Raw genomic sequence first — 72,089 nt, 5'->3', positions numbered from 1 at the left:
ATGAAGGCACATTAAAAGAAAATGTTATCACCTAAAGCGATTGACCGGGAATTAGACCCGGTTTGTTGTTTTGACGAGAGAGGTGGATAGGGTCTCTGTAATCTACAGCTGTTAGCTTGGACTAGAGCTCAAATCAGCATCAGTTCCACCACCGAGTTTCCCACATCCCCTGCATTTGTGAGACCAAACCGAAATAATTATGATGCCAACGCTAAGCTCGGTGCAAGAGGTTCAATTGCCCTCGTATTTCATACACGAACAAAGAAACACAAGTTCCTATTTGGAAGGGTCAACTGACCTTTTGCACTCCGGGGGTCCTGGCGGGCTTCTGAAGTCGAGAAACTGCTCCTCTCGATAATAGTGAATATTGAACGATCCGCCAATGACGATGTCCCCGTCCTTTGATAGCCGAGGCAAGTCAAACCTACCTCGAAGTCTACAGAGTGAATCATTCTGTCCCAAAGCAGGGACAGCCAAGAGATGTATCAGAAACAGCAACAAACACATGATAGTTCACGAACTGGTTACAAAGTGCCTGGGCCAAAGTATTCCTGAATGAATATATACTCTTGCAGACACCACACACACACACACACACACACACAGAGCATTACCATGGATTGATTAAAAATACCAAAGAATTGGAACAATTCCAAAGGAATCAGTAAAAGATTCTGCTTTTGTCTCCAGAGAAGACAACTCCAATTGAGTTAAATTCATCCACCAGCAGAGTACTTATGATGTTAGAAACCTGAAATAAAAGCAGTAAATGCTGGAAATGCTCAGCAGGTCAGGCAGCATCTGTAGACATATACAGACAATTAACTAAAAGTCATGAGTCTGAAAACTCTCCTTGTCCACAGATGCTGTCTGACCTGTTGGGTTCTTCACTATTTTTGGCTTTATTTTATGCCAAAAGAGTCACAGAGTACAGAGAGGCCCTTCAGCCCATAAGATCTGCACCAACAAAAGAAAACCCATCACTTAACTGCACTAATTTCACTGTCCAGCTCTTGGCCGATAACCCTGAATGATATAACATTTCAAATGCTTATCCAGGTCCTTTTTAAAATGTTGTGAGGTTTCCCACCTGAACTGCCCTCCTAGCAGTGCATTCTAGGTTCCCATTAGCCACTGGGTGAAAATTATTTCCTTGAATCCCTTTTAAACCTCCTGCTCTACCCCTTAAAATTATGTCCCCTCGTTGATTCTTCAATTAAGGGATATAGCTGCTTCCTGTCCACCCTATCCATTTCCCTCATTGTCTATATTTTTCTGTAGCCTCAGGCCTCCTTCTTCACTATTCACTAACCCAGCATCAAGAAGGTTCTATTGGCCCAGTGAGTAGTATGGGAGAAAGTGAGGACTGCAGATGCTGGAGATCAGAGCTGAAAATGTGTTGCTGGAAAAGCGCAGCAGGTCAGGCAGCATCCAAGGAGCAGGAGAATCGACGTTCCGGGCATGAGCCCTTCTTCAGGAATTCCTGAAGAAGGGCTCATGCCCGAAACATTGATTCTCCTGCTCCTTGGATGCTGCCTGACCTGCTGTGCTTTTCCAGCAACACATTTTCACCAATGAGTAGTATCCCTTCTTCTGAGCTAGTAACTCTGCAATGAAATCCCACAGCAGTTCTTAACAGCCAAGGAAGGTGTGTTGTAGCATGGCCTGATTGATTGTCACTTCCTAAATACTTTTAGCATGGAAACAACAGGAGGATCTTGTGTTCCGACATGCTCTGGTACCTAGCCCCAGATAAATTGGATAGGAAATGTATCTGTTAAACCAGTGGCCAAATCTAAAATGATGGTCCACACCAAGGTGATGAACCCGCATTGTTGCAACTCCATGTGACATAGGAAGGACTGAAAAAAAGTTGATGTAGATACTTTTGTGAGTGAAACTATTTGGAGGAAACATTAAAGGTCAGAGGCCATTTGTTTTCATTCTAGTTCAGTATATTGCGTACTGGCCAATTAAAAGACCCAAGTGGTTTGATTTAATTCCACTGGCCATTTGGTCATACATTGAATTGTTTTATGACCCATTTGGTGTAGCTAAGACTTTAAAGATACATGGCGAGTATTCCTTTTCATCATATGGATTCATGCCTATGTCACTCTAATGGTAGAGTAGTAATATAGAACCTAAACTACTTTTCAGTGATTACATAGCACTTTGATCCAGAACGTCAGTGCCAGTGTTCATGTGTCACATGCACCTGGAATATTGTGTGTAGTTTTGACCTCCTTACCTAAGGAGGGGTATGCTTACTTTCGAAACAGTTCGAGGGAAGTTTGCCCAACTAACTAGCTGAGTAAAGGCGTTTATTTTATGAGGAAAAGTTGAGATTGGACCTGTGCACATTGAAGTTTAGAAGAATGAGAGACAATATTGTTAAAACATGTAAAATTCTGAGGGGGTTTGATGGGGTTAATGCTATATAGTGCTATAGAGTCAGAGAGGTCAACAGCATGGAAACAGGCCCTTCGGCCCAAATTTTCACAATTTAACTAGTCCCATTTGCCTGCATATGGTCCATATCTCTTATCCATCCACGTTACTGTCTACATTTTTCTTAAATGACAGAATTGTACTTGCTTTCACCACTACCGCTGGCAGCCTGTTCCAGACACTCACCACCCTCTGTGTGAACAAATTGCCTATCTGTACCTTTTCTACCTTGCCCCTCTAACCTTAAAAGTGGATGGTTCCTCTCTGGGTGTACAGAGGGTAGGAGAATCTCCCACTTAAAATGGAGATTAGGAAAATGTCTTCCCACAGGCATTTATTAATTTGAGATTCTATTCTACAGTGTGGTGGAAACTGGGCCACTGGATATGGTTAATTCTGATTGGTAAGGAAATCAGGGTTGTGGGGAGGTGGCGGCAAATTGGAGTTAAAGTCACATCAGATGATCCCATTGAATGGCAGACCAGGCTGGATCAACTAAATAACCGCTCCCTGCTTGTGGTTCTTGTGATCACAGGAAATGTTGAGCAATCTTTCTGACTAAACCCCTAAGACATCCTGTTGTTTCTTTGTTCCTTAAGAGTTTATCTAATTTTCCCTGAAATGTACCTACTCTATTCATCTCAACCACTCCTGGTAGTCATGAATTCTACATTCAAACTATTTCTCAAAGTTAAGATGTTTGTTCTGCATTTTGTATTGGGTTATTAGTGACTATAACTACTGCTGGTTCCTAGTGGTGGACTCCATGGAGCAAAAACAACTTCTCTATCTTATCAAACCCTTTCATATTTTTAAAGAACTTTTATAGGGTTATACTCTTTTTAGTATAAAGTGCCCCAGACTGTTTCATTTCTCCTAATGCCCAGTATTACAATCATCCCTGCAAATATTTTTGATCTTCCCCCATCTCCATGATATTTTCTATAAAATTAACTTCAGACCTACACACAATACTCCAAAAAGTGTGGCCATGTAAAAGTTTAGCATATCTTTTACTTTGTTCAAATCTATCCCTCTAGAAATGGACATAGCACTTTGCTTGCTGTTTTTTAAATAGAAGTTATTATAGAATCCCTACAGTGTGGAAACAGGCCCTTCAGCCCAACAAGTCCACACTGACACTCTGAAGAGTAACCCCCCCCCCCCGGACCCATTCCCCTACTTTATATTTGTCACTGACTAATGCACCTAACCTACACATCCCTGAACACCATGAGCAATTTAGCATGGCCAATTCACCTACTCTGCACATCTTTGGAGCACCTGGAGGAAACCCACGCAGACACGGGGAGATTGTGCAAACTCCACAGAGACAGTCGCCCAAAGCTGGAATTGAACTCAGATCCAAGGCGCTGTGAGGCAGCAGTGCTAACCACTGAACCACTGTGCTGCCCTGTTTTGTGACCTCAATAACCTGCATATCTTTTTAAAATTATTTTTCGATCTGTATCCTCAATCCTTCAGTCCTCTCCTTGAGTGACACATTTAGTTTCTAAAAAGAGTTCTTAAACCCTTTATTCTTCCTTCTAAAATGTACCACCTCAATATTAGCAATATCAAAGTTAATTATTTTTACTCATTCTTGAGATGGGAGCATCACTAGCACTTTTTGCTCATCCTCAGTTGCCCCTGAGAAGCCTTCTTGACTGGCTGCCATCCATTTTATTTAGGCGCATCCAAAACATCATTAGTAAGGAATTGCCAGATTTTGACCCAGCAACGCTGAAAGAGTGACGACACATTTTCAAGTCAGGATTCTGGTAGTATGGAGGAGATATTGCAGGCGGTAGTTTTCCAATGAATCGGCTATACTAGGCCTTCTAGCTTTTTATGATAGTGGGTTTGGAAAGCACTGTTGAAGTAATCTTGGTGAATATCTGCAGTGCATCTTATAGATGGTGCAAACTGCTGCCACCTAGCATCAGTGGTAGGGGGTGTAAATGTTTGTCAATGTGTTGCCAATCAAGTGGGCTGCATTGTCATAGTTATAGCTATAGAGTCATAATCGTAGAGTTTTGCAACATGGAAAAAGGCCATTCAGCTCATCGTGTACATGAGAACTTAACTACCCTTAGCCTACATTTAGGCACTTGGCCTGACATGGAGATGTGGTGCTTCCAGTGATCATCTGATTACCTATTAAATATTATGATGGCTCCTGCTTTATCCACCCTTACAGGCAGCGAGTGCCAGATACTCATTATCCTCTGTGTGAAATTCCCTCCAAAATGGCTGCTCTTTACCTTCAGTCTATGTCTTTTGGTTGTTGATTCTTTTGCTCAAGGGAAAAGTTTCCTTCTACTGAACTTTCTACGCATCTTACAATTTTGTACACTGAATAGTATCAATGTTCTTGAGTACAGTGGAGCCTCATCCAGGCAAGTGGAAATATTCCATTAATCCCTTGGTTTGTGCCTGATAGATCATAGATAGATTTCCTAGCTTTGGCTTGCTCTTGTGGCCACTGTATTTACATGGCAAGTCTAGTTCAGTTCCTGGTCAATGGTAATCCCCTGGAGGTTGATAGTGGAGGTTCAACAGTAGTAATGGCATTGAACATCAAAACATGATGGTTAGATCCTCTTTTGTTTGAGATTGTCTTTGTCTGGCACTTGTGTGTGTGTTGCAAACATTACATGCCACTTTTCAGTCCAACCTGGATGTAATGCAGTACTTGCTGCATTTGGGCATTGTTTACCAATCTCTTGACTTTTCCACATGTTTATTGATATCTTTTTGATGACTGAAGAATATCATGGAGCATAGTTGTAATGTTTTGATCTTATTTTCAGAGGAGGTGGTTCTCTTGCAACTATCAATCCGACTTAAATTCACACTTTTGTTGTGATCTTTAAAATACGTCTTTTTCGACCCATTTCATTTTCTACTGTTCTAGGTTATGCATTCTGGTGTTATTAATATAGAGTGGTTTGGAGTCATCCCAATGTTTACACTTGCTATCAATATCCTCTTTCTTCTACATTACAGTGCAATCACTCTTTCTATCTGAGTAACACAAAATCAGTTCTTATCAGAGTAAGACACTTTCATGAAGAAGGACTCATGCCCGAAACGTTGATTCTCCTGCTCCTTGGATGCTGCCAGACCTGCTGCGTTTTTCCAGCGACATATTTTCAGCTCTGATCTCCAGCATCTGCAGTCCTCACTTTGTCCTCGAAGATTTTAACCTACTGCAAATCCTCTTGCAAGGATGCCTTCCTTGAAGAAGCTCTCTTCCTCCCTCTACAAGGACTTCAGTGAGTCCCTCTCTCACTGCACACCCCAGGTCATCTCCTCTGCCCAGAAGCTCTTCAGCCACGTCCTCAAACAGACTCACTACCACAGCCACATCTCCTTCCTCAGCACCTGCCTACGGAATCGGCTGACCCCACACGGACTCCAGAAAAGTTTCCTGAAGAAGGGCTCATGCCCAAAACATTGATTCTCCTGCTTCTTGGATGCTGCCTGACCTGCTGCACTTTTCCAGCAACACATTTTCAGCTCTTATCAGAGTAAATCAAGAACTAATCAAGATAGAGGTGAGGGAGAATGACTGTCACTGATGCCAAGTAAGTTTGACCAAGTTTGTTCACAAGGAACTCAAGCTAAACTATGCTCAATGGGATTTGGGAAGAAATAGCCAGTACAAAGGAAGATGGTTGTGTTTGATGGACATCATTCATCTCAGCTCCAAGACATCATTGCAGGATTTACACAGGCTGTCCTAGGCCCAGCCACCTTCACCTGCATCATCACCTTCTCTCCAGCATAAGGTCAAAAATTAGGATGATTTGGAGATGCCGGTGTTGGACTGGGATGTACAAAGTTAAAAATCACACAACACCACATTATAGTCCAACAGGTTTAATTGGAAGCACACTAGCTTTAGTGAAATTAGGATGTTCAGCACCATTTGTGACTCCTCAAGTACTGAAGCAGTCGGTCCATGTGCAGCAAGGACTGGACAATCTCCAGGTTGACGAGTGGCAAATTAGTGTTTATGTTAGATAAGTCCCAGGCAATGACCATTTCCAACATGAGTGAATCAAAGTATAGCACTTGATGGTCAAGGTATTGTCATCACTGCATTTTCCACTCTCAACATCCTGGGTAGCATTGGCCAGAAAGAGAACTGGATTAGCCATATAAATACTGCAGCTACAAGTGCAGGTCATATGTTAGGAATCCTGTACTGAGCAACTCATCTCCTGACTCCCCAGAGCCAGTCAACCACCTATAAGGCACCAGTCAAGAGAGTAATGGAATACTCCCTGCTGGCCTGGATGAGTGAAGCTCCAACAACAGTCAAGCCTGATATCATTCAGGACAGAGCAACCATTTGATTGGCTCCACATTGACCAATATCAACATCCAGTCCATTACCATCAATGAATGGCTGCAACAGTGTGTATCTGCTACAGGAGGTGATGCAGTATCTAAATAAGGATCTGTTAGGGAAGTTGGTGGCCTGGTAACACTATGGCTAGACCATTAATGCAGAGACCCTAGTAATGCTCTGGGGATCTGTGTTCAAATAACTTCAATAAATAAATATAATTAAGAGTCTAATGATGACCATGAAACAATTGTTGGAAAAACCCATATGATTCACTAATGTCCCTTGGGGAAGGAAACCCCTGTCCTTACCTGGTCAGGCGTACATGTGACTACAGACCCACAGCAATATGATTGACACTTTCCTGCTCTCTGGACAATTAGGAATGATTATAAATTCTGGGCTAGCTACTGATGACCACATCCACGAACAGAAGATGTGATTTTAGGCTTTTTCGATGCAGTGCAAAATTTTGCAACTAGGTGGCAGTTTTATTATTTATTGCAGCAAAATGTTGAACCACTGAATTTTCTGATCATTTTTCGATATACAGAGGATTGTCTCTTCTGGATTTTGTCCATCTGTTTCACTTTTTTTTGTTCTTTGGTTGGACTTTTGCCTATAAATCAGTTATGACTCAGAAGGTAGCACTTTTTGCGCTGAATGAGACAGCTGTAGGTTCATTTTCTCAGAACACAGCTCAATCTGAGCTAAGACCCTTGTGCAGCATTGCACCTTCAGAGTAGTGCTACCTAAACATATTGAGATATTAAACTAAAGATGTATCTGCCCTCTCTGGTGGATGTTAAACATTAAATGCACCATTCTCAGTAACAGGGGTGTTTTCCCTGGTGTCCTGCTTTTACATTCTGACCTCAATCAGCATCATGAATCAGATTATCTGGGCATCATTGATTGTGGCTTGAGGGAATATATTTTGTACATTTTGTCGGCCTTGTTTGCCACATTACAACAGTACCACATTTAAAAAGTATTTCATTGGCTGTAAAGTGTTATTGATAGGAGCAAATTACTGCAGATGCTGGAATCTGTACTGAAAACAGCAAATGGTGGAGATCACAGCAGGTCAGGCAGCATCCATGGAGAGAGAGCAAGCTAATGTTCTGAGTGTTAATGACTACATCAGAGCTGGGCCATTGTTTAAGGATGTGCAGCCATGTTATGGTCTTATGAACATTGAACAATTATTATTTTGATCCCTTTTCCACTGCAATTCTGGCTGTCAACAGTGGGTTTGACCTGTCCAATTGGATACAATGTGTATCACCATCAAGATGAACAATGGCAACTTGACAAGGCTTTTAAACAGCACCTTTCAACGTGGCCTTTATGACTTAAAACAACGTATACACTGCTTTGCCTCTCTCCCCCTCACTGACCCACCCTCTCTCTGCTTCACTCCTCCTCACTGACCATCCATCTCTCTGCCTCTCTCCTCCTCACTGACCCACCCTCTCACTGCCTCTCTCCCCCTCACTGACCTCCATTTCTGCCTCTCTTACCCTCACTGCCCCTCTCTCTCATTGCTTCTCTCCCCCTCACCGACTTCCCTCTCTCTGTGCCTCTCTCCCCCTCACTGACCCTCCCTCTCACTGCCTCTCTCCCCCTCACTGACCCTCCCTCTCACTGCCTCTCTCCCCCTCACTGACCCTCCCTCTCACTGCCTCTCTCCCCCTCACTGACCCTCCCTCTCACTGCCTCTCTCCCCCTCACTGACGCTCCCTCTCTGCCTCTCTCCCCCTCACTGACCATCCATCTCACTGCCTCTCTCCCCCTCACTGAACCTCCCTTTCACTGCCTCTCTCCCCCCTCACTGACCCTCCTTCTCACTGCCTCTTTCCCCCCACGACCTTCTCTCTCTCTGCCTCTTTTCCCCTCACTGACCCTCCCTCTCACTGCCTCTCTCCCCCTCACTGACGCTCCCTCTCTGCCTCTCTCCCCTTCACTGACCCTCTCTCTCACTGCCTCTGTCCCCTTCACTGACTCTCCCTTTCACTGCCTCTCTCCCCCCTCACTGACCCTCCTTCTCACTGCCTTTCCCCCCACGACCTTCTCTCTCTCTGCCTCTCTCCCCCTCACTGACGCTCCCTCTCTGCCTGTCTCCCCCTCACTGAACCTCCCTCTCTGCCTCTCTCCCCCTCACTGAACCTCCCTCTCACTGCTCTTCTCCCCCTCACTGACCCTCCCTCTTTCTCAGCCTCTCTCCCCCTCACTGACGCTCCCTCTCTGCCTCTCTCCCCTTCACTGACCCTCTCTCTCACTGCCTCTGTCCCCTTCACCGACTCTCCCTCTCACTGCCTCTCTCCCCTTCACTGAACCTCCCTCTCACTGCCTCTCTCCCCCTCACTGAACCTCCCTCTCACTGCCTCTCTCCCCCTCACTGACCCTCCCTCTCACTGCCTCTCTCCCCCTCATTGACGCTCCCTCTCTGCCTCTCTCCCCTTCACTGAACCTCCCTCTCACTGCTATTCTCCCCCTCACTGACCCTCCCTCTCACTGCCTCTCTCCCCCTCACTGAACCTCCCTCTCACTCCTATTCTCCCCCTCACTGACCCTCCCTCTTTCTCAGCCTCTTTCCCCCCTCACTGACCCTCCCTCTCACTGCCTCTCCCCCTCACTGACCATCCGTCTCACTGCCTCTCTCCGCCTCACTGACCATTCCATCTCATTGCCTCTCTCCAACTCACTGAACCTCCGTCTCATTGCCTCTCTCCCCCTCACTGACCCTCCCTCTCAATGCCTCTCTCCCCCCAATGACCATCCATCTCACTGCCTCTCTCCCCCACACTGACCCTCCCTCTCACTGCTTCTCTCCCCCACACTGACCCTCCCTCTCACTGCCTCTATCCCCCTTACTGACCCTCCCTCTCCCTGCCTCTCTCCCCCACACTGACCCTCCCTCTCACTGCCTCTCTCCCCCACACTGACCCTCCCTCTCACTGCCTCTCTCCCCCACACTGACCCTCCCTCTCACTGCCTCTCTCCCCCTCACTGGGCCTGGCAATGAACAATGACCTTACCAGTGAGGACCAAATCTGATCAAATAATTAAAACGAAATACTATCTGTTTAGTTCAAACTTGCTAAAGTTGAAACAAAGTTTTATTTAACAGAAGTAAATTACCAAAATGACTGAAGCAGGCTTTAGTTGTCTAAAATTAATCCTGAAGTGAAAAAGTAGAAACTTCAAATAATTTTATTTTGAAACTTCTCATCAACTTACTCGACATCTCACATTTTTAACCATAACAGTACATAGCACAGAATGGCAGAAAGGCCAAGCTGTCCATTTTGACTTCGAGAGAATCTTCTCCAGAGGTCGGTGGGGATGGGGGTGGGGTTGGGGGTGGGGGTCTGTTAGAAGTGTTGGTAAGGGGAGTCAGCTGTAATCCTACTCTCTCGACTCCTGCACAGGCCTTACATTGTTATCAGTCTGTCTGACATCCAGTTCGAGGTAAACAGAACCGGCCTCCAAATAATTATTGGGAAGGGCAGTGATCCTTCAGCAAACCCCTGTACCCTCCTACAGCCTCCATCCCTCCCATTGGCAAATGTATGGCCTTGAACTAGGCATTTTGTAACATTTGTCACTGAGATGAAGTTCTGGCTGGATAAGCGTGTCAACATTCCATCATTAAGACAATTTGTTTCCATCTCCATTGTAATACTCTGTCACTGCCTCAGCTGGTCTACTGCTCCCATTGTCTATAAACTAGATAATTCCCACGCTGCCAGCTTACTTTCTCTCATACACTGTTTGCATATATTGAAGGTGAAACAGCCCATGTCCTGACAGATTCCAAGTTAAAAATCGCACAACAGCAGATTATAGTCCAACAGGTTTATTTGGAAGTACTAGCTTTCAAAGCGCTGCTCCCCCATCCGGTACCTAGTGGGGTTTGATCATAACAGACAGGCTTTGCTATAAATTCTGTGTCTTATGATCCTGCCCCATTAATTACTGGATGAAGAAACAGCACTCTGAAAGCTACTACTTCCAAATAAACCTGTTGGACTATAACCTGGTGTTGTGTGATTTTTAACTTTGTCCCAGTCCAACACTGGCTCCTCCATTTACTGGTTACAAGTCACATCTACCTATTGGAAGGGAAAAAGTGAGGACTGCAGATGCTGGAGATCAGAGCTGAAAATGTGTTGCTGGAAAAGTGCAGCAGGTCAGGCAGCATCCAAAGAGCAGGAGAATCGACGTTTCGGGCATGAGCCCTTCTTCAGGGCTCATGCCCGAAATGTCGATTCTCCTGCTCTTTGGATGCTGCCTGACCTGCTCCACAGCCACCTATTGTCCCTGTGCATGCTCATCCATGCTGACTTGGTTGAGCAATACCTCGATTTAAAAAGTCTCCTCATTGTCAAATCACTGGCATCGTCCCTGCCTCTCTGTAATCTCTTCCAGGCCCATAGCCCTTCAACAGTCATCTAGTTTTGGCCTTTTGAGCAGCTCCTGTTCCATTGGTCACTGCCATATCTTTTGCCATCCAGGGCCTGAGTTATGGAATTTTTAAAAATTCCTTTATGAAAAGAGGGTGTTACAGGCTGAACCAGAATTTATTTCCCAACCTTGAGGAGGAGGTGGTGAACTGCCTTCTTGAATCGTTGCAATCCATTTAATGTACGTACAAAGCCATTAAGGAGGGGTTTCACGAATTTGCCCCAGCAACATGGAAGGAACAATGATATATTTCCATGTCTGTATGGTGAGTGACTTGGAGGAAAACTTGCAACTTATGCTACGTATCTGCTGTCCTTATCCTTCAAGGGGGTAGTGTTGTAGATCAAAGTAGCCTTTGTGAATTTGCGGATGTGGTGCCAATCAAGTGGACTCCTTTGTCCTGGGTGGATTCCCCACCCCAATCCCTTTCTCTCTTTGACCAAACATTTGGGATATCTTTGCTAGATTTCCTTATGTAGCTTGGTCTTTAATTTTGGGATGCTAATTTAAACTAATGGCACTACATAAGTACAATATGTTGTTGATTGTCTGTAAATTTGACTGGATAAATTTGCATTTTTTTTTCTATTCCATTTCCCATGCTTGCTATTCATTTAAATTTTATATATTTTTGTTTCTACTTAACTAACAATTCATCTCTTCTACAGCTCAAATATTGAAATGGAATACTTAGTCTGCAACCACTTCTGTGATTTTTCTCCTTTCTCCTCCAAGGTCTAACTGCTAAGCTTTGAAGAGTGGAACTGGATGAATGGAAAAATAACACTCAGATGAAGATTGGTCTTAGTTAGAATTACTAAGTGAATGACAATGTGGTTCAAACCTCCCTACATTTCTTTACTAATGAGGTTAATGAAATAGTGCATTTGACCTGGTATGGAACAGGTTTCAGATGATTAATTAATAAATAAAGTACTTAGAGTCATAGAGTTCTAGAGCTGTACAGCTTGGAAACGGATCCTTCGGTTCAACTCATCCATGTTGACCAGCTATCTTAAATTAATCTGCCATCATTTTGCTTTCTATCATATACTCATCCAGATGCCTTTTAAATGGTATAATTGTATCCACCTCCACCACTTCCTCTGGCAGTTCATACCATACACACAGTCCCGTCTGTGTGAAAATGTTGCCCTTAGGTCCCTTTTAAATCTTTCCCCTCTCCCCTCTGAACCTATGCCCTCTTGTCCTGGACTCCCCCACTCTAGGGAAAAGACCTTGTCTATTTATCCTATCATGATTTTATAAACCTCTATGAGGTCACCCCTCAGCGAGCACCTTTCATAATGTAAGGATATCCTGTTGGATTTTAAAGCTAATGAACTTTTTTTTGAAGGACTTGCAGGTTGTAGCCAGGAAATTTGTCAGCTAATTTAGCACAACAAGCTCCCATGGCCACATTGAAATATTGGCCAAAGTATCTGTCTCCTATCGTTGCTTATGAGATAAATATTGGATGCAAGAATCTGGAGAGAAACTTACCTTCTCCTTCAATCTTGACAGTGAAATTGGCAACAGTCTGAAAGATTCCATTGTATGTTTTTTAGTGTTGTACTCAGAATAACCACATTTAGCTTAGATTAGTTTAGATTCCCTACAGTGTGGAAACAGGCCCTTCCGCCCAACAAGTCCACACCGACCTTCCGAAGAGCATCCCACTCAAACCCATTCCCCTACATTTACCCCTGACTAATGCACTTATCAGATTCACTTCCATAACACCCATGGAGAAATGCAATTTCATGATTCTTTGTTGCTAGTCTGGTCCAAGAAAAGCGAGTGCTTTTGGGGGATTTGTGCGTTATGTTGAGCTGGCCCAAAAAAGGAGTTGGAGCCAGGCCAGATCATTCAGTTTTCTGAATGGTGGGGGCAAGCATGAGGAACCAAATAAGATCATTTAAACCCTGTAATGCAGAAAGAGGCTATTCAGCCCATCAAGTCCACACCAAGCCTCTGAAGAGCATCCCGCCTATACCGAGTCCAGTACCCTGTAACCCTGTCTTTGTCATGGCTGATCCACCTAACCTTCACATACCTGGATATTATGGACAATTTAGTATGGCCAATCCACCTAACCTGCACATCTTCAGACTGTGGGAGGATGCCAGAGCATCTGGTGGAAAGCGACATGGACACAGGGAGAACATACAAACTCCACATGGACAGACAGTCATCCAAGGCTGGAATCAAACCCAGGTCCCTGGTGCTGTGAGGCAGCAGTGCTAACCACCAAACCACCTTGCTGACCCACATCTGCTGCTACTTTTCATGTACTTATACATCTGCTCTTTGGTTTCCAGGATTTATTGATCAGATATTTCTATCTAAACTAGCATTCTTAAAGCATGTAATTTCGTACCCTTCCTCTGCTACATAGGCACAGACTGAGTGGAACATAAACAACATTTGTCCCTCTGCAGCTTTTTTTCCCCAGTTCCTGGGTCTATGAAATGCTACAAATTTCTTGCTCAATCTTTCTTTTTTTTTGTTTGTTAGACAAAGACAATCGATTATGTTCTGCTTGAGAGGCATCACCCTTCAAGTATAGGGAATGAATGGAAGCTATTTAACCATAAACTGCAGTGACTGTAGGTGCTTGCTGGATCAAACAAGCAACTGCACAAAGAGTGTGAGATTTATCTACAACATGCATTGAACAGTGTCATCAATGGCTCAGTGCAGAGTACTTCAGAGTGGTTTGAAGACATAGATTGAGGCTGATCTTCCCACAGCACAACTGAGAAAAAGGTGCACTGGCTGAGTTGAACTGAGCCCTCTCAGATATTTAAAAAAGATTTGCAGCCACTATTTTGAAGCAGAACACTGGTGGCCTTGCTTATTCTTTTAAACTAACATCATGAAACCAAGTGACCAGATCATTATCACATTGCATGTTTCTGTGAATTTGTTCAGGAAGTACTTAATTCGCAGTAAAGTGTTTGGAGATATCTTGAGATTGTGAGAAGATACATAATCTTACTTCTAATAATACACAATATGTAAATCTTGTCTCTGATTGAAGACAATAGTCCTATTTATCCTTATCTGCTGATTCTTCCCCTCTTCTGAGGGTGCTGAACTTTGTAGGACACATTGCCCATCAACTCCTATCCATTGTCCAGTGGACATTCCTTGTAGACATTCTGTGAATCTAAGATTGATGATACTGGGTAGTGACTGTCACCAGCCATAGTGGGTGGTTTATTATAATTAAGTCTGATTGTGCTGTCACCAAGTACTAAAGCCAATTAGGTTCCTCATGTCGATGGGCAACTGTCCATTCAGTTGCTGCTGGAAAGTCTACATTTGTGGACACACAGGAAGTCGTTTTCATTTCTGATGAGCACATAGAAATTGTCACTTTGTGGTTGATCACTTGTTACACAACATGCCCTATCGTAGAGAGTTTTTAATCATGGTGGATTGACTTTCAGCCATTTTGTAACCTCACCAATGTAGAACCTCATCTGCTCCCTTGAGTGAGTGGACTGGGTTCCATTGTGAAGTTATTTGTAGTCAAATAATTAAATAGTGTGAAGTTGGCTAATTTAGGCTGAAGAACATAAAGTCAAATGGGCTCCAACTGTAAGAGAAATAATGAAAGACCTGCATTTACATAGTGCCTTTCTTTCCCTCAGGACATCCCAAAGCACTTTACATCCAGTGGAATGCTTAGAACATGAACATTACAGCGCAGTACAGGCTCTTCAGTCCTTGATGTTGCGCTGACCTGTGGAACCAATCTGAAGCCCATCTAACCTACACTATTCCATTCTTGTCCATACGCCTATCCAATGACCATTTAAATCAACTTAAAGTTGGCAAGTCTACTACGGTTGCAGGCACTTCTGAGGCATAGTCACTGTTATAATGTAAAAAGACATGACAGCTAATTTATGCAAAGCAAGTTCCTACAGTATCATAATAATCTGCTTTCATGATGGTGGCTGTAGCATTCATATTGGCCAAGGCAAGAAAAAAATGAGGGAAGCACACCGAGTTAACGCAACACTAATGGGACGATACCACGCAGCTTTTCAGGCATATCCACTACTCGCTTGGTCACGGCTAACCTGTATATAAACTCCATCTTTGTTCCATTAAGACCCTTGACTAGTAAAATTATACAAGGAAGATAAGAACCTTTGGACAAACTGATCTGAAATTGCTTGGAGATGTTTCAGGTGGTGTGTGATACATTCTTGGAAATGAACAAAACAAAGGTGAACAATGACAAATAAATGTAGGAAAAAGTAAATAATTATACAGTCGTGAACATCATGTGTATCTCTTGCATATAGCATACTTTATATAACAAACGAGTCCAATTGAGATGAGTAACGTTTATTAATTAAACTGCAGGGCTTAAGGAAATAAATGAGATGTTGTAAAACAGCTGGGTCCCTCTTCTCAAAAAAAACAAGAATTTAATGAACAGTAATACCTCAGGTGCTGACAGCTGACAAACAGGAAACTTTGAAGATTTGGAAGAAGTCTCACAACAGTGCTCCTTTGCTACTCACCAAACAATGTTGAGCTAATGATTACCACTGCTTTACAATCTTTAATTAAAATTTCCATTGCCCTCTCTGGTTTACTGTCTCAGCTTTGTGCCTATGGGTGAACTTCCTAATTTCTGACTGTCAGGATATTTGAATTAGGAACTGCTTCGGTACAAAGAACAATGAAAATAACAGCTCATGTGTCAGGTTTGTCTGATATAATGATGCCTTCGTTTACATTGTCCAACCACTTACCAATAGAAAAGATATGGCCTATTGCTAAATAAACCATTTTCTTTCAAAGAAAACATTTGCCAGCAATGTTTTAATCCCAAACCAGATCAATAGTTTATTTTATGATCTGGCTAGGGGCCAGTAATATTTCTTAGAAGTTGATAAAGGATAAGAGCATAAGAGGTACAGTTAGTAAGATTGCAGATGACACCAAAATAGGAGGTGTAGTGGACAGCTAAGAGGTTACCTCAGATTACAATAGGACCTTGACCAGATGGGCCAATGGGCTGAGAAGTGGCAGATGGAATTTAATTCAGAGAAATGTGAGGTGCTGCATTTTGGGAAAGCAAATCTTAGCACGACTTATACATTTAATGGTAAGGTCCTGGGTAATGTTGCTGAACAAAGAGACCTTGGAATGCAGGTTTATGGTTTCTTGAAAATGAAGTCACAAATAGATAGGATAGTGAAGAAGGCATTTGGTATGCTTTCCTTTATTGGTCAGAGTATTGTATACAGAGGTTGGGAGGTCATGTTGCGGCTGGACAGGACATTGGTTAGGTCACTGTTGGAATATTGCATGCAGTTCTGGTCTCCTTCCTATCGGAAGGATGTTGTGAAACTTGAAAGGGTTCAGAAAAGATTTACAAAGATGTTGCCAGGGTTGGAGGATTTGATCTATAGGGAGAGGCTGAACAGGCTGAGCTGTTTTCCGTGAAGCGTCGGAGGCTGAAGGGTGACCTTATAGAAGTTTACAAAATTATGAGGGGCATGGATAGAGTAAATAGGCAAAGTCTTTTCCCTGTGGTGGGGGAGTCCAGAACTAGAGGGCATAGGTTTAAGGTGAGAGGAGAAAGATATAAAAGAGACCTGAGGGCAACTTTTTCACGCAGAGGGTGTATGGAATGAGCTGCCAGAGGAAGTGGTGGAGGCTGGTACAATTGCAACATTTAAGAGGCATTTGGATGGGTATATGAATAGGAAGGGTTTGGAGGGATATGGGCCAGGTGCTGGCAGGTGGAACTAGATTGGGTTGGGATATCTGGTTGGCATGGATGGGTTGGGCTGAAGGGTGTGTTTCCATGCTGTACATCTTTATGTCTCCATAAGTCCCAGGTACTTACTTAGACAATTAAGTTACAGATTCCATGGTTTTGAACAAACAGCAACTATACAAAGTGAGAACACTAATACAATCTGCTATATGTTTATGTACAGCTTATATTAAAACATTCAAATTTAACATTAGGCAAATACAGATAACAAACTTTGATTAAACATCACACAATGCACATCAAATAATAAGTACAGATAAGAGAGTTCTCACAGATTTCTCAGCAATCCATCTTGAAATGGATGAAACAGTTACCTTCAAATTTATTAAACAAGGGATTGTGATTTTTCACTTTTACAGATCTGACACTAAAACTTCCACATCAGCCTCTCTGTCATGGAAAGATCAACAAGGCCGTTTTTGTGTGGAACCATAGGAGATGGCTGAGATACTAAACTAATATTTCACATCGGTATTTACTGTGGAGACGGATATGGAAGCTAGAGAACTTGGAGAGATGAGTAGTGATGTCTTGAAAAGTGTCCATAATAAAGATGAGGAGGTGCTGGACATTTTAACATGCAAAAGAACATAAGAACTAGGAACAGGAGTAGGCCGTCCAGATCTTCGAGCCTGTTCCACCATTCAATAAGATCATAGCTAATCCTTTCATGGAATCTGTTCCATTTACCCATATTTTCACCACATCGCTTAATTACTTTATTTTTTGTGTGGATAAGTGTGGATAAATCCCCAGGGTCAGATCAGGTGTATCTCAGAACTTTGTGGGAAGCTAAGGAAGTGATTCCTGAGCTCCTTGCTAAGATATTTGTGTCATCAATAGCCACAGTTGAGGTGCTGGAAGATTGGAGGTGGCTAATGTGGTGCCGTTATTTAAGAGGGGTTGTAAAGAAAAGCCAGAGAACTATAGACTAGTGAGCCTTAGGTCAATGGTGGGTACATTGCTGGAGGGAATCCTGAGGGACAGGATTTACATGCATTTGGAAAAGCAAGTTTTGATTAGGGATAATCAATACATCTTTGTTCATACAAAATTGTGTCTCACGTTTTGAACAAGAGACAAGGAAGATTATAAAGGCAGAGTGGCTGACATTGCCTAAATGGAAGAAAGTGAAGACTACGGACACCTCCTCTTGCTGCCCCCTTGACCATGTTCTCACCTCCCATTATCTCCCTGACCATACACAACCTCATCACCTCAGGGTATCTCCCACCCACAGCCTTCACCCTCACCGTCTAGGAATCCCACACCAACTGGCTCTAACCCCTAACCAAAATTCACAAATTTGACTGCCTCGGCTGACCTATCATCTCAGCCTGCTCCTGCCCCACCAAACTCATCTCTACATACCTTGACACTGTCATATCCCCCCGTTCCAGGAACTCCCCATCTATATTTGGGACACCAACCATGCCCTCCACCTCATCCAAGACTTTCATTTCCCTGGCCCTCAAAGCCTCATTTTCACCATGGAATTTCATTCCCTGTACACATCTATCCCCATGACGAATGCCTCCAAGCCCTCAGTTTCTTCCTCTCCCATCGTCCCCACCAGAACCCTTGCACTGATACTCTCATTTGTTTGGCTGAACTGGTCCTCACCCTCAATAATTTCTCCATTGAATCCTCCCACTTTCTTCTGACCAAAGGTATAGCCATGGGCACCCACAAGGGCCCCTGCTATGCCTGCTTCTTCATCGGGTACTTGGAACAGACCATCTTCCACAGCTACACTGGCACCATTCCCCACCTTTCCCTCCGCTACATCAATGACTGTATCGGCGCCAGCTCATGCTCCCACAAGGAGGTTGAACAGCTCATCAATTTCACTAACACATTCCACCCCAAACTTAAGTTCACCTGGACCATCTCAGACACCTCCCTCCCCTTCCTGGACCTCTCCATCTCCATTAACAGTGACAGATTCAACATAGACATCTACTACAAACCCACCGACCTAGCAGCTAGCTGGACTACATCTCCTCCCATCCTGCCTCCTGTAAAAATACTATCCCTGATTCCCAATTCCTCTGCCGCATCTACTCCCAGGAGGACTAATTCCATCACAGGAAATACCAGATGGCCTCCTTCTTCAAGGACTGCAATTTCCCCTCCCATGTGGTTGATGATGCCCTCCAGTGCATCTCATCCACTTCCCATACCTTCGTCCTTGAACCCCATCTCTCCAACCGCAACAAGGACAGAACTCCCCTGGTTCTCACCTTCCACTCCACCAACCTCTGAATACATCGCATCATCCTCCACCACATCCGCCACCTGCATACAGACCCCCACCACAAGAAATATATTTCCCTCCGCACCCCTATCTGTGTTCCATAAAGACCATTCCCTCTGCGACTCTCTTGTCAGGTCTACGCTCACCCTCCCCTCCTGGCAATTTCCCTTGCCACCACAAGAACTGCAAAACCTGCACCCATACCTCCCCCTCACCTCTGTCCAAGGCCCTAAAAGAGCCTTCCATATCTGTCAGAGATTTACCTGTACTTCCACACATGTCATTTACTGCATCTGTTGCTCCCAATGCGCTGTACATTGGGGAGACAGGATGCCTACTTGTGAAATGCTTCAGAGAACATCTCTGGGACACACACATGAAGCAGTCCCACCGCCCCCTGGCTGAACACTTTAACTCCCCCTCCTACTCCCCCAAGGACATGCAGGTCCTGGGCCTCCTCTATCGCCTAACCTTTACCAGCCGACGACTGGAGGGAGAACGTGTCATCGTCCATCTTGGGACCCTCCAACCACATGGCATCAATATGGATTTCATCAGTTTCCTCATTTCCCCTTGCTTGAACGTATCTCAGATTCAACCTTCCAACTCAGCATTGCTCTCTTGAACTGTCTTACCTGTCCATCTTCCTTCCCACCTATCTGCTCCATTCTCCTCTCTGATCTATCAATTCACTCCACCTTCATCTAGCTATTGCATTCTCAGCTCCCTTCCCCCCAGCGCCACCCCCCTCCCATTTATCTCTCTACTCCCTAGCCCACATTCCTGATGAAGAGCTGATGCTTGAAACATCAATTCTCCTGCTTATCAGATGCTGCCTGACTGCCTGTGCTTTCCCAGCACCACACTATTATCTATATGGGCTTCAGTAAGGCGTTTGACAAGGTTCACGTGGTTAGCAAGGTTAGATCGCATGGAATACAGGGAGAATTAGACATTTGAATAAAAATTGGCTTGAAGGTGGGGGACTGAAGGTAATGGTAGAGGGTTGATTTTTTGACTGGAGGCCTGTGACCAGCAGTGCACTGCAAGGATTGGTGCTGGATCCATTGCATTTTGTCATTTATATAAGTGATTTGAATGTAAATATCAGAGGAATGGTTAGTAAGTTTGTAGATGACATCAAAATAGGTGGTGTAGTGGATAGTGAAGAAGGTTACCTCAGAGCACAATAGAATCCTGACCAGATGGGCCAATGGGAGGAGTGGCAGACAGAGTTTAATTGAGATAAATATAAGATGTTGTATTTTGGTAAGGCAAATCAGGGTAGGACTTAACGGTAGGCTGCTGGGGAGTGTTGCTAAACAAAGAGACCTTGGGGTGCAAGTTCATAGTTCCTTGGAGATGGAGGCGTAGGAAGGGTAATGAAGGTTACATTTGGTATATGCCTTTGTTGGTCAGTGCATTAAGTATAGGAGTTGGGATGTCATGTTGCAGCTGTACAGGACACTGGCTAGGCCACCTTTGGAAGACTGTGTTCATTCTGGTCTCGCTGCTATAGGAAAGATATTATTAAACTTGAAAGGGTGAGCAAAAAACTTATAAGGAAGTTGCTCGGGTTACAGGGCTTTAGCTACAGAGAGAGGCTGAATTCGCTAGGGCTATTTTACCTGGATCATCAGAGGGTGAGGGGTGACCTTATAAAGATTTATAAAATTGAGAGGGGCGTGGTTAGGGTGAATAGCCAACACCTTTTGCCCAGGGTGGGGGAGTTCAAAACTAGAGGGCATTGGTTTAAACTGAGAGTGGAAAGATATAAAAGGGACCTGAGGGGTACCTTTCTCGTGTAGAAGGTGGTGTGTGAGTAGAATGAACTGTCAGAGGACAGATGACATGATGGCTCAGTGGTTCACACTGCTGACTTACAGTGCCAAGGACCTGGTCCGATTCCCGCTTCGGATGACTCTGTGTTGAGTTTGCACATTCTATGTTGGTTTCCTACTGATGTTCCAGTTTCTTTCCAGCATTTAGGTGCTGCATTTTGGGAAAACAAATCTTAGCAGGACTTCTACACTTAATGGTAAGGTCCTAGGGAGTGTGGCTGAACAAAGAGACCTTGGAGTGCAGGTTCATAGCTCCTTGAAAGTAGAGTCGCAGGTAGATAGGATAGTGAAAAAGGCTTTGGTATGCTCTCCTTTATTGGTCAGAGTATTGAGTACAGGAGTTGGGAGGTAATGTTACAGCTGTACAGGACATTGATTAGGCCGCTGTTGGAATATTGCACGCAATTCTGGTCTCCAGAAAGATGTTGTGAAACATGAAAGGGTTCAGAAAAGATTTACAATGAAGTTGCCAGGGTTGGAGGATTTGAGCTACAGGGAAAGGCTGAACAGGCTGGGGCTGTTTTCTCTGGAGCGTCGGAGACAGAGGGGTGACCGTATAGAGGGTTACAAAGAGGGGCATGGATAGGATAAATAGGCAAAGTCTTTTCCCTGGGGTCAGGGAATCCAGAACTAGAGGGCATAGGTTTAGGGTGAGAGGGGAAAGATATAAAAGAGACCTAAGGGGCAACTGTTTCACACAGAGGGTGGTACGTGTATGGAATGAGCTGCCAGAGGAAATGGTGGAGGCTGGTACAATTGCTACATTTAAGAAGCATTTGGATGGGTATATGAATAGGAAGGGTTTGGAGGGATATGGGCATGGTGCTGACAGGTGGGACTAGATTGGCTTGGGATATCTGGTCGGCATGGACGGGTTAGACCGAAGGGTCTGTTTCCATGCTGTACAGCTCTATGACTCTATGACTCTATGTGCAGGTTGGGTGGATTGGCCATGCTAAGTTGTCCATAGTGTCAAGGGATATTGCTGGCTAGGTGGATTTAGCATGGGAAATGCAGGGTTATTGGAGAGGGGTGAGGTTCTGGTGGGATACTTTTCAGAGGGTCAGTGTGGACTTGATGGGCTGAATGGCTTGCCTCCACATTGTATGGATTCTATGATTCCAGGAAGTATCTGAGGCTGGTACAATTACAATATTTAAAAGGATTTGGATGAGTATGAGTAGGAAAGGTTTAGAGGAATGCAAGTTAAATGCTGGCAAATGTGTCAACATTAATTTAGGATATCTGGTAGACATGGACGAGTTGAAACAAAGGGTTTGTTCCCATGGTGTACAACTCTGACTCCATGTTTGCCTGAATGACTGTTCACATTTTGGTCAGTCGTCCTTCTTTCCTGGGATTATGATCCACTGGAAACTGAACTTTGGTATTTACATAGAGGCACAAATGTCATCAATACTTTCTGGCTGTAAGAGCTGCTCCTTTTTTTGAGGCTTTTTAGGTGCTGGAGGGGATTACTGTTTTATATGCTGTTGCATTGTTTTGGGACTTTGGAAAATAAAAGTCAAAACACCAGCAATTTTAAAAGGGAGCAGAACAGACAAAGGAAGCACATGTTGAGGACAGTGCAGGAGAGAGAAAGAGAGAGAAAGAGAGAGAGAAAACCTGCACAGTTACTTCCTTTGCTGTTTTTGAATTAACATGCCACTGGACATTGGAGTGCATCTGGGAAAATTAACTAACAGTGAATTTCAGAACTAATCTTGGAGGAACAGGTTTGGGTGATGTTCACAGCACAGAGTCAGATATGTTAATTGTTGTTTAAGTCTGTCCAAGAGAAAGGCTGCGTTAGTGAGTACAGTGGATTCTTTCTTGATTATATGTTTTTGGAGCTAAGTCTCTTGATTAGACTTAAAATATAAGCCATAGCTATTAATTTAACTTGATGGAGTGTTTTGTAGAGGAATAAGATGGTATTATTTTCTGTGTCTATAGATTCTGTGTCTAAAAATGGCCTTTGCAGTGATATGTATTTCTTGTCAGATGTGGGAGTTTAAAGAGAGCTTAAGGGTTACTGTGGATTATATCTGCCATTAATGCTGTTGGATGCGAATCTTATCAGATCGAGTGGATCGGTTGGAGAGACAGATAGAAGCGATGAGGAATTTTCAACAGCAACTGTATGTGATGGATGGCAGTTATAGGAATGGGGAAAAGTCTCAGATGCAGTCATATAGATGGATTAACTCCAGGAAAGGTAAGAGAGATAGTCACCTAGGACAGGAGTCTTTTGTGGATATACCCATTTCAAACAAGTATGCTGTTTTGGAAAATGGAGGGGGTGATGGGTTCTCAGGGGAACGTAGCATGAACAGCCAAGCTTCTGGTATTGAGACTGGCTCTAATACAACGAGGGGTATGTCGGCTTCCAAGAGATCAATTGTGTTAGGGGATTCTGTAGTCTGAGGTACTGACAGATGTTTCTGTGGCCAACATAGAAAAAGCAGAATGGTGTGTTGTTTCCCTGGTGCTAGGATCTAGGATGTCTCAGAGAGGGTGCAGAATATTCTCACGGGGGAGAGGGCCCAGCAGGAGGTCATTGTCCACATTGGAACCAATGATATAGGAAGGGAAAAGGTTGAGATTCCGAACGGAGGTTACAGAGAGTTAGGCAGAAATTTAAAAAGGAGGTCCTCAAGGTTAATAATATCTAGATTACTCCCAGTGCTACGAGCTAGTGAGGGTAGGGATAGGAGGATAGAGCAGATGAATGCATGGCTGAGGAGCTGGTGTATGGGAGAAAGATTCACATTTTTGGATCATTGGAATCTCTTTTGGGGTAGAAGTGACCTCTACAAGAAGGACCAATTGCACCTAAATTGGAAGGGGACTAATATACTGGCAATTTGCTAGAATTGCTTTGGAGGATTTAAACTAGTAAGGTGGAGGGCTGGGACCCAGGGAGATAGTGAGGAAAGAGATCAATCTGAGACTGGTACAGTTGAGAACAGACGTGAGTCAATCAGTCAGGGCAGGCAGGGACAAGTTAGGAAGATAAATTAAACTGCATTTATTTCAATGCAAGGGGCCTAACAGGGAAGGCAAATGAACTCAGGGCGTGGTTAGGAATATGGGACTGGGATATCATAGCAATTACAGAAACATGGCTCAGGGATGGGCAGGACTGGCAGCTTAATGTTCCAAGATGCAAATGCTACAGGAAGGATAGAAAGGGAGGCAAGAGTGAAGGAGGAGTGGCATTTCTGATAAGGGATAGCATTACAGCTGCGCTGAGGGAGAATATTCCCGGAAATACATCCAGGGAGATTATTTGGGTGGAACTGAGAAATAAGAAAGGGATGATTACATTATTGGGATTGTATTATAGACCCCCCAATAGTCAGAGGGAAATTGAGAAACAAACTTGTAAGGAGATCTCCGCTATCTGTAAGAATAATAGGGTAGTTATGGTAGGGGATTTTAACTTTCCAAACATCGACTGGGACTGCTATAGTATTAAAGGTTTACATGGAGAGGTGTTTCTTAAGTGCGTACAAGACAATTTTCTGATTCAGTATGTGGATGTACCTTCTAGAGAAGTTGCAAAACTTGACCTACTCTTGGGAAATAAGGCAGGGCAGGTGACTGAGGTGTCAGTGGGGGAACACTTTGGGGCCAGCGACCATAATTCTATTTGTTTTAAAATAGTGATGGAAAAGGATAGACCAGATCTAAAAGTTGAAGTTCTAAATTGGAGAAAGGCCAATTTTGACTGTATTAGGCAAGAACTTTCAAAAACTTTCGAAGGCAGATCTTTGCAGGTAAAGGGACGGCTGGAAAATGGGAAGCCTTCAGAAATGAGATAACAAGAATCCAGAGAAAGTGTATTCCTGTCAGGGTGAAAGGGAAGGCTGGTAGGTATAGGGAATGCTGGATGACTAAAGAAATTGAGTGTTTGGTTAAGAAAAAGAAGGAAGCATAAGTCAGGTATAGACAGGATAGATCGAGTGAATCCTTAGAAGAGTACAAAGGAAGTAGGAGTATACTGAAGAGGGAAATCAGGAGGGCAAAACGGGGACATGAGATAGCTTTAAGGAGCTTGGGGCCTTGGAGGGAAGTAAGGGGGGAGGTCTGGGCACACGTTTTGCATTTCTTGCGGTTGACCTTGCGCCCACACCTTCCCCCTTACTTCCATCCAAGGCCCCAAGGGATCCTTCCATATCCACCACAAATTCACCTGTACCTCCACACACATCACTTACTGCATCCACTGCACCCGATGTGGCCTCCTCTATACTAGGGAGACAGGCCACCTACTTGCGGAAGATTTCAGAGAACACCTTTGGGACACCCGGACCAACCAACCCAACCACCCCGTGGCTCAACACTTCCACTCCCCCTCCCTCTCCACCAAGGACGTGCAGGTCCTTGGACTCCTCCATCGCCAGACCATAGCAACACTACACCTGGAGGAAGAGCGCCTCATTTTCTGCCTAGGAACCCTCCAACCACAAGGGATGAACTCCGATTTCTCCAGTTTCCTCATTCCCCTCCCCCCAACGTGTCTCAGTCAAATCCCTTGAACTCAGCACCGCATCCCTAACCTGCAATCTTCTTCCTGACCTCGTCACCCCCACCCCCACTCCGGCCTATCACCCTCACCTTGACCTCTTTCCACCTATCGCATTTCCAACGCTCCTCCCCCAAGTCCCTCCTTCCTACCTTTTATCTTTGCCTGCTAGACACACTTTCCTCATTCCTGAAGAAGGGCTCATGCCCGAAACGTCGATTCTCCTGCTCATTGGATGCTGCCTGACCTGCTGCGCTTTTGCAGCAACACATTTTCAGCTCTATTAAGTCACCTCTCAACTTTCTTCTCTCTAACGAGAATAGCCTCAGCCTTTCCTCGTAAGACATTCCTTCCATACCAGCAACATCCTAGTAAATCTCCTCTGCACCCTTTCAAAGCTTCCACATCCTTCTTATAATGCGGTGACCAGAACTGTACATAATACTCCAAGTGTGGCCGTGCCAGAGCTTTATACAGCTGCAGCATAACCTCCTGGTTCCGGAATTCGATCCTTCTATTAATAAAGGCCAAAACACTGTATGCCTTCTAAACAACCCTGTCAATCTGGGTGGCAACTTTCAGGGATCTGTGTACATGGAGACTGAGATCTCTGCCCATCTGCACTCCCAAGAATCTTACCATTAGCCCAGTATTTTGCATTCCGATTACTCCGTCCAAAGTGTATCACCTCACACTTGTCCACATTAAACTCCATTTGCCACCTCCCAGCCCAGCTCTGCATCCTATCTATGTCTCTCTGCAACCTACCACATCCTTCGTCACTATCCACAATCCACCGACCTTAGTGTCATCCAAAAATTTACTAGCTCACCCTTCTAAGCCTTCATTCAGATCATTTATAAAAGTGCCGATCAGCAGTAGACCCAACACCGACCTTTGCGGTACGCCGCTAGTAACTGGATACCAAGATGAACATGTTCCATCAACTACAACCCTCTGTTTTCTTTCAGCAAGTCAATTACTCATCCAAATTGCTATGTCTCCCACAATCCCATTCCTCTGCATTTTGTATAATAGCCTACTGTGGGGAACCTTATCGAACGCCTTGCTGAAATCCATATACACCACATCAACTGGTTTACTCTCACCTACCTGTTTGGTCACTTTGTCAAAAAACTCAATAAGGTTGTTAGGCACGACCTACCCTTCACAAAACCGTGCTGACTGTCCCTGAACAGATTATTCTTTTCTCCATGGTTATAAATCCTATCTCTTATAACCTTTTCCAACACTTTACCAACAACTGAAGTAAGACTCACTGGTCTGTAATTACCAGGGTTGTCTCTACTAACCTTTTGGAACAACGGAACCACATTTGCCATCCTCCAGTCCTCAGGCACTATTCCTGTAGACAATGATGATTTGAAGATCAATGCCAAAGGCTTGGCAATCTCTTCCCTTGCTTCCAAGAGGATCCTAGGAAAGATTCCATCCGGCACAGGGCACTTGTCTATTTTCACACTCTGCAGTATTTCTAATACCTCTTCCTTGTGAATCTCAATCTCTTCTAGTCTAGATGCAAGTATCTCTGTATCTTCCTCGTCAACATATTAATTCCCATGTTGTGATGTTGTGAAACTTGAAAGAGTTCAGAAAAGATTAACAAGGATGTTGCTAGGGTTGGAGTATTTGAGCTATAGGGAGATGCTGAACAGGCTGGGTCTGTTTTCCCTGGACCGTCGGAGGCTGAGGGGTGATCTTATAGAGGTATACAAAATTATGAGGGGCATGGATAGGATAAATAGGCAAAGTCTTTTCCCTGGGGTCAGGGAGTCCAGAACTAGAGGGCATCGGTTTAGGGTGAAAGGGGAAAGATACAAAAAAGACCTCAGGGGCAACTTTTTCACGCAGAGGGTGGTGCATATATGGAATGAGCCGCCAGACAGAAGTGGTAGAGGCTGGTACAATTGTAACATTTAAAAGGCATTTGGATGGGTATATGAATAGGAAGGGTTTGGAGGGATATGGGTCGGGTGCTGTCAGGTGGGACTAGATTGGCTTGGGATATCTGGTCGGCATGGACAAGTTGGACCGAAGGTTCTATTTCCATGCTGTACATCTCTATGACTCCATGACTCTAAGTGTCACCAAACACCAACCCGCCCCTGAGATTTTCCTGAGTTCTAATCTTACTCAGTTGCATCTGGTCATGACTAGAAGCCCTTCTTGAGTCCTTCCAGAGCAGAACTATCTAACTCTCCTTAGAAATTATCCCTGAACCCCAACACAGAATCAGTCTAGTTGCCCTATTGACAATCCATCCAAAATAGTTTACTCGGGTGACTACTTCCTTTACACACTCACACTTCCTTTCCAACCCCAAACTATTCCTCCATGACCTGTAAACTTTTAGTTTGTCCATTGAAAACTTCACAAAAGCCTTACGCTTGTATCTAGGCAAAATTGAATGTCATGTTTCTTGAATGGTTAAGTATTCAAGGATTGCTGTTTGAACAGTACAATACACATGCAAGGAGAGGATTTCATCACAATGGGCTGCTTCACTGAGCTGACACCAAAATTGGGTGAAGAACCCAGAGTCCAAATAGCCACACACTCTACAATGCAGAAGTCACTGGATAACAGTCAACTGCAATGATATCTCCTCTTGTTAGGTCAAAGATGTCTAACAGTGGGGCAAATAAAAGAAAGAAAACTCATTAAAAGCAATTTTTTTAACCAAATTTTAGATCACTTACACTGATCTCTCCTTATATGGTCCTATGTCAAATTCTGTTTTTGCTTTGAATACCTTGGGTCCTTTGTTACATTCAAAATGTAAGTTGTGGCCATGGGTGAATGTGTGTCAATTTATTTTAGGTGCATCCAAAACTTTTCCTGTGAAAATTAACAGCAACCTTTAAAATGCTGGCTGCAATACTGATAGATAATTATTTAATTCCTTAGTGCATTTAAATAAAAAATAAACTAGCTCAGCGTCCATATACTGACATCAGAAGCGGTTACTTCTTGGTTGTGGTTTGCAGAATAATATGTCAAAGGTTTGGTTTTCTTTAGTACTGAGGCTACTGCGAAATACAAGTAAACTTCACCACAACTTATACACCACTACTGACTGACTCATCGATAATGTACAATTCTAAATACAGCTATTGTCCATCGATAACATGCATCTATTTGTGGAATTTGCATAGAAAAACATCTGCTTGCACCCTTTTCTGTTTAAACACACTTTCAAAAGGATTCTGATTAAAAAATAATCGCAGAATAAACGTAGATTGATTGTGGGATCTGCAGACACACATGCACAATTTGGTAAGTGGTGACACAAATGGAAGAGGCTGTCAAAAGTGATACTGGAATCAAGGCTTCATGCAGATATATTCAGAGCAGAAAAGTCAAGATCTGCTAAGTATTTGAAAATCAGTGGGTAATCCTCAACTGGAAAAGTACATCACATTCTGGGCATCATAATTTATGAAGTATTCAAAAGTGTTGGAGAGCGTGCAGTGGAAATTTTACTGGAATGGCACCAGGGGTGAAACATTTCTGCTGTGTGTGGGAAGACTTGAGGAACAGGGAATGTTTTCCTCAGAGTAGAGCAAGTTTAGGAGAGATTTAATAATAGTGATCAAAATTGTGAAAGATATTGATGTAGTAAATATGAAACATTGGCAAAAGAACCATTGAGGATAATATTTTTAGGCAGCTAGTTATGGTCTGGAATGTACTGCCAAAAAGGAAAGCAGACTCTTCAGTAATATTTAAAAAGAATTTGGATAAATACTTACAGAGCATAGGCAACAATAGGACCGTGGGGCTGAGTGAATTTTCCTTCATAGAACCAGGAGAGATAAGGAGGTTGGAAGGTTGTATGAATCTTTAAGGTGATTCATTGTGAACTTCTATTGTGATTTTATTTAAAATTGGGAAAAATAAAGAGAAGGACCAACAGGTTAAATTGTTAGGAGAATGAAAGATGAGTTGCTTTATTGGGAAACTAGTCATATTTATCCCCAATTCTGTCGATGGTGACAGGATGGGAAAATTAGGATAAAGTATTCCATTGATTTATTTCGTTTGAAGTATATTTCAGTTGTGACAATTTCTGTGTTGCTTAGATTTGCATATCAGGACATGTGAACCCATTCTCCCTCTGGATCACTCACTCACCTTCTGGGGAATTGAAGCGGGAAGGATAAATCAAAGGAATATATCTTAGAATGAAGCGAGAAAAGGGATTAATGTGCCAATGTATTTTAAAGCATTTGGGGAATTTGTTGACTATTGAAGCTTTTTAAAATAATAATCAGAATTGTGAATAGTGTAGAGTATGAGATGTGGCTGGCATAATGACAATATCACTGGATGGATAATTCAGAGGGACAGACTCATGCTCCAGGGACAGGGAATCAAATCATAGCAGGGCAGCTGATGAAATTCAAGTTCAGTTAATAAGATCTGGAATTGAAAGCTAGCCTCAGTAATGGTGACCATGAACCTATCACAAATTGCTGCAAAGCTCATTTGATTCACTAAAGCCCTTCAGGGAAAGAAATCTGCCATCATGACCTGATTTGGCCTAGATGTAACTCCAGGCTCATAGTAATGTGGTTGGCTCTTACCTGTATTCTGAAATGACTCAGCAAACCACTCCGTTCAAGGGTGCTTAGGAATGGACAGCAAATGCTGGGCTTGTCATTGATATTTACATTCCACAAAAGAATTCCTCTCCTGTATCGTTATTTGAACTACAACACACCAGAACAGATTGATTTGCCATGAAGATAGTGAGCTGACCATGATATTGTGCAGTGCTCAGTACAAAGCCCACAGATTGAATCATCAAAGACTTGTGTATTAATGCAGACAACTGTTAACACTCCCTTCCTCTGTATCTAGACCGGGTATCTGCCCATTTACTGAAGGAGCCAAAATGAGAATATGCCCCCTCCCACCCCCCCCCAACAAGCACACAGTAAAATACAAGCAGGAATAGGATGGGAGTCTGGTGTGATCATTACTTAGCTACCTACGAGCTTTAATTCTCACAACAATGGGAGCCTTTTGCCAACTCACCTGCCACTGTAAAATGTGAATCAAAACAGCTAGACCACAGGTTCACAGCATCCCTTATCGTGACACCCAATTTTACGTTCCCCTTTCTTGTCAACACATTCCAGTGGGAAGTAAATGTCCAGCCAATATTGTCAAATGTCACAAGACTTTGATCACAAAATAATAAATCATTTTAAATGTATAAAATGATGCTAATTGTTCATTGCTGAGTTTAGGGTACAAGAAAAATCCACAATCCTCAAGCATCTTCACTAACTTTGATTTTTTTTCATCACTGAATACTGTCTTGAGTAATCAGAGACACCAAGTGATTGATCTTGAAGCAAGATATTGTACAAAAGTCTGAATTGAGCAAGGCTAAAATATACTTCCATCACTTGTTAACAGGTTTACACTTATAATTCTTCCATCTTTTTCATTTTTGTTTATCAAGATGTCATAGAGTTCTTATAGCACAGGAGAAGGCCCTTCGGCTGATCAGGTCTGCTAGTCAAAACAAGGACCTAATTATTCTAATCACTGCTAGAATTTGAAAAGCCTTTCCTGTTGCATTTTCTTAAATGTTGAATCATCAGATTGAGTCTTGCCAATGTTGCCCAATTTCCTCTGTGCTTATACAACATCCAGTTCTTGTGGTATTTGCCACCTCTTGCAGTATATGTTACTGGGTAAGAGTTGCTTGAGGTTGTTTGCTGACACTGATCCTCCTTTGTCTTTGTTTTGTCTTTGGTAGAGGACACAACATCGTAGACTATATACAGAAGAGGCGCAGTTCTTAGATCCCAAGAAAGTTTATAGCATGATAGCAATATGTACATCTACATTTGGTCAGGCATAATTGTTAGTATCTTAGTATGCTGATACAGATGCATCTTCATCCTGTGAAAGCTGGAATATAGCTTGTCTTCCTATAGACTGTGTGTAATATCAGTAGAATAAATGGAGCCAATGTCATATTAACATTGACCTCTTCAGTAACATCACCTTATACAGAAAGACTAACTGCTTCCATCATCTTTGCAAGTGTTTTCACATATGTCACAGGTATACTTCAAATCTGTGTCCTCAGGTTGCTAATACTTCTGCCATTAGAAACAGCTTCTTTTTATATCCTCTATCAAGTTTCATCAAGCTTTCAAGTTTTTGAATACCTCTATCAAGTCTTCCCTTAAACGTTTCTGCTCTAGAGAAAATAATTCTGGTGAATCTAGTTATTCAATGTGCTTCTATGAAATGACTCATATCTTGAGTTGCACTTGACCTTCTCTGCATCCAATCCAAAACCTTAACATCCATCCTCCCTGGCATATCAAATTGGACACCTTACTTCAGTAAGGGCCCTGCCACTGTTTAACTGTTCTTTGACATAACTTTGCAAACCCTATGGAAAGTCCAGGTAACAATTGCTCTCCAATTAGGAAATATAATTAAATATACAATGACACTAATTTCTATCTAAATTCTGTCATTGATTTCTACCAGTTGAAAGCAGAAAATTGCATTTCCAATTATAGACTTGAAGGAAGTAAACCTTCAAAGTTAGGATGTGTGGTCTGAGGTGACATTAACATGGTAGTAGTTTCCATAGACTCATAGAGATGGACAGTATAGAAACAGACCAAAAGAGAAAATGCTGGAAAATCTCAGCAGGTCTGGCAGCATCTGTAAGGAGAGAAAAGAGCTGACGTTTCAAGTCTAACTGACCCTTTGTCAGATAGACAATGGAAACAGACTCCTCAGTTCAACTCATTCCATGCTGACCAGATATCCCGAGCTAATCTAGTCCCACTTGCCAGCACTTGGCATTACCCCTCCAAACCCTTCCTATTCATGTACCCATCCAGATGTCTCTTAATTGTGTCATTGTACCAGCCTCCATCACTTCTTCTGCCAGCTCATTCCATACAAGCACCACCCTTTGTGTGAAAAATTTGCTCCTCAGGTCCCTTTTAAACCTTTCCCCCTCACCCTAAACGTATGCCCCTCCTGATTTTATAAACCTCAATAAGGTCACCCCTCAGCCTCTGATGTTCCAGGGAAAACAGTCCCAGCTATTCAGCCTTTCTCTGTAACTCAAATCCTCCAACCTTAGCAACATCCTTGTAAATCTTTACTGAACCCTTTCAAGCAAACCTCTGTCTCTTAGCACTTCATACACCACTCCATATCTCATTTGGTTTGCACTTAAATAACTTCTGATGCTTCTGATGCACAAATAGTCATCTGCTAAGAGTACCAATTGACACTTATATATTTCTACTCCTTATTAGCTAACCTAAGCAAATGGTGACCGGAGGTTGAGGTTTGGCTACTCATTGCAAAAGCTCTTTGATAAAGTAAAATAAAACCTCTCTTTCATAGCTTCCTGTGTGCGTGCAATTGGAAGTATTCCTTTTGTACTTTATTCCCCCTCCCCTCATTTCCCTAGTTTGAAACCTTTTGCACCTCTCGCTTTACAAGTTCTGATGACAAGTCCTGAAATGTTAAATCTATTTCTCTCTTTGTACATCAGCAATGAAATTTCAGCATTTTGTGAATTTATTCCAGATTGCCAATTCTTGCAGGACTTTGCTTGTGTAGTTTCACCTCTTCCTGGTTCATATTGACTGAAGATTGTGCAGAAACCGAATTGAACAATTCTATGCAAACTGCAACAATCCAGGTAAATCAAAACAGTATCCGTTTGTTGTCATGTTCACTCTGTTATTTAATAGATTCTTTTATGTTATTAATATTGTGCATTACACTGTGATGTTATTTTGCAGAAACCTTCTCAAATTGTATTTGTAGCTTTTCTGAATCTGTGTGTACAGTTATATGTAAAATTTAAACAAAAATTTAGTTAAAACGTTTAAGAGAAAGGAAGGAAAAGATTGATTTCTATGGCACCTTTCGCTACTTTGAGAAAGTCCAATGTACTTAATAGTTAATAAAGTACTTTTGAAGTGTAGTTATGATTGTGGAAAGATATGGCAGCCAATTTGTGTGCCATCACCTCCTCCAAATAGTAATAGTGACAATTATAAGAGTTTTAAAGAGATGCTGGTTGAGGGAATAAACATTAGCAAAGGAAAACGCCCAAGCTTTTCATTAAACTAGTGACAGGTGTTCTTTAATGTACACTGGTGATTACAAATCAGTGGAAGAAAATGTATCTAACATTGATCAGAACATGAATCATTCAGAAAGAGAGAAACTTCGCAGATTTAAATAAAGATGACTTTAGTGCGATGAGGCAAAGGTTAGCTACAGACGATGTGGACAGATCTATTTCTGGGCAACATGACAGAAGATTACTAATAGATAGCACAAACGTATTTAAAGTTATATAGTATCAGTTTAAAGGGTAAGTGCTGTTCTTTGTGAAAACAAAAACAGTGACATGGGATGCCTAAAAGAGATAAAGGACTTCATTAAAGTTTAAAAGCAAGAGAAAAATGCCACAGATCTTCAAAACTGGGAGACATGATGAGGCCAATAAGTTGGCAAAATAGATAGCAAGAACTTCAGAAATGAACATAAACAGAAACTTGAGGTGTGTCAAAATCAACACAATTTTAAAAATAATTTTATTCAAAAATGAGAATGGACAGGAGAAATGTGGGCCTCTTGTAAACTGATAGAATGATATTGTGTCTCAGTGGCAGAAGGCAAAGATTATGGACAACAGTCTGGAGCTTGAATTAGGAGTGACTAGGTGAACCCTCCCCACCCACCACCCCCTCCTTGATTCTGGGGATTCAATTAGAACAGGAGTAGAAGAATTTGATCAAATTTGCCAGCATCTGGAAACTTGTGCCATTTGAACATTCTGCTGTCTGTATCCTAACCCTCCTTAAATCCTGTGCTGGCTGACCTTCATCCTCTTTCCATACGGCAAAGCCTCAATTTGAAAATTCTCATCCTCAAATTCAAATCCTTTCATGGTCTTGTCCCTCCCCACCTCCAACTGGGGTTTACCTTGACCACTGAAGGCCAAACAGAGCAAAAACATTCCAATTCATCAAGCATGGCGAGATCAGTCATCTTGCCTTTCCATATTATGGAAGGCAATACTTAAATGGAGAAAAGTTGCAGAAAGCTGCAACACAAAGGGACTTGGAGGGACTTGTGCATGAACCACAGAAAGCTAGCACAAAGGTGCAGCAGGTAATCAAGAAGCCAAATGGAATGTTGGCCCTTGTTTCAATGGGGTTTGGAGTATAAGAGTAGGGTATTCTTACTGCAACCCCAAAAGGTCCTGGTAAGATCACATTTGGATTAATGTGAGTGGTTTTGGTCCTTTATTTAAGGAAAGATATTATTTCATTGGAGGCAGTTCACAGAAAATTTACTAGAATGATCCCTGGATTGGGGGGATTATCTCATGAGCAAAGGTCAAACAGTTCAGGACTCTACTTACTGGAGTTTAAAAGAGTGAGAGGTGACCTCATTGAGACATACAGGATTTCTAATGGGGCTTGACCGGGTAAATGCTGAGAGAATGTTTCCCCTCATGGGAGAGTATGGGACTAGAGGGCAGAATCTCAGAATAAAGGGGTGGAAATTAACCCTGAGATAAGGAGGAATTTCTTTTTTCAGAGGGTTGTGAGCCTTTGGAAATCCTTGCCACAGAGCGGTGTGGGGATGGAGCCCTTGTGTATATTTAAAACTAAGATAGACAGGTTTTGAGGAATAGGGAAATCAAGGGTCATGGGGAAAAGGCAGGAAAGGCAATATGAGGAATGAAAGATTAGCCGTGCTCCACTAAATAGGAGAGCAGATTCGAGGGACCAAACAGCCTACTCCTGTTCCTATTTCTGATGGTCTTATGGTCTACTGAGTGTGGTAGAACATGAGTCTTGGTGGAAGGTGGGTGCAGTAGTAGAGATAGGGTGGGTCTGAGGTATCGGAGAGAAGTTAGTGGCACTCATGCTGGAAGAGCACAACAGGTCATCCACCTTCTTCCACTGGTTCCAGACGTTCATGGCTGAGACTACACTGACCTGGGTGGCAACCTCAGAACGAGTTCCAAGTCTCTGGTGTCATGGCATCCTCTACTGGTCTTGAGGACAGAAGATGTTCCTTTTCTATATCACCCCACACACAAGGACCCCCAGGTCCCTGTCCACAAAGCAAGATGACAATATCCACTTACATGCCATGTCTGGGGTAACTGCGCAGGGTAGCTCTGGATTCCAGGCATTTATAGATGGCACAAATGGCACTAATCCATTCCAAGATAGTCAGGCAGTAATAAATAACTCCGGTTATGCTCAGTGGGAGAATCAGGCCAGCATCAAACAAGAAGGACACCATAGATGGGTAGGTAAACCTCTTCTTCACCCTCTCCAGTTCACCCTCCTATAATATAGATTCTAGAACTGCACACGTGCCAATAAGAAACACTGATCCCTGGAAATTAACTGAATTGCTTATGAATATTTTGAAAAAAGACTTTTTAAATTTGTATGATTTATACAAAGTGGAGCTTAATTGTTTTTCCAATGAAGGGTTGAAGTTTACAGCTTCAGTTAGTTTTTCTTTTATTTTCTTGATGAGTTTTTTTTTAAGTGTTTCATGCTTCCCACTGATTCACAAGACCTTGCTTTGTTAGGAGTTGGTTCACATATTTCCTTTGTATAAAGTTGTGTTGATGAGAATAATATTAAAAGAAGTGATGATGTATTTTTTGTTTTGGAAAAGTCAAACAGTATTGACCTGTTTTGAACTGGTAATAACTGATTGGTCACAGCCTGAGGCAAATGTTTTAAACCTGGAGGCAAGCAGTCATTTCATCCGAGACTCACATTCAATCGCAATCATTTCAATTAAAATACTTTCTGCTTTCTGGGTTGTGCTAATGGGCAATTCAGAAATCATTCTAGTGTTTGCATATCATGACTTGGAGATAAACTGTACGAATTGAGCTCTTTTTTCTTTCTTGGCAGATTTTTCAGTCCTACAGCAGATGATGGATGCTTTAAGAAGTAGTCATGGAAAACCTCTACCTAATCCTGATGATCCCAAACTGAGTACTCAGGATCTTCCTGTAAGAATGGAAGCATCGAAAAACAGGGAACCAACCAAACTAACCTATTCAAAAGGACAACGAATAGCTCTTGGTGTAAGATTTATGAAATTCTATTATTGGACCAGGCTGCAGGGAAATGATTGGGAGCATGTGATTTACTGGATAGCTCTTTCAGAGAGCTAGCACTAGCATGATGGGCCTGTGGGATCGTGCTCAAATAACAACTGGAATTGGTGACTGGCAAAAATAGCCTTTTTTATTGCAGTAGCACAAGTTCGAAGTAGCAAGAATCCCAAAATACAGTTCTTATCTATTAAAACCCCATTACTATGATGTTAGTTTTCTTTATCCATAGTACACAAAGGTATGAGGGGCTTTTGACTTGGGAGACAGGAGATGGGTTAAAACATGCACTAATTGCTGGCTGCTACTTCTGATAGGATTCAGAGTGTCTGTCCGGTCAGCTTGCATAATTAAAGGGTATTCATCCTTTTGTCTTTTTAGTTAGCAAATGTTAGTAAAAATACGAGGCCTATATACTCTCAATGGGTTAGAAATTGTACCTGTACTTAATAAAAGAATAAAGGATATTAAACTGATTACCGCAGCTGGGTTGTAGATTTATTTACGATTTGCCAGTATGAGCTTCATCATTCCCACAATTTCATGGGAAGCGTTGTTTTGTCAGTTAATTAAAAGGTATTTAGCAAATGCATACTAATTGGGGAATTAATACTGTTTGATGTTCTGTAATGTATTCAGGTCCAGGAGATGTTTGGTAAAGGCTGATTAAAATTATAATGTTATGTGGAAAGTTGATTGGGTGATCTTGTTTATGATTATGATACCTATTCAGAGGTAGCTTTCAATATAGAAATAGGTCTGATAAGGATTTAAGGTGGGCAAAAGTGAGGACTGCAGATGCTGGAAACCAGAGTTAGAATGGTGCTGGAAAAGCACAGCAGGTCAGGCAGCATCCGAGGAGCAGGAAAATTGACGTTTCGGGCAAAAGCCCTTTCTTTTTGCTTTTGCCCGAAACAAAGATTTAAGGTGAATGAATTTGGAAGTATTGCTTCAATTTTAGTCTATCATGCAATAGTGAAATATACTACAGAAGTGTGGTTTTATGAATGAATGAATGAAACCGTGTTATAGTAAATAATAGGTTAGTACCTGTAAAGGGTTATGGATGAATGAATAGGAATCCTGTACGAATGAATATAGCAAGCTGGTGAGTGAGTTAATAAAGATAACCTAAAACAATATTTAGGGTGTAGGTTTGCTCGCTGAGCTGTAGGTTTGATATCCAGACATTTCATTACCTGGCTAGGTAACATCATCAGTGGCGACCTCCAAGTGAAGCGAAGCTGTTGTCTCCTGCTTTCTATTTATATCTTTCTCCTGGATGGAGTTCCTGGGGTTTGTGGTGATGTCATTTCCTATTCTAAAGCAACATTTTACAGGCCAAATAGCCTCTTTCTATGCAGTATAATTCTGCTGCTACAAGTCTTGGCAAAGAAATTCATCCCATGTGATGGCAGTCAATGTAACTAATGACCAGGTCCTGCATAAAATAAGGGCTGATCCAATAGCATTCATTTTACACCACCGCTTTAACTTGGTGAAGTATTTTATGCTTTGATTTTCTGTATCCAGCCATGTTAATTGTATCTAGCAAAATCGTACCATGTCTATGTAAATTTCCTCCAATCCTAAATGACAGTATTGTTAAATGTTTTACATTGTCTCAGTCCATCTTGCTTTCACTCTCTCCTCCCTTCCTGACCACTATAATGGCAGAATCTTCCAAACTAATTGTTTTTATTCTCATGTAATCTCTGTCCTTCACTCTTGCAGGTAGCCCAGGTTATGTTGGGATTGGTTTTTATAGCATTTGGGATTCCATTAAAACTGAGTCCAGGATCCTTCACAGCAAATACAGGAACACCCTGGTGGGCTGGAACATCGGTGAGTGTCAGCAACACAAAACAGGGAAAACTGAGCAAAGGGTCTACTTCTCATGGGAACCTTTCCCATGATGGTGCTCTTGGTATGACCAGCATTTGTCTAAGCTTCATATCAACACCCCATTGTTTGAAGTATATATTTATGACTTCATTGTGAATCAATTGATAATGCACTTGTGTCTCTGAAACTGGAGGATCAAATACAGCCTTAAGAATTAAGAGTAGGAGTAGGCTATTTGGATCCTTGAGACTGCTCTAGCATTTGTTAAGATAAAGCCAATCTGACTTTGGGATCAATTCCGCTTTATTATCTACTGCTCCATTTTCTTTTGGCCCCTGATTGACAAGAGGTTTATGTAAGTCAGCCTTAAAAATATTCAACGGCCCTGCTCTCACGTTCCATTCGTAGACTCTTACACAAAAAATCAAGGCAAGGCTATCCTTCAGGTGAGACCTTACCAGCCTGTTCAGGTAGGTGTAAAAGACCATAAGCTCGATTTTGAAGAGGAGAGCAGTTCTAGCTGGTTTCCTGTCCAATACTTAATGCTCAACCAACATCATAATAACACTGATTCTCTGGTTATTATCATGTTTCTGCTTCGCTCAGCACAAATTAACTGCCACAATTCCCACATTACAGCTTTGACTATGCTTCATAAAATCCTTTATTGGTACTAGAGCAATTTGGAACAACTGGTCGTCATGAGATGGTGCTACATAAATACAAGTTTCCCTTTTCATTTGTGTAACTTTTCTCCCTTGGAACTGGATGGATATAGGGGTGTGAAGTAACTGCATAGAGGGTGGTAGCTCATCACTAAGTCACCCTTTATTTACATGTGCACAGTACATGTGTTCTGTCCAGCCAGCTCAGAACCAGTTTCTAGAATGAGGCCAGTCTCTGATCCTCCTGTTTTATTTATTATTTTTTATTTTATTAATCAGTACAAATTACAAGCAAACGGTTATCAGTGAACAGCAGTTTACAAGAAACAGCAATTTACAGGGGAAAGCGACAAACCCCCAAACCCCACTGTACAACCAGTACACAGGGAAAGAGGATGAACTTCAAATCCCACCTTATTATATCAAAAAGAAAACAGTAAACACAACCACATACAGACAGAATGATCAACCGAACAATACAACAGTACATATATCACAGACACCCCCGGCAACCCAGCAAACCACCCATTTGTCTGCCAGCCACAGCTCCGTGATTGGTCTGGGTTAACAATCTCAATCAATAATTTTATAGTCGATGAGGTCTACCTGGCCCTCCCTACAGGTGTAAAGAAGTCCACTGGGTCAGCCCATATACACAAATGGTTGCTAGCTTCACTTTCTTTACCTGTTCAAATTAAGGCACAGATCCAGTCACAGTGGGCCTGCTGAAGTAGAACATAGAGTCATAGAGATGTACAGCATGGAAACAATCCTGCCATGAAATCTTTCATCTTGAAATATCCCTATAATTTGACCCTCCTCAGAGTCAGAGAACTAAAATTAATTCCTGGAGATTCCAAACCGTCTATTCCAACCAGATATCCCAACCCAATCTAGTCCCACTTGCCAGCACCCGGCCCATATCCCTCCAAACCCTTCCTATTCATATACCCATCAAAATGCCTCTTAAATGTTGCAACTGTACCAGCCTCCACCACTTCCCCTGGCAACTCATTCCATACACGTGCCTCCCCTCTACGTGAAAAAGTTGCCCCTTAGGTCTCTTTTATATCTTTCTCCTCTCACCCTAAACCTATGCCCTCTAGTTCTTGACTCCTGACCCCAGGGAAAAGTCTGCCTATTTACCCTATCCATGCCCCTCATAATTTTGTAAACCTCTATAAGGTCATCCCTCAGCCTCCAACACTCCAGGGAAAACAGCCCCAGCCTATTCAGCCTCTCCCTATAGCTCAAATCCTCCAACCCTGGCAACATCTTTGTAAATCTTTTCTGAACCCTTTCAAGTTTCACAACATCCTCCCTGTGGGATGGAGACCAGAATTGCACACAATATTCCAAAAGTGGCCAAACCAATGCTCTGTACAGCTGCAACATGACTTTCCAACTCCTGTACTCAATACTCTGACCAATAACAGAAAGCATACCAAATGCCTTCTTCACTATCCTATCTACCTGTGGCTCCACTTTCAAGGAGCTATGAACCTGCACCCCAAGGTCTCTTTGTTCAGCAACACTTCCTAGGACCTTACCATTAAGTGTATAAGCCCTGCTAAGATTTGCTTTCCCAAAATGCAGCACCTTGCATTTATCTGAATTAAACTCCATCTGCCACACATTCTGAGAAGTGGTCTCAAGAGTATGACCATGTAGAGGGGCCACTGCTTTTGGTCAATTATGAATGGGTTTTTATGCTGCAGTAGAAGCCACAAAACTGTTGGAATATTTTTGTCAGAATGCGGAGATGCAGTGATCAGAGGCAATCTTCCCCAACTGTAATTACTGTTCAGCATATTCTCTTGATGGTAAGACATTATGCTTTTGATGATACATTGCATGTTAAAACTGCTTCCTGTGAGTTGTTTCTGTATCCAAGCTCCATCATTGCTTGGAATCTCCAGGAATTAATTTTAGTTCTCTGACTCTGAGGAGGGTCAAATTATAGAGATATTTCAAGATGAAAGATTTCATGGCAGGATTGAAATGTTAACTCTTTCTCCACAAATATCGCCAGAACAGTTAAGCAACATTCTGTCGAGGTTGCATGGCCACCCACATGCACAGCCACTCCAAAGTTCTGAGTGCAGCATTGACTTCAGTTCTAGAAGTCTCAATAGCCCATGTAGCTAATAGGAAGATTAGAAAGAATTGTGCTGCCAAGTGTTAAGTACTCACTGGATTGCTGTATATCTGGAATGTTGGATTTTCTCAGAACAACACAGAGATAACACTGGTTGCAAATCTACAACAGATTTATTTACAGCACTTAAGAATATCTTAGCACTCATAGGATTTTCCTACACAAATGGTTTCAGCTCAGAATCTCAAGTTTTTTCCTGAAAGCTCCTCTTATAAAGTCTATCTAGATAAAAAAAATCACACAACACCAGGTTATAGCCTAGTTTGGGTTTATTTGGAAGCACTAGCTTTCGGAGCGCTGCTCCTTCCTCAGGTGCATGATGAAGGATCACCACTCTGAAAGCTAATGCTTCCAATTAAACCTGTTGGACTATAATCTGGTGTTGTATGATTTTTAACTTTGCATACCCCAGTCCAACACCTCCCAATCATTAAATAATCTAGTCCATTTGCTAGTATTTGACCCATATCCCTCTAAAAAGTTCCTATTCATGCACCTATTCAGATGTCTTTTAAATGTTATAATTGTACCAACCTCCGCCACTTTTTCTGGCAGCTCATTCCATACATGCACCATTCTCTGCATGCACGTATGTTCACAGTCAGTCAAAGTTAAAAGTTCACTGCTTGGTCTTTTGATGAACTCCAAAGACATTGTTTGATCGCCCGTGTGTTCTCTCTTGAAAATCCTGCTCTCTCTCTCTCTTTCCTCCTGTTTGAAGTATCGTTGTTTTAGATTTTTAAAATATTTTCAACAGCGCAAAAGCAGCTGTTACTGTTCCAACAAATCAAAGAAATCAGCTTCAGCACTGAGAAAACCTAAAAAAAAGGAGCAGCTCTTACAGCCATGATTCTCTCCCATCCACCATTTTGCAATCAGAACTTTCCTTTTGAAAAACAATTTCTTTTCAACCATTTTCTTTCAACTTTTTCAATCGATAGGTTCCAAAACATTTAGAGATAGAGACGGAAAATTGCTTCACTGTCAAGAATAAACCAGTCCTAATAACATTGGACTGCTTCAAAGAGAGTGGCAAGTTAGGGTGCCATAGAGATGGATGTGCTGACTAATTGCTAATGGGAATCAGTGAAGAATGAGTGAAGTTGATGAGTGGCTGTGCTGTGCAGTTGAGGCAGAAATTCACATCATAAGTTCTTCAGGAATATGCCCAACCTAAGTGGGCAGCTGTAGTTGCACCATAAGAGTCAAACTATTTCCAATGAACGAGTCTTCAGAGTCATTACAAAGGGAATAGAAACAGAGGTAGACCATATTGTCTCTTAGGTGAAAATGAGGACTGTAGACGCTGGAGATCAGAGTCAAGATTAGAGTGGTGCTGAAAAAGCACAGCAGATCAGGCAGCATCCCAGGAGCAGGAAAATCGACATTTCAGGCAAAAGCCCTTCCGGACGGTCTCCATTTAACTGGCATTTTCCCTAACATTTTCTCTCATTATTTTCCAACTTGCTTACAAGAGCTCAGAAGAGCCAGGAGGAGACATGAGAAGTTGTTGGCGGATAAGATCAGGGTAAACTCTAAGGCTTTCTATAGGTATTAAAGGAATAAAAGAATGACGAGAGTAAGATTAGGACCAATCAAGGATAGTACTGGGAAGTTGTATGTGGTCACAGGAGATAGGGGAAGCACTAAATGAATATTTTTCAACAGTATTCACTCTAGAAAATGACAATGTTGTCGAGGAGAATACTGAGGTACAGGCTACTAGACTAGGTGGGATTGAGGTTCACAAGGAAGAGGTATTAGAAATCCTGCAGTGTGTGAAAATAGCTAAGTCCCCAGGGCCGGGTGGGATTTATCCTAGGATCCTCTGGGAAGCCAGGGAGGAGATTGCTGAGCCTTTGGCGTTGTTCTTTAAATCGCCATTGTCTACAGGAATAGTGCCAGAAGACTGGAGGATAGCAAATGTGGTTCCGTTGTTCAAGAAGGGGAGTAGAGACAACCCTAGTAATTGTAGACCAGTGAGCCTTACTTCAGTTGTTGGTAAAGTGTTGGAAAAAGGTTATAAGAGATAGGGTTTATAATCATCTAGAAAAGAATAATTTGATTAGGGATAGTCAGCACAGTAGATGAGAGTAAACCGGCTGATGTGGTGTATATGGATTTCAGCAAGGCGTTCGATTAGGTTCCCCACAGCAGGCTATTATACAAAATGCAGAGGAATGGGATTGTGGCAGACATAGCAGGTTAGATCAGTAATTGGCTTGCTGAAAGAAAACAGAGGGTTGTAGTTGATGGACCATGTTCATCTTGGTGTCCAGTTACTAGTGGCGTACTGTAAGGGTCGATGTTGGGTCCACTGCTGTTCGGCATTTTTATAAATGACCTGGATGAGGGCTTAGAAGGGTGAGTTAGTAAATTTTCGGGCGATACTAAGGTTGATGGAGTTGTGGATAGTGACGAAGGATGTAGTAGGTTGCAGAGAGACATAAATAGGATGCAGAGCTGGGCTGAGAGGTGGCAAATGGAGTTTAATGTGGACAAGTGTGAGGTGATACACTTTGGACGGAGTAATCAGAATGCAAAGTACTGGGCTAATGGTAAGATTCTTGGGAATGCAGATGAGCAGAGATCTTGGTGTCCAGGTACACAGATTCTTGAAAGTTGCCACCCAGGTTGACAGGATTGTTAAGTAGGCATACAGTGTTTTGGCCTTTATTAACAGAGGGATCGAGTTCCGGAACCATGAGGTTATGATACAGCTGTACAAAACTGGTGCAGCCGCACTTGGAGTATTGTGTACAGTTCTGGTCACCGCATTATAAGAAGGATGTGGAAGCTTTGGAAAGTGTGCAGAGGAGATATACTAGGATGTTGCCTGGTATGGAGGGAAGGTCTTACAAGGAAAGGCTGAGGGACTTGAGGCTGTTTTCGTTGGAGAGAAGAAGGTTGAGAGGTGACTCAAGAGAGACATATAAGATAATCAAAGGGTTAGATAGGGTGGACAAGTATGGTGACTGCGAGCATGAGGGGGCATAGTTTTAAATTGAGGTGTGATAGATATAGGACAGATGTCAGAGGCAGTTTCTTTACTCAGAGAGTAGTAAGGGTATAGAATGCTTTGCCTGCAATGGTGGTAGATTCGCCAACTTTAAGTTCATTTAAGTTGTCATTGGATAAGCATATGGACGTACATGGAATAATGTAGGTTAGATGGGCTTCAGATTGGTATGACAGGTCGGCGCATCATCAAGGGCCGAAGGGCTTGTACTGCGCTGTAATGTTCTATGTTCTATCTTTTGCCCACTCACGTAACTCACATTTTCAGCCTATTTATACCATTTTGATGTCACTCCATTGGCAGGTTTGGTGGTAGGGGCATTAAACCAGATAGGAGGATCCAAGCAGGAACACTGCCTCCACCCCATGTCTGTGGCAGGAAATTTCTTCATGCCCACTTAAGGATCTTGTCTCCCCCCCAATGTTGTTAACCCAGCAGTATATCCAAGCAGGGGGCTTGCCATGTGTGCACAGTGACAGGCAAATCCTTATGGTGCTGTTTGCAGGCTTTAAGGATGAAGTTTCTCATTAAGAAGCAGTTTGTGCCTGACCTGAGAATTAACATCGAAAAGAAAGGAGCTACCCCTGCCTTTGCTGTTGAATCCCCTTACCTCCCACTCCCCTTCCACCTTTATTCTGCGACCCCCTATACTGTCCTTACTCACCTTTGTATTGGAATCAAAAACACATTAGTAGGCCTTGAGTGGGTTCTGTACTGGCAACGAACACTGTCTATTGAATGATTCTGCTGCTAAACAAGGCATCCAACCTCTGAGTAACTGGTAGTTCTTGAAGCATTGAACTTGTGTTTCCAAGATCTTTGATCCTGGAGAAGGCTCACCAATGTCTCAGACCTGACCAGTACATAATTTGGCAAACCTTTCCTAAAAGAAGTGACGTGAGATTCCTGTCCACTATCCTCTATAGGTGGGACCCACATTGATTCCATTCAAAACACCCCTTTCTATCCCCTTCATAACTTGCTCTCCAATGTTGTACAATTAGCAAATCTGGTTAGAATGCATTCAATCAGTCTCCTCATTCAAGTCATTAATATTGATGGTAAATATTTGAGACCACAGCACAATTCCCTGTGATAGTCCTCTCGTAATTATTTACCACAATGAAATGATCGTTTTGTCTCAACTTTCTGCTTTTTATTAGTTAATCAATAATGCTTACTAATATAGTATCAAAAGCCTGTACTCTTATCTTGTGCATTAATATTTTATATGGCACCTGATTAAACACCTTTTGAAAATACCAATAAACTAAATCTATCAGTTCCCCTTTGTGCACCCTACACTGTATGTCCTCACAGAATTTTCATCCATGTTTGACAGTAATCTTCCTTCCCCACTGACTGTTTGATTGCATGGTTATTTTATAAATTCCTGCTGCTATTTCCTTACTGACAGATTTCAGCGAACGGGAGCAGGGAGACGTCAGATCTATTTTGTAGGAAGTCTTACTTCAACAAAGGTCCTGCACGTATAGCATTGCCATGTATAAACCTTCAGAAAGACCAAATGCACGTGCTACAATGCAGTTTTAATTATTATATGGTTCTATTCTAATATCACAATTAATTACTGGTATTCTTCTCCAGTTTATCATTTCAGGAATCGCAGCGATTATTTCAGAAAGGAAACCAAGGAAAGCTGTTGTAAGTTACTGTCTGCATGATAGGTTCTCAAACACTGGACGTCTTGAGTGGGAATGATGTGTGAAATTTTAACTCCAATTCACCAGATGGGTCACTGTGTTGTCAATATTACACCTTGTTCAATGTTACTTTTCTCAGACATCAAAGAAGAATATAAATGGTATAGGTTGTGAAGCAGCTGCAAATGTGTTGCTGGTCAAAGCACAGCAGGCCAGGCAGCATCTCTATTCCTGAGATGCTGCCTGGCCTGCTGTGCTTTGACCAGCAACACATTTGCAGCTGTGATCTCCAGCATCTGCAGACCTCATTTTTTACTCGTAGATTGTGAAGCAAGCATGTTAAACAGTCCCAATAGATTTCCCAGGGAGACTGGATGTGTGATCAAAACTTTGCAGATTTGAACATACACCTTTCTGATTCAGATGGAATGGCATTACCATTTGACCCACTGTTAGTGCCTAGCATGGTCCTATCTATTAATTTGACACTTCTCAGTGCCCTCACCTGATAGAAATGTAATTTTTCTTCCCAGCAAGAGATTCTACTGGCACGGAAATGTGTGCATTGATATTTCTTGATGGGTGTTGGGAAGTTGGTGGAGTGTAGCTAGGCTGGGAATTTGGTATAAATGCTCTTTGCTGAAACAGTATGATAACGGGGCTGATGGATCCTTTTCTGCTTTGCCAGATATTCCTATTTCGACATCAGACCTGCTTAACCCTCCTCCGCTTCTCCATTGTTCACTGGCTTAGTCATTCCCACCTTCATTTGAGATGAAATCAATATGTGCTTGAAATGAAGTTGAGATTCTTTCTTGTTACATTCTGTGTCCCTATGTCTTCTCTCCCCTTCCCCAATCCCAGTGGGACTGTCTGTTCTTTCCATTCTGGCAGTTCGACACACAGTTCTGCCATTCTCACAATCCGATGACCTAATCTGAACTACCAACATCCTTCCCCCCTCCCAAACCATTGCATAAATCTTGCCTCTTCCATACTTCATTCAGCTCTGATGAACCATCATCTAAACTTGAAACATTAGCTTCCTCTCTCTCCATGGATACTGCCTGACCTGCTGTCATCTCCAGCACTTTTTTGTTTTCATGAGATTCATTCAGATTGTTTTGTATTCACTTCAGTGTCTGTGCCCATGAAATGGCTACTGATTTACTGTGCGTATTTTGCACAACACAAATTTCACCCTATTTATTCTCTCAAACTATTTCTAATTGCAGCTGGTATACTTTTATTGTCCATCACTTCAGAGTTAAAACCATCCCTTTTCCCTTTAAACTCTTTACAGCTCATTCTGCACTCCCACAATCATGGTTCTTGCCTTATGTTCATTTTTAAAACTGGTAAGTTTCCAATTTTCTCTTAAATTGGGTGAAGGATTATCATTGTTCTTGGAAGCTCTGTCTCCTTGCCCTGGCCCATGCTCATGGAGAGGTTCATTCCCAACCAGGTCTCTCTAATAGAGGGGTCCTTGCTGGAATAAGGCTGAAATTACTGACAATGCATAAGATGGAAAATATTCTTCTCTGCCTGAAGGCAGATCAAACTCTGTGCAATGCGACTTTTACCACCGATAGAACATGGAGGCATGTTTCAAATCCACCCCAGTTGGAATGGGGATGAAGTCCTGCATTATTGGCACCAGTCTGATTCACACTGCTTTCTCAACAACTGAAACAACCAAACCCCAAAGAGTCCAAGTCGTTGCAGCATCACACACTTTTACAGAAAATTGTAGCCGGGAGTTTTGGATAGTGATGGCAGACATTGCAATTTCTTTCCATCACATGGCGAACAAGGAATCTGTCTCACTCTTACTGTCTACCATTGGGATATGCTGAAAGGCATACTATCTTGGTACTCTAGTATCCCAGGTTTTGAATGCACTTTTCTTGGGCAACAAGTGAAATTCAACCTTCCAACTCAGGAACTATCATTGTGCTGCAAGACATCTTAAATGTTAAAGTTCAGGTTTTGCAGTCATCGCCACTGACCTCCAAATTAAGCTGTGAACTTACCTAATGTGATCGTCAGAGTGAATGTTGAATCACTAGGGCAGGGGTGTTTAGCTTGCAGAGTGACCCTCGGTGCTCTGTAGTGTGGTCATGTGATGCAGTAACTAGAAACCATGACCACAGAGTCTGACAGAACTGAGCTGCTTCAGTAGCGGTCATGTCAAAATATCATTGCAACAAAAGTCAAAATTAGAATATTTTGGTTGTAATAATTTTAGAAAAAGATTACATGTTTATATAAATCCATATAAAATACAATATACTCTGAACATTTATAAAGTTTGATAAATTGTACAAAAATGCATATGCATTACAATAATTAAGCATCAAATAAGTTTTTCTAAACATATAAGTCTTATGAATTAAATTTGGAGAGAGTTGTAAAATCTACTAGTCTTTGACAGCCTTTTTGAAGTTTTGTTCTGATGTCTGTGGTTCATTAAGTTGTTGCAAAATAACAGGATGTTGTTAGTGGCTTAAAAAAATGCCTTGGATATTTTGGTCAGAACGACTTCTCACTAACTGGAAATCATGAGATTCTTCCTATTTGCTATATTTATTTTTCACTGCAGGTTACTGATGTTGCAAGTTTCACCATTGTAGCTTACACAAAATCAGAATCATTGTGTCTGTGTTATCCTGTGTACTCATATATTTCAAAGTAATAAAGTTATATCTTGGACTGACTGCAATAACAAACATATACAATAATCAAATACAGGTTTTGGTACTTCATCCTAGCTATGTGCTATACGTTTCCACTTCACAGCAATCTTGGTCAATAATGATACTGCATCTATTTTCAGTTGTTCAGTGTGAGTTGCAACTGGATACAACAAAGAGGATCGCTGACCTGTTGCCTCACGAATGAAGAAAAGTCTCAGAAGCACAGCTATTCTCTGGCACTGCATCATAATTTGGGAAGCAATTATGAACTCAGTTTCTGGAGAAAGCCTGAGTGCTACGCACTGAGTAATTTGTTACTCTTCCCTAATTCCCCTTAGTTAAAAATCACACAACACCAGGTTATAGTCCAACAGATTTATTTAGAAACGTTCAGAGTGCTGCTCTTTCATCAGGTGGTAGCAGCAACTCTCTAAAAGCTAGTGCTTCCAAATAAACTTGTTGGCCTATAACCTGGTGTTGTGTGATTTTTACCAGACCAACACTGGCACCTCCAAATCCTAACTGCTGTTGTACTATATTCTTTGCTAGGCAATTTCAGAGGATAGTTAAGAGTGAACTACACTGTTTAGAGTCTGGAGTCACATAGACATGCAAGATAAGGACAACCAATTTCCTTCCTAATAGGATTAGTGTTGAAAAAATGTTTTTTCACAATAGCTGTCTTGGGACTGGCTTTCAACTCCAAATTATTTTATTGAATTCAAACCTTCACCATCTGCTTGGATGGGATTTGAACACGGGTTTCCAGAACATTACGTTGGCTTTTGGCTGTCTAGTCCAGTGACATGACCTCAATAGCTTCATTTCCAGTTTTAATCTTTGGATGCTGGAGAATATAACAGATTCAGGTGTGGTTGAGTCATACAAAAGATTGGTCCTACCAATACATATTGATCTGGATTTTGAAATCAGTGATGAAGACGTGACAGGAGTTGATTTTGAAATAGATGAATCTGAATGACTAAGTGAGCTGTTGCACATAGAGTTCTTGCATGTCAATGCACTAGCAGATTGTTCAGCCTATCAACTTAAAACAACATTCACAGACAGCAAAGAAGAAGTAAAAGAAAACATAGCGTTTTTATTTCATTTGTATTTGTATTTATTCCGTTGCACATAAAGTAAAGACTGGGACATACACATGGGATTAAGGGAGAAGCTGAAATTTTGTAAACAAACTTTTAAACAGAAAGGCAAAAACTTTGTTACTTTAAAAATCAAGACATTTTCATTTATTTTTCTGACGAAATAACATGCCACACTTGCAATATTAGTTTTTAGGAACAGCAAAGTTTCTCATCAACAATTATGAATTAATGTCCTACATAAAAGCTCAATTATTCCTGACTGAACAGGGTTAGCATTTTAGTACTTTGATCATGGCTGATCAACAACTCAGTACCTTGTTCCCCCTTTCATACCCTATCTGTTCACTCCTTTAACCCAAATAACTATAATTATCTTCTTTATAAAAGCATTCATTGTTTTGGCCTCAACCACTTCCTTGGCAGAAAATTCCACATAAGATTATGGAGGGCTTAGATAGAGTGGATAGGAAGGTAACATTCTCCAATATAGTAGAGAGATAAATAACTGAAGAACATAGATTTCCGATGAGAGATAGAAGGTTAAGAGGAGAGTTGTAGAGAAACATTTTCATTTAGAGGATGGTGGGAGCCTGGAACTCGTTTTTTGAATGAATGGTTCACAGAATCATAGTCACATAGTACTGGAAAGGCCATTTGGCCCATCAAGCCTGTTCCGTCGAAACATACTACTATCTATGTTAGTCCCACTTTCCTGAACTCGGCTCATAGCCTTGAATGTTACAATGTTTCAAGTGCTCAGCCAAGTATTTTTAACGATGAAGAGGTTTTACCCTCTCAGTCAGTGCATTCCAGATTATGTTCTCTAATTATCGTCATTGAATCAAAAACTCATAATATTTAAGTAGTATTTCAACAATTGCATTGCTATAGCTTCCAAAGCTATAGGCCAAAAGCTGGAAAATGGCGTTGGTGTAGTCAGATCTTTGTTGACTTATGGTGGGTCGAATGGCCTCCTTCTGTACTGTACATCTCTATGAGTCTATGCATCTATGATATAAAGAGACTTACACCAGAAGTGGTTTCCCATATAATAATAAGTTTGCTCTTTTAACTTTATTAATAGCTCAGGATGTCTACAGTTGTGAATCTATTGAGTGCTGGAGTAGCTCTCGCTGCCTCTCTGATGTTTTCCATTGATCTGCGGTGGTGGGTGCCCTTCCTGATTTCTAAGAATGAAAATTCTTGCAGCCCTGAATATCTTGCCCTTTCTGTGAGTACAAACCATAATAGCTCTGAAACACAATAATACTTAGACAATAATTGTAGGTAGGCACAAGGAGTGCAAAGTTCTTTAAATTCATGACATAGCCCACACATGGTTGCTTGAAAAATGCCCTCAAGCTCTACAAACCTGGACCTGAATTTCCAGGCTACATAGTCCAGCTAACAGTTACATTCTGTTTTGTTCTTTTTGAATTCGGAGGGTCTGGACATGTGACTGCCATTAGACCGTTTATTTTTTAGTTTCCAATTTTTAATGAGTTCACTTTCCACCAGTTACGAAGTGATTCTGACCCATGTCCTCAGAATGTTAGCCTGGGGACCTGGATTTCTAGACCATAGATATTACACGATGTTGCTTCCTCTCCATTTTGACTCATCTGCCTGGACTTCCATTGAAACAATGGATACAATTTTAACAAAAATTGAGTGGGTCAATTTTGAGATCTTTCTTATAGAATTACATCTAGATTCTTACAGTTTTACATCAAGACAGCAAATTGAAAATTTATCCGAATGACTTTGAGAAGGAGAAGGCCTGATGAGTCTTAATTTGTTGCCACCAATTTAGTTGCAACTGGAAGAAGATGGCTGTGTGGTTTTTAGAGGAAATCAACAGCCAGGATTGAATTTAATGACGTGGATTTAAAATAATTTCATTTAATTAAATTTATTTAGTACAATCTAGAATTGAAAATGAAGCTCCATTAATGTCTTTGTGCGTGGGAAATCATGTCTCACAAACTTGATTGAGTTTTTTGAAGAAATAACAAAGATGATTGATGATGGCAGAGCAGTAGATGTGATCTATATGGACTTCAGTAAGGCGTTCAACAAGGTTCCCCATGGGAGACTGGATAACAAAGTTAGATCTCACAGAATAAAGGGAGAGCTAGCCATTTGGATACAGAACTGGCTCAAAGGTAGAAGGTGATGGTGGAGGGTTGTTTTTCAGATTGGAGGCCTATGACCAATGGAGTGCCATAAGGATTGGTGCTGGGTGCACGACTTTTTTTCATTTACATAAATGATTTGGATGTGAGCTTAAGAGGTACATTTAGCAAGTTTGCAGATGACACCAATATTGGAGATGTAGTGGTCAGCGAAGAAGGTTACCTTAGGTTACAACAGGATCTGGATCAGATGGGCCAATGGGCTAAGAAGTAACAGATGGAGTTTAATTCAGGTAAATGTGAGGCGCTGCATTTTGGGAAAGCAAATCTTAGCAGGACTTATACCCTTAATGGTAAGGTCTTGGGAGTGTTGCAGAATAAAGAGACCTTGGAGTGCAGGTTCATACTCCTTGAAAATGGAGTTGCAGGTAGATAGGATAGTGAAGAACGCGTTTGGTATGCTTTCTTTTATTGGTAAGAGTATTGAGAAAAGGAGTTGGGAGGTCATGTTGCAGCTGTATAGGACAATGGTTAGGCCACTGTTGGAATGTTGCGTGCAATTCTGGTCTCCTTCCTATCGGAAAGATGTTGTAAAACTTGAAAGGGCTCAGAAAAGATTTACAATCATGTTGCCAGGGTTGGAGGATTTGAGCTGTGGGGAGAGGCTGAACAGACTGGGGCTGATTTCCCTGGAGCGTCAGAGACTGAAGGGTGACCTTATAGAGGTTTACAAAATTATGAGGGGCTTGGATAGGATAAATAGACAAAGTCTTTTCCCTGTGGTGGAGGAGTCCAGAACTAGAGGACATTGGTTTAGGGTGAGAGGGGAAAGATATAAAAGAGACCTAAGGGGCAACGTTTTCACACAAAGGGTGGTACGTGAATGGAATGAGCTGCCAGAGGAACATTTAAAAGGCATTTGGTTGGTTATATGAATAGAAAGGGTTTGGAGGGATATGGGCCAGGTGTTGGCAGGTGGGACTAGATTGGGTTAGGATATCTGGTCGGCATGGACAGGTTCCATGCTATATATCTCTATGACTCTAATGATGACTGTGAAACTATTAGGACATTGTAAACATCTACCTGTTCAGTGATATCCTGAAACATGTTTGCCAAATGTGATATTGTTGCTCTTTGAAATGTCCTATCAAGTTATTGAGTTGTTAAGAAAACAATTTGCAAGTACCTTCTTGTGTGCGGTAGGTCTCTTCCTTCTAATGAATAAAAAGGAAGTTCCGTCATAGAGTCATAGAGATGTACAACATGGAAACAGACACTTTGGTCCAACCTGTCCATGCTGACCCAGATATCCCAACACAACTTAGTCCCACCTACCAGCACCCGGCCCATATCCCTCCAAGCCCTTCCTAGTCATATATCCATCCAAATGCCTCTTAAATTTAACAATTGTACCAGCCTCCATCACTTCCCCTGGCAGCTCATTCCATACACATACCACCCTCTGCATGAGAAAGTTGCCCCTTAGGTCCAACAGTGGCCTAACTAAAGTCCTGTACAGCTGCAACATGACCTCCCAACTCCTGTACTCAATACTCTGACCAATAAAGGAAAGCATACCAAACGCCTTCTTTACTATCCTACCTATCTTCAACTCCACTTTCAAGGAGCTATGAACCTGTACTGTTCAGCAACACTCCCTAGGACCTGACCATTAAGTGTATAAGTCCTGTTAAGACTTGTTTTCCCAAAACGCAGAACCTCACTTTTATCTTAATTAAACTCCATCTGCCACTTCTCAGTCCATTGGCCCATCTGGTCCAGATCCTGCTGTTATCTGAAATAACCCTCTTCGCTGTCCACTACACCTCCAATTATGGTGTCATCTGCAAACTTACTAACTGTACCTCTTAAGCTCGCATCCAAATCATTTATGTAAATAACAAAAAGTAGAGGACCCAGCACCGATCCTTGTGCCACTCCACTGGTCTCAGGCTTCCAATCTGAAAAACAACCCTCCACCACCACCCTCTGTCTTCTACCTTTGAGCCAGTTCTGTATCCAAATGGCTAGTTCGCCCTGTATTCCAAGATATCTAACCTTGCTAATGAGTCTCCAATGGGGAACCTTGTTGAACGCCTTACTCAAGTCCATATAGATCACAACTACTGCTCTTCCCTCATCAATCTTCTTGGTTACTTCTTCAAAAAATTAATCAAGTTTGTGAGACATGATTTCCCATGTGCAAAGTCATGTTGACTATCCCCAGTCAGTCCTTGCCTTTCCAAATACATGCACATCCTGTCCCTCAGGATTACCTCCAACAATTTGCCCACCACCGAGGTCAGGCTCACCGGTCTATAGTTCCCTGGCTTGTCTTTACCGCCCTTCTTAAACAGTCACGCCACATTTGCCAAACTCACGTCTTCCGGCACCTCACCTGTGACTATCGATGATACAAATATCTCAGCAAGAGGCCTGCAAACACTTCGCTACCTTCCCACAGAGTTCTCGGTTGCACCTGATCAGGTCCTGGGGATTTATCCACCTTTAACCATTTCAAGACATCCAGCACTTCCTCCTCTGTAATCTGGACATCTTTTAAGATGTCATCATCTATTTCCCTACAGTCTATATCTTCCATATCCTTTTCCACAGTAAATACTGCAAAAATCTCCCCCATTTTCTGCGGCTCCACACAAAGGCCACCTTGCTGTTCTTTGAGGGGCCCTATTCTCTCCCTAGTTACCCTTTTGTTCTTAATACATTTGTAAAAACCTTTTGGATTCTCCTTAATTGTATTTGCCAAAGCTATCTTATGTCCCCTTTTTGCCCTCCTGATTTCCCTCTTCAGTATACTCCTACTTCTTTTATACTCTTCTAAGGATTCTCTCAATCTATTCTGTCTACACCTGACATATGCTTCCTTCTTTTTCTTAACCAAACCTTCAATTTCTTTACTGAGCTGAAAATGTGTTGCTGGTTAAAGCACAGTAGGTCAGGCAGCATCCAAGGAACAGGAAATTCGACGTTTCAGGCCAGAGCCCTTCATCAGGATGATGACGGGCTCTGGCCCGAAACGTCGAATTTCCTGTTTCTTGGATGCTGCCTGACCTGCTGTGCTTTAACCAGCAACACATTTTCAGCTCTGATCTCCAGCATCTGCAGACTTCACTTTTTACTCAATTTCTTTAGTCATCCAGCATTCCCTATACCTGCCAGCCTTCCCTTTCACCCTGACAGGAATACTGTCAAATTGCCTAATACCGTCAAAATTGGCCTTTCTCCAATTTAGAACTTCAACTTTTAGATCTGGTCTATCTTTTTCCATCACTATCTTAAACGAATAGAATTATGGTCGCTGGCCCCAAAGTGCTCCACCACTGACACCTCAGTCACCTGCCCTGCCTTATTTCCCAAGAGTAGGTCAAGTTTTGCATCTTCTCTAGTAGGTACATCCACATACTGAATCAGAAAATTGTCTTGTATGCACTTAAGAAATTCCTTTCCATCTAAACCTTTAACACTATGGCAGACCCAGTCGATGTTTGGAAAGTTAAAATCCCCTACCATAACTACCCTATTATTCTTACAGATAGCTGAGATCTCCTTACAAGTTTGTTTCTCTATTTCCTATTAGGGGGTCCATAATACAATCCCAATAAGGTGATCATCCCTTTCTTAATTCTAATTCCACCCAAATAACTTCTCTGGATGTATTTCCTGGAATATCCTCCCTCAGCGCAGCTGTAATGCTATCCCTTATCAAAAATGCCACTCCCCTTCCTCTCTTGCCTCCCTTTCTATCCTTCCTGTAGCATTTGTATCCTGGAACATTAAGCTGTCAGTCCTGCCCATCCCTGAGCCATGTTTCTGTAATTGCTATGATATCCGAGCCCATGTTCCTAACTATGCCCTGAGTTCATCTGCCTTCCCTGTTAGGCCCCCTGCATTGAAATAAATGTAGTTTAATTTATTAGTCCTACCATGTCCCTGCCTGTCCTGACTGTTTGACTCACTTCTGTTCTCAACTGTAGAAGTCTCAGATTGATCTCTTTCCTCACTATCTCCCTCGGTCTCACCCCCACCATCTTACTAGTTTAAATCCTCCTGTGTTGTTCTAGCAAATTTCCCTGCCATCATAATAGTCCCCTTCCAATTTAGGTGCAATCCATCCTTCTTGTAGAGGTCACGTCTACCCCAAAAGAGATTCCAATGATCCAAAAAATGTGAATCCTTCTCCCATACACCAGCTCCTCAGCCATGCATTCATCTGCTCTATCCTCCTATCCCTGTCCTCACTAGCTCGTAGCACTGGGAGTAATCCAGATATTATTATCCTCGAGTACCTCCTTTTTAAATATCTGCCTAACTCTCTGTAATCTCCCTTCAGAATCTCAACTTTTTCTCTTCCTATATCATTGGTTCCAATGTGGACAATGACCTTTTTCCCCCCCCCTTGCCCCTGTGAGAACATTCTGCACCCTCTCTGAGACGTCCTTGACCCTGGCACCAGGGAAGCAACACGCTATTCTGTTTTTTCTCTGCTGGCCACAGAAACGTCTGTCTGTACCTCGGACTGCAGAATCCCCTAACACAATTGATCTCTTGGAATCCGACATAGCCCTCATTGCATTAGAGCCAGTCTCAATACCAGAAACTTGGCTGTTCATGCTATGTTCCCCTGAGAATCAATCACCCCCTCCATTTTCCAAAACAGCATACTTGTTTGAAATGGGTATATCCACAAAAGACTCCTGCCCTAGGTGACTACCTCTCTTACCCTTCGTGGAGTTAACCCATCTATGTAACTGCATCTGAGACTTTCCCCACTTCCTATAACTGCCATCCATCACTTACAGTTGCAAATTCCTCATCGCTTCTATATGTCTCTCCAACCAATCCACTTGATCTGATAAGGTTCGCATCCAACAACATTTATGGTAGATACAATTAGCAGTAACCCTTAAATTCTCTTTAAACTTCAACATCTGACAAGAAGTACATATCACTGCAAAGGCCATTTTTGCTCCTTCACAATCTATAGACCCAGAAAATAACACCGTCTTATTCCTCTACAAAACACTGCACAAAGGTAAATTAATAGCTTTTGCTTATATTTTAAGTTTAATCAAGAGACTTATCTCCAAAACATATAATCAAGAAAGAACCCACTGTACTCTCTAATGCAGCCTTTCTCTTGGACAGACTTAAACAACAATTAACTTATCTGATTCTGTGCTGTGAACTTTGTCCAAACTGGTTCCTCCAAGATCAGTTATGAAATTCACTGTTTGTTAATTTTCCCAGATGCACTCCGATGTCCAGCGGCACATGAATTCGAAAACAGCACCTATGAAAAACTACATCTCATGAACTTTTGTAATGGAATATTCAACTGGGCTAGCTTTTATTTCCATCTTCTATTTCTTTACAAGTTCTTGCCATTTATTTGCAGGAATCTCACTTCACCTTGAGAATTATTCTCCTCATTTTTTCACTGATGCAGCTGTCAATAGCAAGTGCAGTTGCAACCATTGGATGGAAAGAAATATGGAACTGTTCTGGACCAAGTCAAAATGAAGTAGGTAACAACAGACTCATTCATGAATTGTTTTTGCAGTAATTCTGTAATTCTGTCAGTGTTGGGCGGCGAGACAACTGTATCCTCTCTCCCAATATAGAAAACAGAATAAGTGGAAGGTAAAATAAATTCCCTCTTACATCTCTTCACAGACTCAATAGGTGAGTAGCCCAGGTCGAATAGAAAACACTGTCTTCTAGCCTGCCCCATCAAATCATCTACAATAAAGGCAAGGTTAAAGTGTAAAATGCATCGCACAATGCCTACTAATGAAATGTTCACATATAGTTTTATTCTTTCATGAGATATGAGTGGCGCTGATGAGATCAGCATTTGTTGTTTATTCCTCATTGACCATGAACTGAGTGGCTGGCTAGGGCCATTTCATAGGGCAGTTAAGGATCAATTAAATTGCTGTGAGTCTCAAATCACAAAATAGCAAGCCTAGGTAAGGATGGCAGATTTCTTTTCCTTTTTAAATGACTGTTGAAGATAATTTTGTGGTCATCTTTGCTGCAACTAGCTTTCAACTACAAATCTTTAGTAAAAAGTTACGATGGTGGGATTTAAATCCATGTTCCCAAAGCATCACCATCATCATCACCCTAACATTGAATAAAACCTCTTCTCCACTGTCCCATTGGGAAATCCTATGTGAGATACAGCATGGGTCGATAAACTATAGCTTCCTCCACATATTTGGCCTTGACAGTCTCATACACTAATTAAAGCATAGCTATACATAGTTCAATGTACCATCAAACAGTCCCAGTTCAATTACAGAGTAGGTTTAATGATAAGAAATGATTCTGTTACATGCTCCAGTAAGTGATGATCACCAGTTTCAGAACAAAGCTACCTTCTACCAAGGTAATGCAACATTTCAACCAATGATCCACCTTGCGATGTCTCAAAGACCGACTATTAATGTCTAACAAGGTCTAAGTTTCTAGACACCACTTTTGTTTAGGGGCTACATATTGAGGGAACAGGAAGATGTAAAGGGATGGAGACAAAAAACACTGAAAGAGGCAAGGTATGACAGGTGCATTCAAACAAGGAAAATTTGGTGTTGTCCCTTTTTCATGTGAGAAAAATGAATCAGAATGATTTCTCACTGGTGACAGACCAGGTGCTGTGGATGAGCAAAGGTATTAAGGTTTCAAATTACCTACATGGCTCAAGTGTAGTGCACCGATATGAAAAATACTCCAATGTAATACACTGAGGACAGAGTATGTAATCAAAAACCAAAAAAAATGAGGTTCATCTTTTCCTCAAGAGAGCCAAATTCAAAAGTGAAGAAAATATGCCTTAATCATGTAGAAGGAGAAAGTGAGGACTGCGGATGCTGGAGTATCAGAGTCGAGAGTGTGATGCTGGAAAAACACAGCAAGTCAAGCAGCATCCGAGGAGCAGGAGAATCGACGCTTCGGGCATAAGGTCTATTCAACCATGCTATACTTCACAAAGGATTTGCTAATGGGACAGTGGAAAGGAAGTTTTATTCTATGTTAAATCCATGTTAGGGTGGCGATAATGATGTTGCCAGCAAGCAATCCAGAGGACCAGGCCAATGCTCTGGGAACATGGACCTAAATCCCACCATAGTAACTGGATGGAATTCAAATTCTTTCTACTAAAGGTTTGGATTCCTGATGAAGGGCTTATGCCTGAAATGTTGATTCTGCTGCTCCTCGGATGCTGCCTGACTTGCTGTGTTTTTCCAGCACCACATTCTCACCTTTAATAATGTAGAACTTGAATGAGTTTATCTGGAACATGATGGTATGGTTTATGCAAGATCTATTGGCCTTGGAAATGGTACAGAGTAGATTCACACAATTATTCCAGAGCTTTAAGAGTTAAAGGATAGGCTGCATAAGCTATTTCCATGAGCTTAAAAGTGATATAATTGTTAACTGGCTTAATTGGTTGAGGTGTTTAAATAATTAAAAAGAATCAACAGGTTAAATGGAGATAAATTATTTTGAAACACCAGAAGAGAAGATAATGGCAGAAATCAGGAAATATGTTGGCATGGCGGCATGGTGGCACAATGGTTAGCACTGCTGCCTCACAGCGCCAGGGACCTGGGTTCAATTCCCACCTCAGGCGACTGACTGTGTGGAGTTTGCACGTTCTCCCCGTGTCTGCGTGGGTTTCCTCCGGGTGCTCCGGTTTCCTCCCACAGTCCAAAAGATGTGCGAGTCAGGTGAATTGGCCATGATAAATTGCCCGTAGTGTTAGGTAAGGGGTATATGTAAGGGGTATGGGTGGGTTGCGCTTCGGCGGGTCGGTGTGGACTTGTTGGGCCGAAGGGCCTGTTTCCACACTGTAAGTAATCTAATCAATGTTTGCCATATAAAGGGTAATCCGTGTAAATTTCAAATGTGCTCCCAGAGCAGCCTGTGGATCCTGGTCTAAATGAAATGTTCAAGACAAGACTGATAGAGTTTTGTTGAGAAGGGTACATGGGGCAAAGGTGAGCAAATGGAATTAAAGTACAGATCGGTAAGTTCTCAGAATGGTAGAACAAGAACGATGGGTTGAATGGCGTCCTTCTGCTTCTATTGAAGATCTGGATCCCAAACGGGACCCCTCGGCTTCGAGATTGGTCAAAGAAAATCAACGGAATGCCGTCTGTACAAAACAAAGTTATCAGTTTAATAAAGTAAGGCAGCTTGATGCAATTCTGTCCAGCAACACATAGCTTAAAGCTTCTGTGCTCCGTGACAAAATTGCACAATTACAATTGAGCAATAAGCATTTTTTATATGTTTTTTGAGAGACAGTACAGCCTTAATTACAAGAAAAGATCAATCAACTGTAATATGGTGACATGGTTGACAACAGGCTAATCCAATGATATTTCCTGGGAAAGGGTTCTTGTTTTATGTAAATAATCATCTCATGCTAGGAGTTCAAGGTTAGTCCAAGTGGTCAATTAAAGGTTCATAATTCATTTTATGAAAACTCCATTGTTTACCTTATCTTCTATTTCAGCTAATTTAGCAAAGCTGCAGTACAGGTTCACAAAGTCAAATCATAATTTGCAGCCATTTTGTTGTTAATAAAAAACCTACATATGTTTGTTGTATCTGACAACAGCCAGGATTCAAATTTTGAATCCTCACTGCGTCCCTACCTTTTGCACAATGATTGCATTACTTCAATGAGCCACTTTGATTGCTTGTTATTTATGTAGGTCCATGTATAATGCCCTATCCACGCCCAAATCTGTGCTTTTGAATTCTCTTTAATGGTGAATTATGATTCCATATCTCGGCAAGGATCAGTTGTTTCAAGAAATAAAGTTGAATCATTGAGGGTAACAATTATCTCGAAAATGCATTGTTCAGAATCCAATGAAGAGCAACAAAATACTAAAATATCAAACGGCCCCAGATTAACAGAGGCGGATGAAAAGGGCAGGCAGCCAATTATCTTCAGGGAAGTGGGATGTCTATTTGAATATTATATTGAGGCTTGGAGCCTCACATTTTTGTCTTCCAGGTTTATCTTGAGTCTGGGCCTCAGGAAACCTGGCAACTTGAGCGAGATGAGAACAGAGTAAGAGAAAAGGTAAGTGCCTTATTTAGCATTGGTTTTGAGTCAGCGAGAAACAAGACTGCTTCCTGCCAGCCCTCTTAGCTCATCTGCTAGCTTGCAACCACCAGTTTCACTCCCCCAACTGCCTCTTCATCCTAAGACCCACCTTGGACAGGTATAGAATCTGCCTCCCCCTCCATAATTGGACCAACTCCAGGTTGTAACCACTTTCTCCAGCTGGATCCACAGCATATGGGGAATCAGAATTCCATCCCTCCACTCACACAATTGACACCAAAAAATACCATGTGTCATGGTCTCTGATTTCAGGCACTGATTTTCACTTGAGATCTCTGCTAAATATGGATGTATTCCTCAGTAGTGAGGAGTCTTTGGGAAGGTCTTTTCCACAGATTTCTGCATTTAGGCAGAATCATACTCTGCCAATAATTACAGCAAAATGTACAAGTATTGTCTTCTGACATTTGTAATATTGTTTTTCAGGTTAAAGAGGATGTTTCTGGTCCAGGACAAAGATATGAAAGTCTGATCCGAGAACCAACCTATACCACCATGAGTGCTTTAAAAAATTGGAGATCACTTCGTTCGCAAAAGAATATTTAAAAAAGAAAAGAAATACTCACATTTATAAATTGTTTTTCACAATCATTCATAGGCTAGAGTTCTTTTGGCATCTCCCATTCTTTTCTTTGAAATAATGACATGGGGCGTTTTTGTTCCACTGACTGAACAGAAGACATGTTGGCGGTGGAGTGGAAGGGTGAGGTGCTATTTGCAGAGTAGGGAGAGGGCAAGATGCTGGTTTAAGTCTTACTTCAAAAAATGACATAGAGTCATAGAGATATACAGCACGGAAACAGACCCTTCAGTCAAATTCATCCATGCTGGCCACATATCCTAAATTAATGGAGTTCCATTTTCCATCATTTGGTCCATGTCCGTCTAAACAATCCCAATTCATGTAACCATCCAGATATCCTTTTAATGTTGTAATTGTACCAAGCTACACCACTCCTCTGGCTGCTCATTCTATACTCTCACTACTTGCTGCATGAAACCGTTGCTTCTTAGGTCCCTTTTATATCTTTCCCCTCTCACGTTAAATCTGTTCCCTCCAGTTTTGGACTCCAGTACCCAGGAAAAAGACCTTGGCTATTCACCTCATCCATGCCTCTGATGATCTTATAAACTTATATAAGGTCATCCCTCAGCCTCCGACTCTCAATGGAAAGTAGCCCCAGCCTATATCATATACCATTAATGCAGTCTGTCTTAATTTTACATTCAGTTAAACTGGATGACTGGTAATGGTTCAGTTACATTGCAGAACTCTGTTCTGTTCTGTTTGATTTTCAGATATGTGTGTCACCCAAGGGATATTATGCACATGAACATAAATGAGAAAATGTCACAAGAGTTCGAGATACCATAAATGAGCATCAATCCTACAGCTGAATAAATATTGCATGGAAGGAGGCCTTTCACTCCATCTTGTGTGTGCTAGATGGAAAATAGCTAAATCAGCATAATCCCAATTTAATCTGTTCCTCAACTCCCTTTAATTCCTCTGCTAATTACTTTCAATTTATGCATTCTAGTTATTGACCTGTGAGCTATCTGAAACTAATCCTTCCTACTACATTACTGAGGGCCTTTATAATTTCATACATTGTAATTAAACTTCCCCTCATTCTCCTGAGAACTGAAAAAAAACCCTTACTTATTCAATCTTTCCTTGTAGCTAATCAATTCCATTCCTGCCAGTATCCTCACAAATCTTATTTGTAACCTCTCTGATGTAATCATCTTCTTTCTATAATATGACGACCAGTACTTCACACCATAGAATGGATCCCTGTTTAGTAATTAAGGGAAAGTATTACATGTGCTTTTGTAACTATCTTATTTAATCTTGCTTTCAGAGATCCATAGAAATACACCCCTAAGGTTTCTCAGTTTCTCAATGCTTCTTAGTAGTTTTCTATTCATTGTGCCTTCCTCTCCCATTCCACCTTCACCATGTCATTGCCTGCACTTCCCTGGTTAAATTTCATTTGCCACTCTACTGTCCCTTGGTCTGTCCATTGCTTTCTTCCTTTGTATCTTCCTCACAACCAGTCAGTTTACCAATTAAATGGTTATTAATCATGTCCCCTGCATTTAAGTCTAAATCAATGATATATACACTAAATACAAGGATGCTATCCTGCCCTTGCAGTTTTCTCCTGGAACAAATGGTTAGGTATAAATGTACTTGTACATAACACTTTGCTTCTTCCCAGTGAGCTGTTTTGGATCTGACTTTCCTTTGGGTTATATAAGCTTTTAACTTTGACTGTTTTACCATAATGGGAATTTGTCAAATGCTTTGCTAAAATCCATATGGATCATGCCAAATGCTCTTTTTACACGCTCCATGTTGCCTCCTTCAAAGTACAAATTTGTCACATACAACCTTTCTTTAACAAATTCTTGTTGACTGTTTTTAATTAATCCATGTCTTTCATAAAATATATTTCCATATTCAATGAAGTTTCACAAACTGCATGAATTGGGTATTCTACCACAATGGTCAATATAACTGCTGTTTGGAAATTTGTTCCTTTCCAACATGACTTTTCCTTGCATCCAGTTTTCTAAACCTTTTCAAAATGCATGTATTTGTCTGATTTACTCACTCAGTCATTTTATTAACTCCTATTCTGACATTTTCCATCTACTCCAGCATTTTGTTTGTTGCTGTAAAGTGTACTTGAATCTTTCAGTTTGTTACAGCATTTAATCATACATATTGTTGCTTAGCTTGCCCTGCTACACCACTATAAATTCTGTTTTGGAAGAATGTACTGAATGTATTTCATCATGTTCTACTTTTGCTGAGATAACCATTTACAAATTATTCTGAGGAACCATGCAAGTCAAGTTCTTAATCAAAGGTTTTTTTAAACTAAACCACTTGTGAGCAGGTTGTAGATTTATAGTGCTTTGTGGAGTTGTTCAATTATTATTTGTTTTTATGTGGATTTAGGTTTCTAAATAAACTTTAGGAATTGTTATTAATGGTCTAGCATGGCTGATATTATTAATCCTGTGAACTAATATGAAAGCTGCTGGAATTCTCAACAATATTCAATGTAAAGGGAACATTTTCCTTTGCCCTGGGGCTTAATGAATAAACTTGGGAATCAATTAGCTCAATTGGCTAAATATTTGTTTTGTGAATATGGAGTAACACCAACAGAGTGGGTTTAGTTCCTATAATGGCTGAGTTTACCATGAAGGTTCCTCCTTCTCCATCTTGCTCCTTGCCTGAGGAGTGGTGATCCTCAGGTTAAACGATCACTGGTCATCTCTCTGTGTCATGAGAAAGTAGTTGTTGGGGGCCTTAACTCAGTAAACAATTAGATTTCAGATCATAAGATTCAACCATTTAGCTAATCTAGGTATCAAGAAAGTGAAAGGCGTTTTGGTACCAAGCCCAAACTCTTGCAGTACCTGTTGAGTTTGCTGAGTAGCCTTGTGCTCCCTATTTCAAGTCAGACCAGAGTAATATTGAGCAGAAATGCACTAGAATTGCTTTGTCTTAAAAGGTTACGTTTGGGACAGGGTACATAGGCTAGACTCATATTTCTTGATTATAGGGGATTGTAAGATGATCTAATTGAAACATTTAAATTGATTTGAGGATTGACAGGACAGAGAGAAGAAAAAAACGATTTGCAATGGTGAATGAAACTCAAATAAGAAGGAATCACTTTGAAATTAGTCCAAGGTAGGTCAGGGTCCAATAGAATCCTTACAGTGTGGAGACAGGTCCTTCAACCCAACAAGTCCACACTGACCCTCCGACGAATAACCCACCCAGATCCATTCCCCTACATTTACCCTTGACTAATGCACCTAACCTACACATCCCTGAACACTATGTGCAATTTGGAATAGCCAATTCACCTAACCTGCACATCTTTGGATTGTGGGAGGAAACCAGAGCACCTGGAAGAAGCCCACACAGACACAGGGAGAATGTGCAAACTTCCCCCACAAACAGTGACCCAAGGCTGGATTCAAACCTAGGTCCCTGGTGCTGTGAGGCAGCAGTGCTAATCACTGAGCCACCAAACCACCCTAAAGTGATGGCAAAAATCACTTCTTCATACAAAAGTAATGGAATCATTGAACTCTTTCCCCAAGATGCAGTTGAGGCTAGAGAGTGATTGAAGCTTTCATATCTGTGTTTGGCAGAATTTTGTTTAGAAAGACAACATAGAGTTTCAGATTATTGGTAAGTTGATTGAGGTAATTTATATTACCATCATGATCCAATTGAATGGTGGAACAGGTTTGGGAGGATGAATGGCCTTTTTCTGTGTTCTTCCTATCATGCACTGAAATTGGATGCAATGGGAACAAATCTTTAGGTGCATTTTCTTTGCCTAAATGATATTAATGGGGAGGAAAATGGGACAGATATGTATACTTTGCGACTGATAGATAATTTTGCCCTTTGACTTAATTGAAATTTAACCCCTAAATCTCTTTTATTAAGTGCCCTAATCCTAAATTAACCATATTGTTAATCCCAAATTGCTCCTAACTGAACAATTATAATTTTCTTTGCCAGTATCCTCAACCCTCACTTCATGTTATCTTAATGCTTTCAGATTGCCCATATATTATGTAACTGATGAATGAGAAATCAATGTTTAAACATTTGATGAACCAAAGTCACCTTATTCAACTGCTGCCTAAATCTCCATTCACATATGTACACTGTGCCCTACAATTACTGCTCACTCATCCTGAACCAATGATGTGTAAGTGAACACCCTGTTGAATCCTGAATATAAATTCAAAGCCTATATACCTTCCACCTCATCAAGTTTGTATTTGGGTTTAAAAGGGATATAATTTAAGTTGCATAGTGATAGTTCATAACCCATTTTACCAACTGTTCAAAAATTCACAGTAAGTAATTTGTATTTATTAATGGACCTGGTGCCAGTCTTTTTTTTGTTAAGGATAATACTAAAAACAAAGCAAATTAACTGTCAATTAACCAACTTGGTGATTCAATTGAATATTTAAACTTTCAGGAAATTTCATGCAGTGAAGGGGTTTGATCAGCAGTGTATCCTCCTGGTCAGAGTCACAACAACACCTGGGGGAGGTTGGTGCAGGATTCTTGAATGTGGTTAAGTAATTGGTAGAAGATAAAGCAGGTAGAAACCAGATTTCTCATACTAATGAAATTGTAATAAGTTATGCATAAAATTAGATGTTGGAAGAGGCTAAAATCAGCTTACTGATGGAGGAGGAATCCCAGATTCATGTATAAGAACATACTAAGGCTGAGCTAACAGAATTGTCAAAAGGAATTGAAGTTGAAATTTCTTGCAAAAGGTAGGAAAGCAGAGATAATTCATACATTGGTATAGCCTTTGGGATCAGTGGAGGTACAACAGAAGCCAGGCACTCCAAACAGACAGTCAGAAGTAGCATTGATTGAATTATGGTTCAAGCACATTGAATATGAAGAAGAAAGAAGACAGCTTGAGATAGGGAAGGAAAAAAACATTGGAATGAAAAAAGTTATGGAAATGGTGATGAAAAGACTTAAAAAGAGAGAAAGAGCATCTTAGAGGCTGGAAGCAGACATTAAGGAGAGAGAAAAGGATAAGCCAAGACAATTGAAAAATTTAATACCAGTTTAAAAGTTAAAACAAAGATGTCCCAGCTGCAGCAGAAGACTTTGATGAGGGAAACTTTCATCATAATTTAAAAGCTGATAAGTAAATATTTAAATGTGGACAGGTGTTATCGATAGTGGAGTCATTGTTAAAGCTTAACTGGATAGAGTGCAATTATAATCAAGCCTTTTTATTCCACAAGCCACCACACAGTTGTGCATACCCACTTAAGTTACCACGATGGTCAATTTGCTTGATTGATTGCTAGGAGAAAGTGAGGACTGCAGATGCTGGAGATCAGAGCTGAAAATGTGTTGCTGGAAAAGCGCAGCTGGTCAGGCAGCATCCAAGGAACAGGAGAATCAGCGCTTCGGGCATGAGCCCTTCTTCAGGAATTGGTGCTGAGGAAGGAGATGTGGCTGTGGTAGTGAGTCTGTTTGAGGACGTGGCTGAAGAGCTTCTGGGCAGAGGAGATGACCTGGGGTGTGTAGTGAGAGAGGGACTCACTGAAATCCTTGTAGATTTCTTGATTGATTGCTATTTAGGACAAAAGTAATTTACACCAGGGGGGAAAAAAAAATCACTATCTGTTGAAAAACACTTATTCTTTAACAAATGGCAGAGAAGAAAAAATACCAATTCATTGCAATGTTTCTTAAACTATATCTAAAATGCAAATATGCACAAATAAATGAAAGGTAGTTTGGCACAAATATTATGAAAGGAAAGATATAGATAGGAAAAACAAAATTCTGAAGGACTGAATTCTAGCTCTCTAGGTTGGCCTGAATTGTCTCCCATAGATCTTTTGATTTTAGCAATGATAAGATGCTGTTCTCTACAAAGTAGTGCATATCCTTAATTACTGAGATTTAATTACCGATCAGGTGGATTCCTGACCTGGGGTCAAAGATTAAGACTACAGGACTAGGCCACTTAGAACTGAGAGGAGGATAAATTTCTTCAACCAGAGAGGGTGAGGCTGTGGAAATCTCTGTCACAGGAAGTGGTTGAGGCAAAAATATTGAACCATTTCAAGAAGGAGTTAGAAATAATTCTTGGGGTTAACAGGATCAAAGGGTGTGGGGAGAAAGTGGGAATAGAGTACTGAATTGGAAACTCAGCCACAATCATATTGAATCATATTGCTGCAGGATTCCAGGGCCAAATGGTCACCAGAATAGGTCAAGATGATCTAGGATTGACATCTTAACTAAGACTTGGCAGTGCCAGTGTTGAACTGGGTGGACAAAGTTTAAAAATCACTCAACAGGTGAGGGTCCAACACGTTTATTTGGCAGCACTAGCTTTCAGAGCACTGCTCTTTCATCAAGTGGTTGTGGAGAATAAGATCACAATCACAGAATGTATAACCAAAAAAGTCCAGTGTCAGGGATACATTAAACAATTTTTGATCAAATCTTTCATCTTTTGGAGTGGGGTATGCTGGTTTCTGTTCTTTGATATGTAAATCTCAGAACTTCTTTTAAATTACATTCTCAAGATAGCTCAGCCTGTACGCGATGACTACTCATGTGACTTGGCCAACATGATCTCTCATACGCTGCAGAAAAGGATGCCCTGAGGCAGCGTTCATTGGTGAAACCGAGCAGACGCTATGACAATGGATGAATGGACACCACACAACAATCACCAGGCAGGAGTATTCCCACACAGTTGGGGAACACTTCAGAGGTCCAGGACATTCATACTCGGACCTTCGGGTGACCATCCTCGAAGATGGACTTTGGGACACGTAACAACACAGAGTGGCTGAGCAGAACCTGATAACAAAGCTTGGTACCCTTGGCCTCAACCATGACCTTGGGTTCATATCACACTACAGGTGATCCCACTGTACCACACACACACACACACGTGTAACCAAGCTTGCACTCACACGCGCACACACATGCACACTCAGTCTGTTGCTCTGACACGTGCACATAAAAGTTTATGGAGTGAATGTGTTTTTGCAGAATTACATTTTATCTTGTTCAAAAACTGCATGAATCCATGTAAAACGCTGTAAAACTATGCAGAGGGCTTGTCAGTCTGACTCAACGTTGGGACACAGACTTTCCACCTATTGTTTAAAAAATCAAAGTTTGTGAGAAGATTTGTAGCTCGGGTGCTCATTGTTGTGGTTTTGTTCGCCGAGCTGGGACTTTGTGTTGCAGACGTTTTGTCCCCTGTCTAGGTGACATCCTCAGTGCTTGGGAGCCTCCTGTGAAGCGCTTCTGTGATGTTTCCTCCAGCATTTATAATGGTTTGTCTCTGCCGCTTCCCGTTGTGAGTTCCAGCTGTCCGCTGCAGTAGCCAGTATATTGGGTCCAGGTCGATGTGTTTGTTGATAGAATCTGTGGATGAGTGTCATGCCTCTAGGAATTCCATGCCTGTTCTCTGTTTGGCTTGTCCTATAATAGTAGTGTTGTCCCAGTCGAACTCATGTTGCTTGTCACCCAATACCCAGCATGAGCAAAACCAATGTAGTGTACAAAATCCCATGCAAGGACTGCATAAAACACTACATAGGACAAACAGGAAGACAGCTAACGATCCATATCCATGAACACCAACCAGCCACAAAACGACACGACCAGCTATCCTTAGTAGCCACACACTCTGATGACAAAATTGTTAGAAAAGCTAAGCTACCTTGAGAACGTGACAGGCACTTGGAAGTACTCAGGGATGCCCTCAAAAGAACAGGGCAAATTGTGTAATTCATCAACCACCAGTTCCAATGTGCCACAGCAAGAAACTGTAATGACCTCGGAGCCCGCGTTTAAATAAGGGGAGAGAGAAAAAACCTTACCCAGGTAACCTAGCGCGCCTTCCGGGTCTGCTACCGCTTTTTTAAAGGAAAACTTTAAACTTTTAAATAAACGACCAAACTTACCCACCAGCCGTCGCGAAGTCTTCCGAGAGACTGAGGCCTAAAACTTTAAAAGTTTAAAGTTTTCCTTTAAAAAAGCGGTAGCAGACCCGGAAGGCGCGCTAGGTTACCTGGGTAAGGTTTTTTCTCTCTCCCCTTATTTAAACGCGCAGGCGAGTCACCCGAGGCACTACACGAGTAGTGCCTCCCACCCTTCCACCTCCTCTAACCTAATAATAAGACCAATTGTGACTAGCGGGTAAGTGCTGCATTTTCCTTGTTTGTTTCTTTAGATTTAGTTGGTTTTTGTTGTTTTTTTTAAGGAAAGCTTACTTTTAGAGGGATGGCAGTGCAGAGAGGGCAATGTTCCTCTTGCAACATGTATGAGGTGAGGGAAGCCATTAGCGTCCCTGCTGAGTACACTTGCAAGAAGTGCACCCATCTCCAGCTCCTCCAAACCCGTGTTAGGGAACTGGAGCTGGAGTTGGATGAACTGCGGATCATTCGGGAGGCAGAGGAGGTCATAGATCGGAGCTTTAGGCAAGTAGTTACTCCGAAAGTTCAAGATAGATGGGTGACAGTGAGGGGGAGTGGGAGGAGGAAGCCAGTGCAGGGACCCCCTGCGGTCATTCCCCTCAAGAACAAGTATACCGTTTTGGATACTTGTGGGGGGGATGACTTACCAGGGGCAAGCAACGAGGTTCAGGCCTCTGGCACGGAGCCTGGCCCCGTTGCTCAGAAGGGTAGGGTGGAGAAAGGTAGAGCAATTGTTCTTGGGGACTCGATAGTGAGGGGTACGGACAGACGGTTTTGTGGGGGCGACAGGGACTCACGTTTGGTATGTTGCCTCCCAGGTGCAAGGGTACGTGATGTGGCTGATCGTGATTTCCGGGTCCTTAAGGGGGAGGGGGAGGGGGAGCAGCCCCAGATCGTGGTCCACGTTGGCACCAACGATATAGGTAGGAAGAAGGGTGAGGATGTCAGACAGGCTTTCAGGGAGCTAGGTTGGAAGCTCCGAGTTAGAACAAACAGAGTTGTTGTCTCTGGTTTGTTACCCGTGCCACGTGATAGAGAGTCGAGGAATAGGGAGAGAGAGCAGTTAAATGCGTGGCTACAGGGATGGTGCAGGAGGGAGGGATTCTGGTTTCTGGACAACTGGGGTCCTTTCTGGGGAAGGTGGGACCTCTATAAAAAGGATGGGCTACACCTGAACCTGAGGGGCACCAGTATCCTTGGGGGGAGGTTTGCTAGTGCTCTTTGGGAGGGTTTAAACTAACTCCGCTGGGGCATGGGAACCAGGACTGTAGCTTTAGGGTACAGGACCTTGAGTGTAGGGAGGTTAGGAATAATGCAGCGATCTCTAAGGAGGGTGCCTGTAACCAGAAAGGTGGATTGAAGTGTGTATACTTCAATGCCAGAAGTATAAGGAATAAGGTAGGTGAGCTTGCAGTGTGGGTTGGTACCTGGGACTTCGATGTTGTGGCCATTACAGAGACGTGGGTAGAACAGGGACAAGAATGGCTGTTGCACGTTCCAGGGTTCAAATGTTTTAGTAGGATCAGACATGGGGGTAAAAAAGGGGGAGGCGTGGCATTACTTGTCAAAGACAGTATCACAGCAGTGGAATGGACGATGGAAGAGGACTTGCCATCTGAGGTAGTTTGGGCTGAGGTTAGAAATAGGAAAGGTGAGATCACCCTGTTAGGTGTTTTCTACAGGCCTCCTAATAGTCCTAGAGAAGTAGAGGATAATATTGCGAGGATGATTCAGGAAAAGAGTGAAGGTAGCAGGGTGGTTGTTATGGGGGACTTTAACTTCCCAGATATTGACTGGGAGAGCTATAGCTCGAGTTCATTAGATGGGTCGGTGTTTGTACAATGTGTGCAGGAGGGTTTCCTGACACAATATGTCGACAGGCCAACAAGAGGGGAGGCTATATTGGATTTGGTTCTAGGTAATGAACCAGGCCAGGTGTTAGACTTGGAGGTAGGTGAGCACTTCGGGGACAGTGACCACAACTCGGTGACTTTTACTTTAGTGATGGAGAGGGATAATCGTGCGCCGCAGGGCAAGAGCTATAACTGGGGGCAGGGAAATTATGATGCAGTGAGGCATGACTTAGGATGTGTGGATTGGAAAAACAGGCTTCAAGAGAAGAACACTAATGAGATGTGGGGATTGTTCAAGGAGCAGCTACTG

At 41.9% G+C, this 72,089-nt stretch overlaps 2 protein-coding genes across 2 annotated transcripts in view; one reads left to right on the top strand and one right to left on the bottom strand.

Moving 5' to 3' along the window:
* Positions 1-507, bottom strand: part of LOC132821698 (extracellular calcium-sensing receptor-like) — a 15,257-nt gene extending 14,750 nt beyond the window's left edge. Inside the window, exon 1 of the mRNA XM_060834402.1 lies at positions 299-507. Within this exon, the coding sequence (XP_060690385.1) occupies positions 299-507 (209 nt within the window). The remainder of the gene's footprint in view (positions 1-298) is intronic.
* Positions 508-36,728: 36,221 nt separating this feature from the next.
* On the top strand, positions 36,729-61,985 carry LOC132821469 (uncharacterized). The gene is made up of 6 exons (XM_060834062.1): positions 36,729-36,886; positions 38,651-38,761; positions 46,212-46,268; positions 57,627-57,752; positions 61,269-61,337; positions 61,809-61,985. The coding sequence occupies exons 1-6, from the start codon at positions 36,731-36,733 to the stop codon at positions 61,926-61,928; spliced, it is 639 nt and encodes a 212-aa protein (XP_060690045.1). The 5' UTR covers positions 36,729-36,730; the 3' UTR covers positions 61,929-61,985.
* The last annotated feature ends 10,104 nt before the right edge of the window (positions 61,986-72,089 follow it).

The sequence above is a fragment of the Hemiscyllium ocellatum genome, chromosome 13 (genome assembly GCF_020745735.1).
Source record: "Hemiscyllium ocellatum isolate sHemOce1 chromosome 13, sHemOce1.pat.X.cur, whole genome shotgun sequence".
NCBI classification, from domain to species: domain Eukaryota; kingdom Metazoa; phylum Chordata; class Chondrichthyes; order Orectolobiformes; family Hemiscylliidae; genus Hemiscyllium; species Hemiscyllium ocellatum.
This window is presented reverse-complemented; position numbering and strand designations above follow the sequence as displayed.

What these genes read in the sequence shown, in the direction of transcription:
- LOC132821469 (XM_060834062.1), top strand. Translation starts at nt 36,731, where the DNA reads ATGATGGATGCTTTAAGAAGTAGTCATGGAAAACCTCTACCTAATCCT. An exon ending in GGAAACCAAGGAAAGCTGTT is followed by an intron (nt 46,269 to 57,626) that starts GTAAGTTACTGT and finishes ATTTATTTGCAG; the next exon opens with GAATCTCACTTCACCTTGAG. An exon ending in CTGGACCAAGTCAAAATGAA is followed by an intron (nt 57,753 to 61,268) that starts GTAGGTAACAAC and finishes TTTGTCTTCCAG; the next exon opens with GTTTATCTTGAGTCTGGGCC.